The following is a 71,079-nucleotide window of genomic DNA, read 5'->3' as shown; positions in this document are numbered from 1 at the left end:
TGCTTAAGAAACATCTCAACACTGACAACAGGCAGAAAATGTCTCTTTTAGGCCCTTCCTTGCTTATTAATTTATTACTTCACATTGTCGAACACATTTTCATAGTCCAAGAAATTTTCAGATTGTGCAATGGCAGCCATAAATCATTTTCGGAATGACTAAGAGAACTATAATTCCAAGGGCTTGCCTGAGGTTCGCAAAAACTTTTCATCCGAAAGATTACATAATTTGTTTTGAACCTACACATTCACTATTGATTCAACAGATATTCACAGAGAGCCAAACATGCATCTCCCTGCATACACAGATGTTTACAAATGTCGATTTGTGATCAGATTTCAATTCAACAAATCCTTTCTGATTATCCATGGGACTGCACCGTGATGGATTCTGATGGGTTAAAGAAATAAGTCAACTTTGGCTCTTGCTCTATGGACCTCTGTTGCTTGAGAATCATTCTTGAGCTGTTTCAGGAAAAACACAATGTGTTTCTGCTCTTTGCCCTAACTCAGAAGTGTAACAGCCACAAAGGCAGAGACTGTGTGCTGGGTTTTTTTGGTCTGCTTTTCACCTACTTCCTATCCAACCTCCATCCTGCTTTTGGCTTTACTCTGTGCCACTTGAAGCTGGCCCCTGTAAGGGACTTAATCTGGGGCCCCTCCCTGGATGGCTTCCACTTGGTTTCCAGCACAAAGTGGCATCGTGGGCTAAGACAAAATTCTTCTCTGCCCCCTCTTTCCTGCACTCCCATCCCCAGCTCGACGGCTTCCCCCAGGGGCTTCTTATTGCTGGGCTCCAATGACACCATTTTCCCTTTGTCCTTTTGGCTGTGGCAGTAGGAACGTCTTTCTGGTTTCACTAGTCTCTGGGTGCTTCAGTCTTCTTGGTTTGTTCTCCTAACCTGGCACATACATTTACAAGGACCCTCTGTATTAAAATCCCTTCATTTGAACCATCTGGGGAAAATTCTGGTCCTCACTGGGACCCTGGGTAGTTAGAGTATGAACACTGATGGAAACTTAGAAATCTTATCTTTCCTTTTTTATTTTAGAGGGATGGAAACTTGCACCCAGAAAGTTTCACATGCCGAGGTCTCTCATCTCTGAGAAAGATGGGAACCAACTCACCCACCTGTCCAGCCCATGCTTCTGGTTCTGGAACCCCAGAGCACCCCATAGCCTGGGACCCATTTCCGCTACAGAGTCTGCTTTTCCAAGCACTGAATACCAGCCACTTCTGCAGCCCTCGGAGCCTGTGAGCTAAGGACATGAATGAACTGAGTCATCCCCACAGTGCTTCATTAATTTTAAGGCAATTTAAGATTTCTGAGTCATAGGTTTCAGTCACTTAGACTTTCCCAGCTGGTACTGTACTTGCCCACACACATTTTTCTTCAAAGATTGCATCTGTGTCTAGTTGTGTGGTTCTGCCCACTCTGCCTTCAGTTTCTCAGAGAAACCAACCTCATCGAGCAAGACATGCAGGGTTGTGACATTTCCCTTCGCCATGGGCATTGTCATTTAATGGAATTAGCAGTCAGCAGCTTGCACCAGAGACATACACAATTCCAAACTCTGTGTCCAACACAGTGTTTCACCCAGCTTCCCAAGGAAACTGAGCTATACCATATGGTGACCCCGCTCACTAAATAATATTTAGCAACTTGATGAATAAGGACTGAATCATATCTTAGCCATCTTGGCCAAATATTGTTTTATATAGCAACAGTATTAGTAATATATATGTTTTATTTTTTACACTCGTACTTCCTGCTACACCCACTGAAAATTAAGAGCTAGACCTCACTGGAAGTAGAACTGCACAATACAAGAGTTCTTGCTCATTAACAATCTTCATTTCAATATTGCATTGCACGTATGATACATTCAGAATGTCTGCTTTTTTTTTTCTTTTTCTCCAGAACAGCTTGCTTGTATTGAGCAATAGTCTCCCAGGGTAATGCAGCAGAGAATCCTGGGGCATTTCCCAGACACTGAAAACAAAGGATATGTGTCCATAGGGAGCATGGGGCTTGAGCTCTCTCCGTTCCACCAGAGAGAAGCTTCCATACTCTCAGGATGTGGAGAAGAACATAAGCCTCTGTGTGGGGTGCTGTCCCAGGACTGGGAGAGCTTAAGAAAGTCACTTTCTTTTCCTAACCTCAGTTCAATTGTTGCCCCAAAATAATGATGCAAACCCTTTATAAACATCAATTCAGCAAATGCCAGATGGATCAAGTACAGTGAGCAGGCCCTGTTTCAGCTGTCCATGTGCAACCGTGAATAAATGCAGTCCACACCTGCAGTGAACCTACAGGTCAAAAACAGGAAGATGCAGGGATGATTCCAGGACAGTTCAGCCTGGCTGAGACTGAGTTGTGCACAGGGCAGTTCCTGAAGGAGCTGGGCCCCCAGCTGAATCATAAATGATCAGCATGATTCATGGAGATGATAAAGATGTATGTTCCACACAGCCAGGATTGTGGACATTCATTACTACAGAATACAATGCACAGCCTGAAGAAGCAGGAAATAAGGTCATCTTTATAACAATTAAAATACTGGTTATTACTAGAGCTTGGTACTTTCTGAAAAATTCAAAATAGGATTTCCGGGAGAACTTCATGACACTGCAGTAGTAACTCACCTCTCCCCACTCCTGGGCCAGCTCTTCTGCCCATCTCCATGGGAAACTGTCAGCGATGGAAAGTGGAACTCAGGCAGGGGACGCAGCTCAATGGTAGAGCAGTTGCTGAGCATGTATGAGGCCCTGGGTTCAATTCCCAGCATCACCACCACCACCACCACCACTGGAAAAAAAAAAGTTGATTTTATTAGAATTAGGAGAAAAAGCCATCTTACTTTATCTCATTATCTCATGTTCATTTAGATCCCGAAGGAAATGAAATTGCTGTGTTTATTCTTGGAGAAATGGTGCTGCTTTCCATCATCCAGTACAGTTTTCTCTAGCAGTTGGGCTACCATGTGTGATAAATGAAGGGCTGAACCAACTCTTCCTTGCTGGAGACGGAAGGGACTTGGGTATCGTGCCGTCTAATGACCTTTCTTTGCAGGTGAAACAGTTGAGTCTGGTCAGCAGAATCAAGTTGACCATGAGTTACATAGCAAATTAGGGACAGCAAAACCAGATGTATGGTGTCCTGAATCACCATCCAGTGTTCCTCTAGGGCTGGAAGAATTCTGAAGCCGTGAGGAGAAGACTTTCCCACACTGGGCTACTTCCTAAACAGGGGAAAGGAAAGATAGAGATTCGGGATGGACCATGTGTACAATACAGCACTGAACTGAAGTTTGTTAATGAATGAATGAGTCCCCTAAAAAAGAGAGAAGGCGTTGTTTTCTTAGCAGATCTGTCTCTCTAGACATGCATGTGGACCCACAAAGCATAGTGTGGCACAGAGCAGAGAGGAACAGAAGACCCAAGGAGAGGAAAGTTCACCTCCTGCACTCAGAATCCACTGTAAAACCATCACCAAAAGATGCTGTGCACATCAGGAAGGAAAGGAGAGATTCCCTAAGCCAGACATGCCAGGGCAAGGAGGACTTGAGATTCATTCCATCTCCTTACTAGAGATTAATACAGGGATATTTTTGGTTCCTCCAGGTAAGGTTTCTTAGAGGCACTGGCTACTAGAACTTGTAAGACATATGTACTACATTGTTCAGTTACCTGTGGCTGAGTAAGGAAGGAACAATGTAGTCATTGGTATAGACCAATACATAAACCATTTATTTTTACTAGGCCATGTTTGCAGGGCACAGTGTTTACACTGCTTTGTGGAGTTGGTTCATGTACACAACACATCTTAATTCCTTTCTCATCCCCTTCTCTTCCCTGCCCCCCTCATCTCTTGATCCCTTTCCTTTCTTTTTTCTATACCAGGGATCGAACTCAGGACCTTGCGCTTGTGAGGCAGGTGGTAGAACCACCGAGCTAAGTTCCTGGCCCGATCCCCTTCCCTTTTAAGAAAGAACTATCTCCCTACTTTCTATTCTATTCTCTATCTCTTATTTTACTCTTTATTTATACTTTGGGTTTCTCATGTGAGAGCAAACTATCTGATGAGATTAAACTATGTGTTTAAGTTTGTGTGTTTGATTCATTTCACTTAACATTATGGTCTCAAGGTACATCCATTTTCCTACAAATGACTCAAGTTTATCCTTCTTTACGGCAGAGTAGTACTCCACAGTATGTAAATAACACTTTTTTTAATCCATTCAACTCTTGACAGACATGTAGGCTGCCTCCAAGATTTAGCTATTGTGAGTTGTGCTGCTATAAATATGGATATGCATGGATCACTGTAATATTATGTCTTTAAATCTTTTGGGAAAAGTCCCTGGAAGGGGAATAGCTGATTGGAATGCAATTTCTAGTTTGACTGTTTTGAGGAATCTGTGTACTGATTTCCATAGTGGTTATACTAGTTTATATTCCCACCAACAATGTAGAAGGGTTCTTTTCAACCACCACCTCTTTGTCTTATGATTTTATGAGGCAGATGAGATGGCATAATAGGGCACAGAGCGACTTGGTGGGATCCTGTGGGTACTCATGCTGTCAGGAGGGATGGGGAGAGCTTCATTCATATGTGCTCATAGCCCATCATGGTTGCTAGGAAAGCTGGCCTCTCTGGACCCCTCTCCCTCTCTGTAGCCTCTCCAGGCCTTTCCCTGAGTTTTCCCCAGCAGGTGAGTTTGTTGATCTGGAGCTCAGGGCTCCAAGAGACAAGCAGAAGCTCCCATCTCCAAGGCGAGACCTGGAGTGGGCTGTGTGTCGTATCTACCCTCTATGTTGGTCCAAGTGTCCTCAAGCCAGTCCAGATGAGAGGAAGAGAATAGATCTACCTCCTCGTGGGAAGATGTCATACATTGGTAGTCATCTTTAAGCTTCACATCTCTCCTTCTCCTTCAGGTCACATCATGTGTGTGAGACAATTTTGTGAGAATGTGGTGGGGGAAAACAGCTCTGAGGAAGAAACAGTGCTGTGTAGAAGATTCTGACTTGATATCCCGAGTTCATATAGGATCCACTGCCCTGTGCCCAGCACCTGGGTAGTGCATGGCCCCTAGAAGGTGACCGATTGACAGAACTCAGCTAACTATCAAGACTTTGATACTCTGTTTATTGTTATGTGAATGAATTTCTTGCACTGAACCTCCCAGGAAAGGTGCCAGGGGAATCTTATTGCAAAACTAGCAGTTTATTGGGTTGACAAAGAGAACATTCAATTAAGGAGATTTTCAGAACACAATGGAATCATTTGAGTTGTGAAATGTATACTTAAAAAGTAATCATTTAGAAACATCCAACAAGCATTTGAAATCTGCCTGGCAGATGCAGCCTCTTTTTCCCAGCACAGACTGAGGGTCCTTGATGGGCACAGAGGAGCAAAATACTTACCGGTCTGGGTGATTCTGAGTTCTCTTTGCTCTGCTACAAAGACCAGGCTCTCGATAACGTCACTTATAACTTGGTTCATCTCACAAACAAGGAACCCTTCACCACCCTGAGCACCGAGGACATGGAGGGAAAGCCACCCCTGGGTCTCACAAGACTCCTTCTCTTCAGATTAGAGCAATCTGCCCACTTCTAGGGACCAGGGTGATGAGTGCAGTGGTAGACAAGATGGCAGACGCAGCACATTGCCCGATCACAGAGCCGTGATGCCAGGGGCAGGAACCTGTGGAGGATATCAGGGGTTATGGACTCTCTTGGTGTGGGTCACCACCTTTTAACTTCTTCTCTTACTTGTTGGACGTGACAGTCTCTACTCCAAGATTCTGATATGCCACCCTGTTGCCTGGCTCCCCATGACCCCTGCCTCCTGGTGCCTCTCCTGTTGGCTTTGGATGGGCTGGTAGCTTGTTTCTAAGAAGGAGAATCTGGTAAAAGTGATGTAGAGTGTGAGGTCCAAGATGAGACTACCCAACCCTGTTGCTTCCCCCAGATGTGGCCTCCAGCTAACATCTGGGGAGGAGATGAGACCCTCGCTTCAATACCCTTTGAGGACCTCCTTCCTGCCATGAACATGTGAGTAACCCTGAAGAGACTCTGTTCCTACCTGAGCCTTCAGCTGAAATCACAGGCCCAGCATACACTTGTAAGCAGTGCTGAATCAGGACTGAGTTAAGCAAAGCCACACCTGGGTTCCTGACCCACAAAGATAAGGCACGGGTGTCAGACTAAGTCACTGCTTGTCGGGAGTTCATTGGTTATGCATCAATAGAAAACTAGTTCAGTTGTGTAAAAGAAGCATGAAATTTTAACAAGCTCAGCTGCTAGTCTGGTGCACTTTCTACCACACCATGCAATTTCTGGGCCATAAGTCTCTTATCCAGGGGTGAGGGACATTTGGACAGAGGAATGAAGACCAAGTGCTTTAGAGCAGTCCTTAGATGCCCCCTGTTCCAGCTGCAGCCTCAGGCCAACCTGACTGCAGTTCTCAGCCCTGGAGCCTGAGCTTCCCTCTCTCCTGCCTCTTCCACGCCCTCCTCTCCGTGACCTGTGTCATCCCATAAATTCATACAGGGAAGCTCTAATGTTTAACACAGAGGGAAGCAAGGTTAGCAAAGGTGACAACAGTAGCCCTCATCCAATAGGACAATGTCCTTACAAGGAGAGGAAGAAACATCAGGGTCACCGAAGCACAGAGAAAAGACCGTGCCTGGGTGGAAAGAAGGTGACATCTACAAGCCCAGCATAGAGTCCTCAGGAGAAACCAACCCTGCTGAACAGCCTGATCTCAGACTTTCAGCCTCTGGATCTGGCAGAAAATAAATGCCCCCTACTTAAGCCACCAGTCTGTGTATTTTGTCATGCTACCTTAAGCTGACTCACGTACAGTGGTTTGACAAGAAGCCAGCCAAGGAGTGTGTAGTCTGAGTAGAGTGGGGATAAAACAGAAAGGTCATGGGCAATGGACTCAGGCTCATCTGAGTTTGAGCTCTACCTCTACTCTGTGCTAACCAAACAACGTAATGCATGCTGATTGAACCCCGGCTTATCTTTACAAAAATGGACTTCACTCTCCCTGTATTTCACCATTACTATAAGGAAGAGGTGTTTAGAAAATATTTGCCATGCACTAAACACACACACACACACACACACACACACACACACACACAGAGAGAGAGAGAAAGAGAGAGAGAGAGAGAGAGAGAGGGAAAATCAGGACGAGAAATAGGGCCAGGCCCATCATGGGGCACCCGAAGAGAAGGGAGTTATGGTAACACTCTTTAAAATTTGGACATATTTTTCATCATGATTAATTTTTGTCTTTTAAAATAGCACCTCAAAATTTTATTGGTCCTGATTACTTATTAGGGGGCACTCTGTTTAAGGTTTTGTGCCTGAAATATGCTCTCTTTTATATACCCCCGCCCTTATTTCCTGGGTACCTAATTAATCAAGACAATAAACAGGGCTTGGTGGCACATGTCTGTAATTCCAGAACTCTGGGAGGCTGAAGCAGGAGGATCGAAAGTTTGAGTAACTTAGTGACTTAGGGGGACCTGGTCTCAAAAAATGAAAAGGGATGAGGTAGCTCAGTGTGAAGACTATGGGTTCGATCCCCAGAACTGCCAAGAAAAAATGAAAAGGAAAAAGAAAAAGAAAGAGAGAAAGAAAGAAAGAAAGAAAGAAAGAAAGAAAGGAAGGAAAGGAGAGAAGAAAGCTTACTTTAGTTTGAGTAAATAGCTGCTGACCAGGATTCCTTTGAATGTCCCAAATTCAGGAATGTTCCTGGATCCCAAGGTAGACCCGGCTGTGTCTACAACACTTTTGTCTGGAATCCAGAATAATCTCCAGTTATTTGTGATTTGGGGCTTCTTACAGGGCTTAAGGTAAAACTTTTCTTTTAATCTGAAAAGACCCAGTAAGGGGTCTTGTCGGGAGGGAGATAAGCTGAATAAAGGATTTCTACCATTTGATCTTTTGCAGGTTTTACCTGTGCTTTGCCAGTGTTTCCCAGAGGAACATGAACTTCATGGAAAGGATGTATCAGCAGCAACTGGGTCTGACCCTGGGGTGGGGTTTGCAACACACCCTCCAGGCAGATTCTGTTTTCTGAATTCCAGCCACCCCTCCTGTCTAATGCATGTGGAGGTTCAGTCTCTCCCCAGTAGGCCAGGAGCAGCTAGAGAGAATACACGGCATCATTGCTGCCCCTTCCTCTCCTCCCCTTCAGTGAGAAGGAGAAAGACCAAGAAGAGACAGATGGAGAAGTAGGGAAAAAAGATGGAGGAAGAGACATTTACATTAGAAGTACTATGTCTTAATCATTTTCCAGCCACTGTGACAAAAATGCCCAACAGCCACAACATAAAGGAGGAGAGGTTTATTTTGGCTCATGGTTTCAGCCCATGGTTGGCTGCTCCAAGGCAGAAACAGCATGGCGGAAGAGCCAGGGCAGAGGAAAGCTGATCAGCCAGGAAGCAGAGAGGGAAGAGAGGAACCAGGGCAGGAAGCTTCCAGATCAGTCACCCAGAGGCTTACCTCCAAACAGGCCCCACCTCCACGAAGCAAGTCAGCTCTGGCACTCTATGATCCAACCACCTTCCAAAGATTGGGGTACGGGGGCATTTTAGATCTATACCATGACATACTAGCAGTGAGTGGTGGTGCTAGTGATAAGAACTAACATGCACTATCGCTGAAGCACTAGAAGCACTACATGCCATCTGATCCTCACCACGCCCCTATGAAATGCAATATAATTATGTCATTTTAAGGAAGAAACTAAGATGTTATGGTATTGTGTAGTTTGCAGAGTGCTCAACTTCAGAGGAAGAACTCAGTAATATTTTTAATGATGGTTGATTTTTTGCATTGAACTTGTTTCTAGTTGTGGTTTCTCTAGGATCTGCCAGGGATTACAAGTTGGAATTTGGAGTGGCTATGCTATTGAGAAAGCTGTTTCCTTCCCGGAATCAAACTCCTTTATAAGCTCCATTTGTTAGCAAGCTCATTTATTGAATGATATAAAATTTCATGTTGTCCCAAGTATAACAATGATACTCAGATACATTTTTAATTGCTTAAAGGAAAAGTATACAGATATTATGAAATCAGTTATTTGTTTACATTTTTGCATTTTACTACCCACGAAAGCAGGTGTATATATTTGCATATTTGCATGGGAATTGTGCTGAGTCAGGCTCGTTACTGATTCCTTGTAGAATCTTCTGAGTGGATGGCTGCTTCCTGCACTGAAAGCCCAGCTGGGTGTCCAGGGCTCACAGTTTGGAAACTACCGGTCTGTAGATATCACCTTTTGGGCCAGACATCCTGTCCTGTTTTGCAAGTGCTAATGCTATAATCAAAAATAATTCTATGCGAAGGACCCCAATTCATGACTCCAGAATTGTCCTAAATTTAGAGTGGTATTTGGATATGGAAGGGAATAAAAAGAGGAGAGAAGGGGCAGAGGATGGGGGACAAGGAGGAGGGTACAGGAGTGGCAGGGAAGAGAGCTGGATCTTGGAAGAGTCAGGGGATGGCAGTGAAAGCAATGGGTTTGCATTCTTGGGCTAAAAGCTTCCTTGTAACTGTTTCTTCTACTCAGGCTGATAATGAAACGGGGTTTGCTGTGGGGATTAAATGAAACAAAATACAAGAGTGGTTTGTAAATTAGTAAGGCTGGTACACATATTAATCTTATAAACATTAATCTAAGCTTTCAGGGCTGTCTGAAGCCACGATGGTAATGGGCTCCATTGGAGGTCGGATGGAATCAACACGCAATTCATTATTATTCAGACATTGGTCTACTGGTGACTTGCCTATTTTTCCCATGCTGAAAATTGGCTTGTAAAATCCAAAAGGAATCTGCAGTGATCATGGGATTCAGCTTGTTCTCTTTGTAAGGAAGATGTTATCTCCACTCCACCTAGGAAGGTCGGAAAGTCAAGTGCTATTAAAGCTCTAAAACTTGGCAAGCAGAGAGACGACCTAGACCCAAGAGCATTCGTCCTTTGATGTCTTTCTGTGGCCAGGTGTGGACACACATAGATTTACCAGAACACCCTTCACACAGCCTTTTACGGTAACCCAGCTCTGCAGATAATATGTAAATGTGCAGCACTTCCTGGACCTTCTGGTTCATTCTACCTGTTTCCACTTTCCCTACTGACTGTTCAGCAGTCCTTAACTGGATGGAAGACAGCTTGCAATGCCCAGAAAATCTCTTGTGTTGGGTTTGTTTCCCACCTTCTTCTCACAGAAAGAGACAGATACAAATTCTCTTAGATCTTATTCCATTTGAGTATTCAGCAGCTGTTGCTCCTAAAGAAGGGGAAGCACTGCAAAACCAAAAGGAGTTCCATCATGGACATTTCTTCTTTATACACAAGTTTTCCCAGCGAGTCATTTATCAAATACATACATACATACATACATACGTACATACAAATTTAAAACAAACACATGTCTTGGCTAGATATAGTGCAGCAAACTTTCAAACAAACAAAAGTCATCTTTTAATAAGTACTGCTGTTGCAGACAGCTAAGTTAGACAGAAAGTAATATGCAGTCAGACAGGGATTGGGCCCTTGAGCAAATCAGCTCAGAAGATGAAAACACTTCAAAATTGTGATTGTAGGTGAATCTAAAGAGGGCCAGACCTCGATTTGGAGATGCAATGGTCAGGCCTGCGAGCCTCCCTAGAGATAAACAGCAACTTGGGCTTATGCTGCAATTAGCACAGCCTGGTCTAGTGGGCCCAGGTAGGCAGCAGACACACAAGTGGGTGAGCAGAACACCTGGACCCATCCCTTTCCAGGAACACCTTTGTTCTTTCCATGTACCCTTGCTATGTGACTGGCTTCCCTACTGGATCAATATTAGCTAGGTGGCTGTATTCGTAATCCTATAGGTTGGTTGTACTCTGACCCACATTGTGCCCACATTGTGATTTTGCTGTATAAAATACCCCTGACAAAGGGCCTTGGTGGCCACCTACTCAGGACCTTCCTGGAAATCCAGGAGCTACTCTTCTTCTTCCTTATTTTCAATAAAACTCTCCTAACCTTCCCCCTGGGTTCCTCAATGTTGTGAGACTACGAACCCAGCACATTTGACATCTAACAGGTTGGGAGTTATTTTTCCCATAACGCTACTAGGAATCACCTTATAAATTAGAAGCTGTTTACTGACTATGAGCTGTTTAAAAAAAATAAAAAAGAAAATGAGAAAGGAAATCACCGTTATGGGAGGATTTGAGGAGGGCTGTTCAAACCAAAGGCTTAGTCAGTTCTAGAAAGTCTGATGATATGTGATGTGATATAGTGAAAAATTGTACAGTTTCAGAATAAACTCATTCCCCTGTCCCCTTTCTGCCTAGCACAGATTCTACCCCCCCCCCCGCCACGCACATGTGCATGCACAACTTCCAACTTCCAAGACCACTAAGTAATGAGCTACCATAAAATAAATTAATTCATCTCCTGGTCCCTGGTTCTTCCATCTAAAGTGGGGATAATTGTTTGAAGTGTTCTATGAGAACCAAAGAGAAAGGTGTGTGTGTTCTAGCACTGAAAAGACATAATTGAAGTACAGCTATGACTATAGGTAGAGAAGATATTTAAAGAAATGGAGCTGTTTGACATGGAGCCAGTATAGTCAACATGACCCAGCAGGGGGCAAGATGTAGGGCTGGCCAGTCCCAGCTTCAACTGCTTCCCACATCTTGACAGCTTGGAACACATGGGATCCTTGTGAACCAGTGAGATGTGTCCCCAGAGGCTGCAGTCATGAAGATGGGCTTACTCTTCCCTGGGCCTCTTCCATATTCTTAACACAAACGGAGGCCAGAAATGCATTCCATGCAGTCAAGCACCGACACCAGGATTGGTAGAATGTTTTAGGAAGGCAGCAAGGGTATATGAAATCTAACACAAATTAATGTGGAGCCTAAGGTAAGGTGAGTGCAGAACTCAGTTTAAAGTTGAGGATCTCCTGAAAATGTTGCCGAGCATGATGTTAGAATGGTATCCGGATTTGGTTTCCCACACATTGATGAGTTAAATGGGGCCTGAAGAAAAAGCACTAATCTCCTTAGTTCTCTTTATGTATAAGTCATCTATAGATTTCATCATCAGGAGTATCCAGATTGCAACTCAAGCACGAGCACCACCAATCGGCTCATTATTGCACCAATACATCCATGTCTGCTTGATTTTGAACATGCCATGGAAACACAAGGCATCGAAAAGCCAAGTAAGAGAGCTGGAAAATGACCTGGAACTGAGGGAACACAGTGAGGTGCAGGGCAGATGGTGGGAGGTATTACAGAGCAGTGGAGGCACCAAACATGGAGGAGGGTATGATCTGGGAGAGGCCAGGAGTGGTGAGCACTGGGTGGGGAGGTAACTGAGAACAGGAAGTTGCTGGGAAATTCATGAGTTCCAGCCAATGAGTTATGCCTCAAGGGTCCATGTATGTCTACATATGACCACTATGGTTTGTAGATTTTCCCCCATGGAACCTCTCATCCCAGTGCAATCTTTGCGGCAGGGCCTTTGGGAGGTGGTTAGAGCATACTCATAGAGCCCTTATAAGCAGGATTAGCCACAGAGAAGCCACCTGTCCAGTGTCAAGGCACCAGCTCTAAACCAGAACCTGGGCCCTCCCAGCAGCCCAAGTGTGGGCCCTTGATCTTGGACTTCTCAGTCTCCAGAACTATAAGCAATGAATTTGTGCTATGAGTCACCCAATTGAGGAGATTTTAGGGTTGCAACCCAGTCAGGCTCAGAGAGCTGCCCTTTGTACAGTGCTAAGGTCCCATTCACAGAGATCTCAATGGGAATGGGCTATTCCAGAGTTCGATGGGTCAGTCATCTACACAGCAGCCTCAGCTGGTCCTCTCCAATACACATCCTGGAAGTCTGTCATAGATTTTTGATCCTAGAAATGATTTAAGAGTTAAGACAGACAAACATCCTCGCCCCTGGTAGATATTAGCCTTAAATGAAATAGTGGTCTTAGGAGCCTTTCTCAAAAAAGTATTTACTTGCTCAATGAATGTAGCACTTAGCTTAGGGCTTCACACGCAGCAGATACTCACTGCGTTTGCTACATGAATCAACTAAGGAGCTATGAAGGGAATGGAGAAGCAACTACATCTCAGGACTGAGAATGTCCCACAAAGCTTAGACAACTGGACCTGACTGTTTTACTATGGAGTAGACTGATTAAAATGTATTCTTAAAAAATCATATAATCATCATTTTATTGCCACATTATTTTATCATAGCTACATATTGTATTTAACCATTCCTGTAACAACTGTATATTTAACAATTCCTACATGTCTTATTAATGTTATGCACATTTTACCTACTATCATGACTTGTATAGCTCATGCTGGATTGCTTTCTGTGGATGTATTCCAGTAATAATAATTATAGTGACAATCTAGTTTCTATTATGTCCAGGGCATTGTGGTAGTTGTTTTAAACACATCTCTCATAATTTTCAAGCACTGGCAAAATCCAGATCATAACTCTGTTTTATAGATTAAGACATTCGAAATTCATCCAAGATCACATGGCTAAAAAGAAAATAAATGAAGATTTCCACTGTTCTTCTTACTACAATTTTTAAAATTGCTTTTCAAAGTGATTCAAAAGCCTTTTCCCTTGAATTACTGAATTAGCAGGCATAAGAAATGGTCAAGTTCCTTAATATAAATTATCTAATTCACCCTGCACAGTAATAATTTCCTGAATTTGATCAATAAATACAGAACTTAGCCATGCATTTGACCTTTAGTAAGGGGTAGGGCAACAGCTGCTGAATAAATGCGTGAGAAGTAGTAAATTCATTCTCAGCGACGGGTACCATTAGTTGCACATCGCTGTATGCTCTCACTTTGTTTGTTCCGTTCAAGTTAAGGGGAGCTTTTTCCTTGGAAACCTAGTGCTGTTAACTACACCAGCAGGATCTTCCTAGACCCCAATTCAACCCCTATCACTTTCCAAGTTAAAGTCAACCTTGACTCTTCCTCTCTACCTTGAGGATCACAGTCTTCAGCTTGTCCCTCAGCTCCACCAGCCCCTTCTCTGTCCAATCCCAATCCAATTTCCTGGCCCCATGCCTGACTGGGGCTGCCCAGCCACCAACCCTAGAGCGTGGTAGAGCATGGTAGAGCATGGTGAGTTACCGGAGATTCCAGGGCATCCCACGTCTTTGTTTTTGCACATTTCTCTTCGTTCTGCAATGCCAACATCCATCTCATGTTTTTTATCTTATGACTCAGAACTATTTTAAAGTCCAAAAAGAAAGGAAATATGCCTTTTAAATTGTTGTGTCTCCATATCCAGGGTCTGGAACATAGTAGGTTTCAATAAATATTTGCTCTGGATTAATTCAAGGTTTGGAAAAAAAAAAAACCCCACCAAAACTCCACATTTTCTGGGAAAATGCTCTTGAAGTACAAGAAAGGTTGTTCCCTTCTGTGTGCTCTCTGGGGACCCTGATGCTGTGCCACATGGTTGCATAATGTCTCTCTCTAGGGCTAGATTCTGAGCTGCTGGGTGGCAGAGACCGTCTTACTCATGTTTGGGTCCTTAACACCCAGCACAGAGAACAGTTTAGAGTGAGCCTTCATAGATTTCCTGGAACTGCAGCTACAATTCTCAAACAATCATGTGATGTGAACAGGGCCGTGTTATGCTTCTCATTTTACAGATGAACAAACAGGGGCCCAGGCAGAGAAAGAAAATTCCGTCTTGACTCAATTTCCACTTGAAATCAGAGGCCCAGGCGGGACAACAGGTCTCCCAAAGTCCAGTCATGACCCACATGGTTGGTGGCCACCCACGGAGGAGGCCAGCACTGTGCTTCCTGACCCATCTGGAGAACTTGCCTGGGGCTGCTTCTGACTCTGGCCTCTGTCTTCATGGGGTAAGACTGGATGAAAGGACCCTGCTCTGCTAGTGGCTGGAGCGACAGTCTAACAGAATCAGTAGGTGCCCGGAAGATCAGCGGTTCTGCCCCAGACAAGCTTCTGAGGAGCAGGAAGGGCGATGTACCTTCTTTCCAAACTCCGTGCTCTCGGGTGACCACCTGTACCGGCAGCATCCGCTCTCCTGTCTGGCGGACCTCCCGGAATCCCTGATGCCCAGGGCCCAGGGTGACTGTTGTCCCGGGAGGGGGGGGAGGGCACAATTAGAAGCAGTTCTCTTTCCATTTAAAAGCGCGCTGCGGGAGACAATGAATGCTACACCGGCCCCCACCTAGAAGCTGAGCGACCCAGGTCGAAAACCTCACCAGGCCCCGAGTCCTCTCAACAACCCTTTCCCAGGTCGTACCCCTCCACTCCACCCCTTTTAAAAATTATTTGCCCCGGACTAATGTGCTTCTCATTCACCAGGGCACATGAGGGAAGGGATTCAATATCTGAGACCAGGTCCCTTTCCCCCAGGGCTCCTGCCCAAGCCAGTGGTCCGGAACGTCTCCCAAAGTAAAGAATAACCCAGGAGTGAAATCGCAGCCTTTCATCTGATCCCAGAACTAAATGCATTCTTGGTCCACGTGCTGGGGTGGGGGAGGACCTGGGAACCCTGGTTGGGAGCCAACAGCTGCTCGCTGGAGGGGAGGGTGCCAACCTGTGTCCCCTGGTCCTCCAAGCCCTCTGGACACTGCCCTAGAAGGAGGAATTGCTGATTAAATTAAGTCGGAGTCAAAGGCATTGAAAACGCTCAAAGCTGGGGCAGAGGAGACAGTGACAACAGCTGGCAGCCTGCAATAGATTCCTGTTTCAGTGAAAAGCGCCGGAGAGGGCTGATGGAACGGATTCTCCAAGAACCGGGCCGTAAGAGCACGCAAGCTCAGGCTTTAGACATCCAACTCCCTGCCCCGTGCCACCCCGAAGCAGAGGTGCCGGGCTCTCCGGGGGAAGCGCAGGAAGCACGAACTAGGTGCCAAGGAGCAGGGAGAGCTAAGGCCACCCCGCCGGGCTGCCTGGGGACACAGAGGTGTCGGCACCCAGACCCTCCAGCCCAGCAGTCTGCAGCTCGCCCGGGCCGCGGAAGGATATTGTACTTTGTTTACCTCGCCCGCGCACAGCAAGCCAGCGCGCTAGGAAGCAATAAAGGAAGCAGAGAAGCCAGCGCCAGCGCCCCCGGCCGGGATCCACCCGGGCCAGCGCGGGAATTGCCCCAGGACTGGCAGCGCTGACCCTGATTGATGGGCGCCCGGCTCAATGAGGGAGCAGCCGGCGGGGGCGGGGCGGGGCGGGGCGGGGCGGGGCCGGGCAGAGCCAGTGGCTGGCGCGCTGGGGGGGAAGGGTGGGGGCGGAGGCTCGGGGGAGGCGCGTCGGTGACATTGAATGGGGAGCCGAGTGCGCGCGCGCGCACACCCGCGCGCACACCCGGCGCCCGGCTCGCTCAGAGATCCCCGGCCACGTAAGTGACTATTAATACCGCGGGGTCGGGAATGCGGGCGTGCAGAGCGCCGGGCTGGGCCTCGGGCACCATCGGCCACCCCCTTTGATTTTTAAATACACAGTCTCGCGTACCCCTGGGTGGCAAGAAAGAAGAAAAAGAGAGAGAGAAGGAAAGAAAGAAAAGAAAGAAAGAAAGAAAGAAAGAAAGAAAAAGAGAAAAGATATCAAGACATCAATTTTCTCAAAAAAAAAAAAAAAAAAAAAAAAAAAGAAAAGAAAAGAAAAGAAAAGAAAAAAAAGCCAACCCCGCCGCCGGGCAGTTTGGGATCAGACTACAAAGGGGAAGACGGAGTGCTTGCGAATAATTCCTAAGCAACATCCAGATTCTTCGGCGGACAGGAACAGCGCGGGTTGGCAGGGCCGGCGGGGAAGCATCCTCTTTCCAGCTCCCCCAGGACCCCCGGAAGCTCGTGCCGCTGAGGACGGAGACCGGCGATTTCCCGGGTCCCCGCCCGCACTTCTGCTTTCTTCGGAGGGAGATCGAGGAGCAGCCCGTGCTGACCTCGGCGCGGCGCGCGAGCCGTGGGCTTTGTCGCCGTCCCCCTGCGCCCCGCGCGCCGCTCGGCTCGGCTTGCTGCAGTCTTTGTTGGCAGCTCTGACCGCTCCAAGTTAAATGTTCCTTTGCTATTTTTCTTTTTGTGTGTGTTTGTTTCATTTTTGTCTTTTCTTTTCTTTTTCTTTCTTTTTTTTTTTCTTTTTCCTTTTTTTTTGGAGAGCTCTTGCAATCTTGGAAAAGCCTCAGACGCCATCTACAGTTGAAACGTAGGTAACTACCCTCTCTGGCAGCCACCCCTCCCTTCCACGCCCCCCACCCTTTCCACCCAAAAAAAGGGGGTGCAGCGCGAATTCTGGCTGCCTTGCGTCGCGAGAGCCGGTAGACCCGTGCTAATTTCCTTTCCTTTTCTTCTTTTTTTTCTTTTTCATATTTCTTGTTTTGTTTGGTTTCTAACGCGTGCAGACTGAGCCACCGCTGTGCGCGCTTGGAAAATTGCACAAAACTACTAGGGGTCCTCTGCGCTCCGGAAAGCTGCCTGGGGATCGCTTCGGGGAACCGGGCTCTGCAGATTCGCACCGAATTTCTCGTCTAGATCCACGTTGGAAAAAAGGGAGAGAGAAACCCAAAGCGCGGCGATTCTGCAGATTTTGGATAACAAAAGAACCCGAGTTGGCTGCGCACCGAGGACCCCGAGAGCCGGGCGCGGAGCAGACGGGGTGCCAGCGGCGCCCATCTGGGGGCTCCTGACTCTTTCTCCACGTAGCCCCTCTCCTGTCCCCTCCCCTCTTGTCCCCTTTAAAAACCCGTGTCCGGGAGGCGCCTGGAGCCTGCAACACTCGCCCGCGGCTCCTCTCTCCAGCGGGGTGTGTGTGTGTGTGTTTGTTGGTCGTGTGCGATTCCCCACACTCATGAACATACACAGGTCTACCCCCATCACAATAGCGAGATATGGGCGATCGCGGAACAAAACCCAGGATTTCGAAGAGTTGTCCTCTATAAGGTCCGCCGAACCCAGCCAGAGTTTCAGCCCGAACCTCGGCTCACCGAGCCCGCCAGAGACTCCGAACTTGTCGCATTGCGTGTCTTCCATCGGGAAATACTTATTGTTGGAACCTCTGGAAGGAGACCACGTTTTTCGCGCCGTGCATTTGCACAGCGGAGAGGAGCTGGTGTGCAAGGTACGGAGCCCCGGGGCGGGGAGGCGGGAGCCGTGGGTGTGGGAGAGCTGCTTTTTGGGTTTGGGGAGAAGATTTCCCTGTCCTTTGGAACGGAGCCGCGGGAGGTCACCGGGGTCCTGGAGCCCGGGGAAGGGAGACTGTCTGGATAATTCTGCATGGCCTTCTTAAATGGGTTTATTTATTTTACGTGTCCGTGCTGGGCGAGTTGCGAAGTTTTCAGAGCGCTTCAGACAATGTGGCGGGCTGCAGCGGGGGCGTTTTGAGGACAGCCCGGCGCGCGGGGACACAGACACGCGTGCTCTGCAGGGCTGAGCAGCTCCGGAGCGCGGGGCCGGGTCCGCCACCCACGGGAGATCTCTCGCCGTGTCGAGCACCCCCCTCCCACGCAGACTAGGGAATCCCCCGTCCTTTGAAGACTCCGAGGACTGGGTTCCTTTTGCAGCCATTGTTGTTAGCAGCGCGCAGGTGTTAACCCTTTGTCCCAAAGTGCCCTTTAAAGGAGATGCGAAGGTGTCCCCTTTGGCGGAGCCCAGGGTCGCAGCCCCGGGAAGGAGTTTCTTTTCTTTCTTTCTTTCTTTCTTTCTTTCTTTCTTTCTTTCTTTCTTTCTTTCTTTCTTTCTTTCTTTCTTTCTTTCTTTCTTTCTTTCTTTCTTTCTTTTTTTTTTTTTTCTGCCGGGGCCCTGGAAGGAGGGTTGGGTGGGAATCGAGCACCTTTGGGTGAACAGTGAATCTTTCGGGTCGGTCTTCTTATCTCCGGGTTCTCTTGTCTGCTCCCCTCCTTCATCCCTGCTTCTCGTCCCCCTTGCACACACACCTTCGCCTGTGAGGGTCGAGGCCAGCATTTATTTGGAACGCCCCCGGGATGTGCATGCTAATACCGAGGTGAACTCTTGGGTTTCCTTGGCTTTGACTCTGAGCAGGGACCGGTTTGTGTCTCTGCGTGTCCCTGTGCCTTTGTGTGTGCTCTGGGGGCATTAGACAAGGGGGTGAAGAGGAGAAGAGTTTTAAAAAATGACTAACAGGAAAACCCGGAGCTGGACATAGACTAAGAATTCAAAGGCATTTAATTTTAGATTTGCTCACTGTTATAGCCTTGGGGAAGGGGGACTGGGGATCTATGCTAACCTTGAAATGAATGCAGTGCATTACAATAATGTGTCCTGTTTCCCCATTAATCACAGAATGCTTTGTGGAATTGCCTTATATTTCATGCTGGACTGGAGTATTTCACTGCAAAAAAAAAATGGGGTTGGTGGAGATTTGGAATCTGTTTTGTGATTGTTGTAGACCTTTGGGAGAAAATCTGAGACTCTTCAAATGCTGCTCCTTGGTGGTGTGAGCTTTGGTATTTTGCATCTTTTCCAAGTCATTGAGCATCAGAGCAACATGTGCCCAGTGAAGGAAAATTCAGAAGGCGACTCAGAGGTGGAATGGACCCTCACAAGTCCTTCGAGGTTGTGCAATAGGGCAGCCATCCTTTGAAACGAATGAATCCATGGGGCTGTCACTGTCTTATGACATGAATGTTCACGCAGCACTGAACATTTTCCTCCTTTTTGCTCAACTTCAGTGCAGCATTTCAGTATTTTTCAAAGGCTAGAGATGCTTTTAAGTAGAGACCGAAGTCCAGGTCTGCAGGAGCATCTTGCTGTTATTTCTTTGTTTAAAATCGGAATTGACTCTGGCCTCTGCTCTTTCTTTCTGCCTTCAGATCCTTCAAGACATATTTCACTGTAGGCCGACCTTACAGTGGCATTCACAGACTCACTCTCTGCCCTAAAACTGTACTTAATCTGCTGGTTTAGTTATTGCAAACATTGAATCAGACCCTCACCAATTATAGTGTGGCTGTGAGTGAATTTAAGTGCAGTATCATTGTTCTGCTTGACAGAGGTCATCACTTTAAGACACAGCAGCTTCTATTTTTCCTGCCTCTTTCTCAGAGGTGATGTGGGTGACTTCTTCTACAATCATGGTTGTGCATGTCCTAGGAAGCCCCAAGTGCTTTTAATGAAGCAACTTCCATGCATCACCATGAGAAACACTGTGGTGCTTAGCTTTCCTTCAAGGCTCAGTGAAATCTACACAGTGAATCAACTTCCTTTTGGTGTCTTAGGGTGTAGGGTTCATGTTTCCTAGCTCTGCTGACCTGAGAGGGAAAAAAAAGTGTTCAGGAACAGATCAAATGCAAAGATGCTGTTTCTTCTGTAGGATACTCTTTGCAGGGGAGAGGAGCTTCTAGGGACTTGTAAACAAAATAATGCAGCCTGTTTATTGTCTTCCTGTGCCTACTGGGCCAGGCAGACACCAGAAGGAAGGCGCTTTCGGGGGTCCTTAACTATCTCCTTTTCACAGAAATGCTGGGAGCCACCTTGCAGACTGACATCATTACTATCCTGGAAGAAACTTTCTTCTGCAAAATGTTATTAATGGTGGCCTAATCTTACTGCCTTATCTGAACTGTCACATTATATAACTAAGGCTCCAAATTATACATTTAAAGGAAGCTGGCAGCCAGGCTTCTGGCTTGATTTTTGCACTTGAAAGTGATGCTTTAAATACCAATCCAAGCCCATAAATGCCAGTTACAGCTACTAATAAAACTTTGGCTCCTTCCCATTTGGGAAAACCTAAGTACTTTTTTTATTTTTCATTTTCTGGCCACCATCTTGGAATTTGGTCTCTTCTGCAGAGGGGTCTGAGTGCATTTTGAAGCTGCTGTACATGTGTTTGCTTTTTTTTAGAAATTCAGTATTCATTCAGTGTTTCAGCAGTGGGGCGAAATACTAGGCTAACCATGCCGAGCCAAAAAAAAAGGAGGAGGACTTTTTTTTTTTTTACAGACATCTGGAAACAGGAAGTATATTATAAATAATCTAACTCTGGATCCTGGCCACAGAACCCAAAGCCTGGTGCTTGCAAAGAGATCTTATATGATGCCGCATGTTGACATTCGCCAAGGCAGAGCGTTTGCTCCTCTATGAAATCACCGAGGCCTCCCCGGCTGGGGCTGGCTGTGAAGGTTGACTCAGGCTACTGAGATTCCTAATTGAATGGCCTCGAAGGTCGCCACTCCGAGGTCGTCTCTGCTGGTATCAGGGTGTGATTTGCGGTCTCTGGAGAGGCTGAAGGATCCATTCTTAAATTCCAGGGTGTAGTGGCAGCAGCTGGGCCACTTCCCTGAGACAGCTCATTAGGGCTTATTCACAACCTTGCTGTTAACTTTGCTTTCTCCGCCCCAGTTAGCACCTGGAGGTGCTTATTGTCTCTGTGATCACGGTTTTTTTTTTTTTTTTTTTTTTTAAATGCATTCGTGGATTCTTAAATTGCAGCCAATATTCCTGCAGGGATTTGGAAGCCCTGTGGTCCCCTCCAGCAGTGCATGCACTGGGCAGTGGGTGTCACCAGCAAAGAGGCCCCACACGTTTAGTGTATCAGACTCTTGGGGGAGGTGCAGCCCTGGGAAAGGTCCTGTGTCTGGGTCAGTGTGTTCACTCATAAACAAGGGCTGTCCAGCGACCCTGCCTATGCCTCTCACCCATCCCGCCCAGCTTAGTGGAGGCCCAGCCAGAATAAGAACATCCAGGTGGGTGGGCTTTTAGTCCAGCATTTTCCCCACCACTTCGCAAAATAATGAACAACAACAACAACAAAATGATTTGAGACTGAATGATGCCAGGCCTGGTGGTGCGTGCCTGTAATACGAGCTACAGGGAGGCCAAGGCAGGAGGATTGCAAGTTCCATTCCAGCCTAGGCAATGTAGCCACGCCCTGTCTCTAAAGCCTGAGAGTGTGGGTCAGTGTTAGAGCACCCCTGAGTGTGATCCCCAGTACCTCAAAAAAAGGCTCAGTGATTGCATACTGGTAACAAGAAGCAGACAAAGTAGCCTGTTCTCAGGGCTTTCCCGGGTGCAAATAAGTGCTGTTCAGGGAAACTTCCCACCTCTGCCCCTGCTCTGTGCTCCCTGATAAATGTTCACCCACATTCCAGAAGCCAGGAAAACCACATGCCCAGTCCAGGCACCGGGATTCCTGATGGAGCACAGTCTTGAAATGAATGAAAGCTTTCCTTTGCAATCTCAGACCTCTCCACAGTGTGCGTTTCTGTTAGGTCTGCTTCAAAGGTATCCAAGGTTCGTTTTCTTAAGCAACAGTGAGGCAGCATTTTGCAGGCTAAATCTGATTCATAAAAAAATCATTGCATAACTGGTTCATTGAGTTAGATGTCTGTGGAGGGAAGAAGCCAGCTGCTTCCTCATTGAGAAGGGTTGTATCCCATACCTAGCTCTGCCACTGGGGACAGGAGTTTTCCGTTTCCACCCTGAGCCTCAGTTTCCACATCTGTAAAACGAATGGATTAAATTTAGATAATTATGCTAGGCATGGTTGTGCACACTTGTAATCCCAGTATTTGGGAGGCTGAGGCAGGAGAATCATTATAGGTTCACGTTCAGCCTGAGTGTGTAAGGTCAGCCTGAACTAGAGAATGAGGCCCTGTTTCTAAACAAATGAAAATACTTAGAAAACTATGAGGTAAAGGCTAGATATTTAAAGTATTAACTGCTAATAGAGTGCTTACTCATGTGTATAGTTTCTGTCCTTTTTGTTTGATTTTGAAGGTAGATAAGGTATTTTCTATATTGGTAGGGGTGTGTCACTTTCTGCTTTTGCCTTCTATAAACAAAGGTGAATGGGCTAGCAATAATAATAATAATAATAATAACAATAATCCAGATGCAGTGGTTGCTGCCTGTCATCCCAGGACTCTGAGAGGCTGAGGCAGGAGAATCCCATGTTTGTGCACCAGCTGGGCAACTTAGCGAGAGACTGTCTCAATTTTTTTTTTTTTTAAATAAAGGAAAAGGGGGCTAGGGGTGTAGCAACGGACCTAGGTTCAATCCCCAGTACTGCAAAATAGAAAAAAATAAATTTACCATTTGTATCCTATGTGTATGTTCATTTTCTCTCAGACTCCTCCCTGCATTGCGAGTGAAGCATCATTGATCCGTTTTATACAGGAGGCTAGGGGAAGCTAGGGGCTCACTGAGTGCCGCATCCCAGGCCAAGGTCCCCTGTGTTCTCACACGGGTATCTGGGGCTCGGCTCCCGGGAGGGCGCCTCTGACTGGGTCTTGCTGATCCTGTCCTAGGTGTTTGAGATCAGCTGCTACCAGGAGTCGCTGGCCCCGTGCTTCTGCCTCTCGGCCCACAGCAACATCAACCAGATCACCGAGATCCTCCTGGGCGAGACCAAAGCCTACGTGTTCTTTGAGCGGAGCTATGGGGACATGCACTCCTTCGTCCGCACCTGCAAGAAGCTGAGGGAGGAGGAGGCCGCCAGATTGTTCTACCAGATCGCGTCGGCCGTGGCCCACTGCCACGACGGGGGGCTGGTGCTGCGCGACCTCAAGCTGAGGAAGTTCATCTTCAAGGACGAAGAGAGGTGAGCCTGCGCTGTCCCGGTGAGCGCATGCGCCGGGCTGGGCCGCTCCTAGCCGTTCCCGAGGGAGGGGCGTCACCAACCCTTCAAAGCCCAGGTGTGCGGCAGTCTGGGACCTGGCGGATCTTGTGTGTGTTTTGGTGGCTGCAAACCAGTGTGGCGTTTTTGGTGTTACCCAAAGCAGGAGTTTGAAAATTGTGCACCATCAGGAAGCTTGCTGCGTAGAATCAGCTGCTTATAATTCATTCACTCCTTCACTAGCTAGCTCCTCGGCGTGTCTTGGTGAATATGAAAGTGAAAGCCTGGCCTTTCAAAGAAGGGTCACGTTAGGCATGGGATGCAACTCAGAGGCACAGCACCCGCCTGGCAAGCGTGAGGCCCTGAGTTCAATTCCTGCTACCAAAAAAAAAGAAATAAAAAAGAAAGACTGTGAGAGGAAGTAAAGAAGGGTCACAGCTGGGTGTGCTTGCATACGGCTGCAATCCCAGCACTCCTGGGGGAGGCTGAGGCAGGAGGATCGCTTTCAGTTTGAAGCCAGACTGGGTTACATAGTGAGACCCTGTCTCAAACAAACAAACACAAGACAAAAGAGAAAGTGTCACGGACCTCACTTAGAGGGGAGAGTGGGCCCTGCATGCCCCAGGTGATGGAGAGCCATCAGCTCTTAATTAGGACTTGAAGGGCTAAGAAAGGGTCTGTGGGGGAGATGATTGTGGGCCTGAGGCTTGGAGGAAGAACACGCGGCAGTGGTAGGTATGGTGAAGACCCACAGTGCAGTCTGCAGCCAGAGCCCAGAAGGGCTCAGCTGTCCCAGAGCACAGCTTCCAGGGTGCTGGGGCTCTGGGCACCATTGTGGTGCTGCTGTCTTTGTCTTATTATGAATGCTCCCTCGCTTTTTCAGAAAGATGGGAACAGGTTTGTATTGGTTTTCACTCTACTCTAAGGGTGGGCTCGCCTCTTGGAGCCTCAGGCTGTGTGCTGTGTTCATCCACTCTGGAAGCGTTTTGCAGCGCCGGCGGCTGTGGGTCAGCATAGCCCATGATCGCAGCTTTCTGCTGTCCAGTTAGGTTGCCGTCTAGCCTCGTGGCCTGGGATAGTTTGAAGTTATTGCGTATAGAAATCCAGTGGCATCCAAAAGGGAGTGCGATCAAGTGATGTTGCGCTTCCTTCTCCTCTTTCTCTTCCTTTTCAGCCTCCTACTCCTTCTCCTCCTCCTCTTCCTGTTTTTCCTTCTCCTCCTCTTCCTCCTCTTTCTCTTCCTTCTTCCTCCTCCCCCTTCTCTTCCATCCCCATGGTTTGAACCGTTTAAGAAGTTAACATTTCTTAAGCATTTTAGGATTAGCAGAGGGAAACAGTCTGCTACGTGATCCAAATGGAATAATTCCATGGGCTTTCCTGAGCCACGTGCATACACAAAAAATGCAGAGGCCTCCTGCGCTTCCTGGATCTGAAGAGGTTAGTTATTTCCCCATATTTTACCTGCAAGCGGGACCACTGGCAGCTCGTATGCTGGCCTTTGACTGTGACACCTTCCCCGTGATGAACAATCGGAAGAAGCGGACGTAGCCCGAGGTTATCATGGGGGGCAACCCTGGCCTTTTCCGTTCTGCAATTCAGCTGCCTCGGCAGCCTGAGGACCCAGGTCCTGGATAAGGTTTTGCCTTACACAACCTGTGTGACCTTGGCCTGTCCCCTGCCCCGTCCATCCTGCTATTGTCCTGGCTCTTGAGTTCAAGTTACAACTTTAAGGTCTAGAGAGAGAGAGCGAGTGAGAGAGCGAGCAAGCCGACAGAATGTGACAAAGGTATTTCCTCTGTCCCTCTGTGTCCCACCTTTCTTGAGGGTTTAATAGCTTCACTTATGAAAAGGGCACTGCGTGCTCACTTCCTCCCAAATGATTACAGCTCAGCCTACTTAATTCTCTCCGGAAGTTGGAGGGGGCAGTGAAATTGAGTCCATTTTATAGCCAGGGGCTCTCCTAGTTACAGCCAAGAGAGAGCTGGAATTAGGCAAGGTTCTTCACTAAGTCACCCCAGTTACTAAGAAACTCATTTGCCTGCAGGAGGAGGTGAGCACCCTGAATTCCTTCCCTCTCCCATGGAACTGCATGTTGATGGCAGGGTCGCCTTCCCTTGTCTTTGATGTCCCAGGGCCCAAGGGAGAAACGTGAGATGCAAGAGGCATCCACACCAAGGATGAGGTCTCTGATGTTCAGTCTGGAGGTGGGCTGGAGTGGGGAAGAGCAGGGCCCGTCCCAGAGAGGACTGCAGGATGTCTGGTGTGGGTGCAGAGCCAGAGCGAAAATCCTTTTTAGTTTTAAAGAATGTTTTACAGCTGAGAAAGAAAAGGACAGGGCTTTGAGGGAGCTGTTCATCACCACCCATTACTGGCCCGAAAGTGTCTGGGTTCCCGCTTGTCACCTGTCGGGCCCTGGGGCCTCAGGGAGCACAGCAGCAGCTCCTGCAGGTGACCGGTAGGTGCAGGCTGCAGGGTGACACCTTGCCCAGTGTCACACGGAGCCCTCTAGACCCCCACCCCACCCCACACTGAGCTGCGGTTCGGGCCCGGTGGGCCTCCTGTTCCAGAAGGGGACAGCGTGTCTGTCCCTGCAGCTCTGAGAAGGTCACTTCAAGGACCTTCCTCCTAAGCCCTCTCATCAGTGGCCTGCAGGTATTTTTTCCCCGTCCAACTATCAAGTTACTGTGAAAGGTGAATAATGCCTAGTAGCTGTTTTTCTTCTTATTGTTGTTCTGTTCCCTTATTGTTGTCTTAATTCCAAACGTGAAACTTCTGGTTTTGTCACTTAAAGTTGTTTCTCCCTCTCTGCTTTCTGGCCGTTGTCTCAGAGCTCCTCTCTCTCTCTCTCTCTCTCTCTCTCTCTCTCTCTCTCTCTCTCCTTTGTGGTACCGGGGATTGGACCCAGGACCTGTGCACTCAGCTGCATCCCCAGCCTTGTTTTGTATTTTTAATTTTGAGATGGGGTCTTGCTAAGTTGCATGAGCTGTGCTACCTCTTGGGATCCTCCTGCCTCAGCCTCCCAGAGTGCTGGGATGACAGGTGTGCGCCTCCACGCCCATCTCTTACAAGCCCTGGGTAGTGGCTTGTGTTTCCTGAGAGGGAGAACACGAAGCAAGGAGTCGGGTGCTCCGGTCTCATGGTCCCTCCTATGGGGAGTTTTCTCCTCTCCTTGTAGCTTGGGGTCCCGTAGAGCCAACACTGCCTCCTCTCCTGACATTGAAACGGTGGGGTACAGAAAGGGCTGAATGTGGAAGATTTTTGCAAACTCGAACTGCGGAGTTGTGTCTGTGACCTGCTGCTTGCTCAGGGTCCTGATGTCAGAAGCCCTGATGGAAGCTGAAAGCCGTGCTACAGCTGGGGGCATGGTGCGGAGGGCTCCTTCCTACGCGCTGATTCCACGCACAGCTGCGGACCCGGACCGTCTCTTAACTCCGCTGACAGGCAGGTGACACCGGGCTCACCTCTGGGCTCTGTGCCAGTCTCCTGCCCCGGTGCTGAATGGGCTGCGGCTCCGATTCTTGCCCGTGGTGTCTGGGCTCTGGGCTCAGCTTCGTCCCCCGTGTTAGCTGCCTGCACTGGATGCGTCACCGTTTCTGGGCTCGTCAAAGTCGTGTCCCGGAAGGCGCGGGTCAGCATGGACACAGCGGGTGTCGGTAAGGGGCAGCTGCAGCGGGATTGCGGGGAGCTGTCCTCAGGCTGCCTGGGTCGTGAGCACTGAGGTGCTCTTCTGAGCAGCCTTTTCTAGGCCGGGGCCTCCTATGGAGGGCCTCAGATTGGGGCTGCCTCCTCCTGTCTCTTGCTCTTGTTTTTCTCAGATTGAACCCAGGGCCTTTGCACTGAGCTACATCCCAAGCCTTTTTCACTTCTTAAAGTTCTCATACAGGGTCTTGCTTAGTTGCCCAAGCGCCAGTGTAGCAGTTCTCCTGCCTCAGCCTCCTAGAGTGCCGGAAGGTCAGGGCTCCAGCACCATGCCTGGCTCTCCTGGCTCTTTTGTTCAATAGTGGTCATTGCACTGATGGTCCGACAGTGACCCTCAGGGCTAGTGCCTGTGGTGTGAAGGTGGAAACCAATGCTCAGAGGGGCCACTGTGTTCGTAGGGAAGACGGTGACAAGGCTCATGTCTAGCTCGAGCCGCTGATGTCTGCTAGGCCCTGTGCTGTTCTTTCTCCTCCCCGGATGCTTCTGCACAGTCTCCCTGCTCTCTGCCCTGCTGAACTGGAAACATCTTAAGACTTAGCAGGGAGCAGCGTTTTGAGGAATCGGATCCCAGCCTCCAGGGAGCTCACCCTGGGCTCGCTGTTTCATCCACAGTTCCCATCCACAGTGAAACCTGAGGCAAAGCTGGGTGTGCCGGCGCACACCTGTCATTCCAACACTGTGGGAGGCTGAGGCAGGAGGGTCACAAGTTGGCGCCAGCCTGGGCTCCTTAGTGACTTAGGGAGACCCCATCTTAAAATAAAAAAATAAAAAAAAGATCTGGGGACCCAGCTCAGTGCTAGGGTTCTGGCTTCAATCCCTAGTGGTGCAAACAGATACAACCTCAGCTGCTCCTTGGGACTACTTCTGCCGCACCGCCAGGGTGGGCCCTGATTCTGATAGAAAGCGGAAATCATGCCAGATCCCCTGAGGAGGTACAGATGCCCTCTGTACCTCTGTCCCGCTCTGCTCCCTGCTGTGGTGTCAGGGCTGTGGGCTGGAACATCCCATTAGAAGCTGTGTGTTTCAGTCTGGGCCCGGGGGAAACCTGAGTTTGAGTGAAGGCCTTTTGCTTCCTGGAGAGGCCGAGCCGCTGTCGGGGTTCAGGGCCTGGCCTTTGCACCTATTTAGAAACTTCACCTCTAACCCCTGCCTGTGCCCTCTGCTGCATCTGCAGAGTGGAAGTAGCAGTGAGACCCTCTCACTGGAGTTAAAGGAATTAGTGCAGGTGAATGCTGTGCTTGGCATGTAGTCAGCCATCTGCAGGCTCCCCCTGACCTTTGCTCCTCCACACCAGGTGTCCCTTGTGTCCCACGGGCTAAGGAGGATAGCAGGTGGGGTGCTGTGCCATGCCCACAGCAGCCCCTGCTTGCCCAGCATGGATGAAGCCTTTTCCTACCACCTGCACCCCTGGGGTCCACTCTGGTCTCAGATCGGTGCTGACGAGTCCTTGCGGGAGATGCCCCTGTGAACGGAGAGGCCTCTCTGCTTTACAAGCTTCTTCTTTGGTTCAGTGATCTTGCCTCTTGACCTGGCAAACTGGCTTTTCCTCTGCTGTGTGACTCAGGGCCTGCTCCTGCAACGGGGACTCCAGGACCTTCTGCAGGAAGACCTGGTGGCCCTGGAGCTCTTGGTGTAGTGAGGGCCACTTGCATGTCCCTCCCCTGACCAGTGGAGGCCAGGCCTTTCTCTGTCAGTTCTTCCTTTAGATCTGCAAGGTGCTTCTGTCTACATTGATGTTTCAGGATCTAACAGTTCGAGGTGTGAACAAAACATTAAATTAAAAATGTGTTCCAGTAAAAGACCCATTGCCATGAATCCCCTCAGAATCTTCCCCCTCACTTTGAACACACTCATCCCATCGTCCTTGCAGCTCTGCAGCAGCTCTGGAGTCCTCTTTCCTGAGGGTCTTTACCAGGTTTGATAAAAAATATGATGCCACCCAATGGAAAAGCAGCTCGTGAAAACATGCTGTGTCCTCGTCCACCTTAGTCACCAGATCTGGCACCCTGTGACTCTGGCTCTTCCCCAAAGTCACAATGATCATGGAAGAGAAACATTTTACATCCATTCAGGACATCGAGGCAGCCAGGACGGCACAGCTAAAGACCCTCAGGAAAGCGGACTCCAGAGCTGCTGCAGGGAGTGGCCAGGACAATAGGATGAGTGTGTTCAAAGCAAGGAAGAGGAGTTTGAGGGGGATTCATGGCAGTGTGTCTTTCACCGTAATGTTTTAAAAAAAATTTAGACATTAACTTTATTTTTTATCAGACCATGTATAAGGTTGAGCTTTGTATCCATAGAGACCAATCTTAGCTTTTCTTTTATTAATAGCTGTGTATCTTTTTTTCAAAGCTGTAGGCGCTCTGTATTTTAGGAAAATACCTTACCTTTTTGGCCTTGAGGGAGATGAAGCTCCTGGGAAACTGCTGATGTAGACTGACTGCATGAACTTGAGGCTCTGTGGGACTCCTGGAAGGAAGGCTGCCCCTCCCGGGTGCCCCTTCCACACCGCCCCTTTGCCCCTGTGACAGCTCCCCCCTCGGTCTGATGACCTCCTGGTCCTTGTCCCCACCTCTCCTGGCCTGGGAGCGTCCTGGGGAGTAGGCTGTTGCTCCCTTTCCAGCTCCTGGAGCTCCGTGGGGGTTGCTGTTTACTGAATGAATGAGAATCTGCTTTTTTGGGTAGGAGCAGCTCATGTTGCATTCTAATGACAGAATGGGAGAGGCAGGGATAAATAGAGATCGCTGGAATGTAGGTCATTGCCTGGAAAGGGAGCCCAGAAAACTCACGAAAATCCCCATGGAGACACCTTTGCAAAGAGCTGTTTTCAAAGTTGCACATCCGGTGAGAAGTGAGCCCTTCACTGTCGTTCTGCTTTGATGATTTGTGCCTCAATGACATTTATCTAAGGCATTGTTTTTAGTAAGTGAGGGGGGCTGTGATTTTATTTAAGAAGGGCTTTGCTAGTCACAATTAACAAAGGGTGAGCTACTTCAGGGCTGTGTGCTTAGAAGTAGACTAAACAGGGTTGTGTTTTGGAAGGACTTTTGGCTGGGCTGTTTACTGTTTATACTTAATTAGCTGGTGGGCTAGACTGGGCGCTGGAGAAACCAAGCAAAGGTTACCTTGGTGGTGAATGCCTATTGTAATCCCAGCACTCCAGAAGGCTGAGGCAGGAGGATCTTAAGTTTGAGCCCAGCCTGGGCAACTTAACAACTTAGAGAGATCTTGGCTTACAAAGATTAAAAATAGGGCTGGACAGGTAGGTCAGTGCAAAAGCCCAAGGTTTGAGTCCCCAGTACCCCACGCACACACACACACACACACAAGAATATCTGGGGCTACCATGTTCCAGATTCTGTTCTTATTATAGCTTTAATTAATTAAATTCTAATTGCCTACTGTATTTAAATTAAACAATTTAAGCCCAATGAGTAAGATACTTTTTATGGAGGAGGAAATTGAGACTGAGAGTCTGCCAGTTAGTGAGCTTTGTACCCAGGGTGGCGGCTGCAGAGCCTGACCAAGGACTTGCTGGTTCCAGAGAGAAACCAAGACAGGCCAGACACTAGGTAACAGTGCCTTGTGTGCAGCAGGAGTGGCCAGCTGGAGTCTACCTGAAGCCCAGTACTTTTTTATCCTGAGTACTTTTCTGAGTATTCCTCTCAGGGGCAGTCAGTGAACCAACCCCTGGGGTGGTCCTCTTCTGTCCTGTGGTTCTATTCTGTGGGATGTGTCTTGTTTCCTTCCCAGAATTTGGATGGAGTTGATTTACCTTTCTGTCTCCCATGCCTGCATAGGGTTAGCATTTTAAGAACCTAGCAGCAAATGAGTAAGAATTGATGAAATCGTTGTAAATAGCCTCCTGTCCCTTATGGGCACAAGACTGGCTAGACTCTCAGTGGAAGGCAGTGGGTGGAAACACATTCTAAGTGTCCTTTCCCCAGCACTTGTAGAAGTTCCCTCTAAGGGGTGGGACAGAATCCAGCTGTTTGGAATTTCTGGAGGCCATGGAGGTGGCAGTTCTTAGAGCCATGCCTTGGTGCCCTGGACTCCTGGTAGGATTTTGGAGCTGGGGAAGGGTGGCCTTTGACAGGAAGTTGTGCTGTTTTGAACACATCTACAATGCTTTCCTTAGAGTGATGGATAATGGTGAAGGAATCTACAACCCAGTCTTTGCTGGTGAAGGAGATGGGGTGATATTTCTTTCACAATTGTAGCGGTGGTAGAGCTGGGTGTGGGTCACATCAAGAGTGACAGGTTTCTTTCTGCACAGGCTGGGTCTAAGTTTTAGGAAGGAGCAGGAGCAAACCAAGAGACGCAAAGGAACCACGAGTAGGGAGAGGGGTGCTGCTGGGTGTCATGTTGGGGAGGCAGAGGTGAGGCTGAAGGAGAGTGGAGGCCGGGCTGTGGCTCCGTGTGCTTGACCTTGAACTTGACCCAAGACCAGTCACATAGATGGAGTTTTTTGGAGGACCAAGGACAAGGTCAGAAAGCCAGTTCTGCAAATGTATGCAAAGGATGGACCAGCCATGGTGAGACTGGGCACTTTGTCCTGATTTCAAGATGGTGTGGCTTAAGTTAGGGCCCTGGCTGTGGGATGTAAGGGGTCAGGTGGGCAGTGGGGGTTCCAGATCGTCCCTTTCATCCTTGGAGATGGAGAAAGTCCTCAGCTGCAGTTTCGGCCGTGTCCTTGGCACAACCAGGAGCAGAACTGTCTTTGCTAGCACCTTGGACCTTTGAAGTTTGTGCCACAACCATCGGTGGAGACCCCAGCTTCAGGCTCCCTGGCAGAGGGAGCCTCCCCCTCTGGCCCAGGGCTTGCAGGGACACCTGTGACAGAGCTCCCTGAGCCTCCCCACCTGCCAGGGCTGGTGAGGAGCTTTCTGGAGCCAGTCTAGGCCTCAGCAGGCAGCAAGAACAGCATCCCAGGATGCTCCTGTCCAGCGCAGAGCTGCAGATTGATGGAGTCCTGGAGGAGCAGAATGCTTGGGGGCCACTCCTGAAATGCGGGTGGCCTGGTCAATGGAGCATTGGTGAGGAATTCTGATCAAGGCATTGTCATCTTTCACGGGCTTGCCAGTCTGTTTCCATGGCGACGGGAGCTCAGGACCTGTGGATCCTGCAGGCTGCATGGGCCTGGAGTCTTCCTGGGGTGGGGAGGTTCTGTGGGTGGACAAGGGATCCATCTTCCTAAGCTGCAGGGGGTTTTGCAGAATTGCTCTTTGTAGTGGTACTGGGGATCGAACCCAGGGGTGCTCTACTGCTGAGCTGCATCCCTAGCCCTTTTTATTTTCGTTTGTTTTGTCACAAGGTCTTGCTAATTAAGTTGCCCAGGCTAGGCTCAAACTCGATGTCCTGCTGCCTCAGCGTCCCTCAGGGCTGGGATTACAGGCGAGCGCCACCACAGCCCTGCAAGGGTATCCAGCTCCTGACTGTGTGATGTGAGGTAATGGGAGGCTGGTTCCACCTGGGAACTGGGCAGACCCCTCCACCGAGTGCGTCCCCTCCCTACCGACTTCTCCCCCTGCTCCCGGAAGCATTGCTCTCACTGACTCACCTGGCACCCTTCTGCTGGCTTGTGAGCACTAGAGGTAGAGTTAGGGGGGTTCGCTGAATTCCAGGCCTGGTTCTGAGTTGGTTCTCAGAGGGGATGACGGCGGAAACCTCCGCAGGTGTGGAACGGGACTGGCGGCGTAGCAGGATGGTGGCATGGCTCGAGGACACCTCTTCTGGCGGTCGCCTCCGTGGAACTTGGCTTGCAAAGCTGGGATGGTTCCGAAAAGCGACAGGCACAGCCAGCTGGCCCGGCTGGCATGCATCTGACCTTTCACCCCTGACCCCTGGCCTGCCTGGATCCCAGACATGGTGGCCTCTAATGACTTGTGTCACTGACCTCGGGCCACCAGACTTCCTGTCCCTGCCAGGCTCCCTTGTTTTGGCTGAGTTCCTGGCTCACCCAGCCTCACCCTGGCCCACCCTGTCTGTCCTCAGCACTTCCTGCGAGGAGCCCAGCGTGGCTCTTGAAGGTTTCCTGGGAAAGCAGTGTTTGGTGATTTGCAGTGCAGCCACTTTTGCTCCTGTGAAAGGAGCACTTATCTTGGCCTGGAGAAACCTGGGTTTGAATCCCGGCTCTCCCTTCCCCGCTCAGATTGCCTTGGACAAATCGCATCTGCTTTCTGCAGTTCTGTTTCTTCCTCTCCAAGTGGCCAGGTCCACCCTCTCTCCCCCTGGTGAGCTACAGCAGCGGAATAACATGTGTGATGGCTTTGACTAAAGCCAGCACCCTACTTGTCCCCACTCTTCCGGGTCGTCTCCCTTTGAACATTTCTTTCTTTGACCCTGAGCAAATCCATGATCTTGGTGCCAAGATGTATTTGGAACACCAGGCATGGCTTACGCCTGTGATCCCAGCACTCAGGAGGCCGAGGCAGGAGGATCGCTGTGAGCTAAGTGCCAGCCTGGGCTGCGCAGTAAGACTCCATCTCAGAAGCAACAACAGCGACAACAACAACAAATCCAGCATCTGTAGAATCTTTAATAGTTAGTGCCTGTTAATGCAGTCATGATTGTAATTGTTAAGATTCCATATGAAAAATGTTGCCCTCGTGAAAGTTTAAGGATTAAAGGAAACTTTCAATGCAGGAAGTTTGAAGGTAGACGAGCCCCTTTCACGCCCTGTAGCTGCTTCTTCTGTCCAGTAGTTCTTCTGCTAGTGGCACTCTGGCTTCAGGGGTCCTGCAGCCTGGGCTGGGAGTGGGTGGGGCCTCAGGGCTGGAGGAACCGCCCGTGCTGTTCCACAGATGCCCAAGAGGAGCAGCAGCCTCCTGCTCCCAGCTTCCGCCCTGGCAGCAGAGCCCGGTGACCTGAGGCCTGGCACTGGGCTGGGCCTTCACTGAGTGTGCAGACTGCCCACGTGGAAGCCTTGTTCATTCCTCTGTCTCTGTGCCAGAGACAGATTGCAGCAGGCAGGCACGTGGGGATCCGGCACCTCTGGCCACTTCAAGCACCTCGGCGCTTGGCTCCTCCGCGATGTCGAGTCCCGGGAAGGGAACGCACCCCTTACAGTGTTTCAGGCAGTGTCACTGCTCAGAGCCTTTTCTTCACAGATCATCACAGAGAAGGGAGGGCTGAGCTGCGCCTGGACCTGGGGAGAAATGTTTCCCGCAAGTCCACAGGTGTGCAGGCCCAGGATGGATGGGGTCAGAGTCCATGTCCACTTCCACACACCTGAGCTTGTGTTTTGTGTCTGCTGCTCTCTCTGCTCTGCTTTGGGAGTGAGTGTGGGAGGCCTCATTTTAATCATAGGATCCATATACAGTGAATGTTTAAATTTAAATTTATTACAGTAAAAGACACATTGCCATGACCGCCCGCCCTACAGTCCTTCCCTTCCCTTCTAAAACACTCGTCCCATCGTCCTCACCACTTCCTGCAGCAGCTCTGGAGTCCTCTTTCCTGAGGGTCTTTACCAGTGGATGGCAAATACGGTGACTGCTGCTGCTGAGTGCCATCCAATGGAAACACAGCTGGTGAAAACACAGCTCTGTGTCCTCATCCACCTTAGTCACTGGATCTGGCACCGTGTGACTTCCAGCTCTTCCCCAAAGTCACAATGACCATGAAAGGGAGACGTTTTGAATCCATTCAGGACATCGAGGCAGCCAGGACAGCGCAGCTAAAGACCCTCAGGACAGAGGACTCCAGAGCTGCGGCAGGAAGTGGTGAGGACAGTGGGACGGGTGGTTCAGAGTGAGGGGAGGATTTTGAAGGGATTCATGGAGATGCATTTTTTGCCATCATGCAATTATTTTAAGCATTCACTGTATTATTTTTTTAATCACAGCTCAGAGCTGCCCCTGGTTCTGCAGATTCTCATCAGGAGCTAGTGTCTTGCATTATTTCATTTAATCCTCAGGAAGGCCAAGAGGCCAGTGTTGCTTGCCTTGTCACTCGTGTCTCCCAGTGCCCAGTTTGAAAGCTGACGCAGAGCCAGAGCCAGTTCTCTCCGTGAGTGACTCGAATGCCTGAATGCTGCGTGGGGCATTTGAAGGACTAGGTCCCCGAGTGTCCTGTTGACTTCTATAGCGAGCGACTCTTTGCCTGGGAAATCCGTCATTCCCAGACAGTCTGGGGGACTTCCGAGTTGCACTGACATTCACCCATTCCTGCTCCCACTTCTGCCTGCACCGGGCACAGTCCTGAGCGTTGTGGTGACATCCCTTTCCTAGAGGAGGGCCAAGGTGTGGGTCTCGGGCAGCCACCCTGGGAGTCTCAGCTGAGGGACTGGACCCAGAGACCGAGCTGCCCACCTCTGCTCCCTGCATGTGCATTCTGGAAGGCCGGTGTGTAGTGACCCAGCCTGCAGGGATGTAAGCAAGTCCAGGATGTCCCAAGGAGGAGCAAGGTGGCAGCAGTGCCTGGGAGGCTGGATTTCTTGCAGGCCTCATCTCCATCTCCCCATGCTCCCTGGGGTGGAGACTCCGCTAGGAAAAGGGCTGGCTCCTGCGGTGCACGTGGGCTGTCCATGGGGACCCTGTGCAGGTGGTGGGGTCAGCCCTTGAGGAGTGAGCGCCACCCTGACCAGTCTCATCTGTCTTAGGGGTGACTTGGGCTCCCTGGGCATCAAGCTCATCTTGGCCGGAAAAAGGGAGTCGTGTACCTGCCTTGGAAGCCTGTGTGTCGATGCCCAGCATGCATTATATACACGCTTGGTATCTGACCTTTGCTACGTAGTCATATTTTTATTTGGGGTACTGGGGATTGAAACCAGAGTCTTTGCACTGAACTGCATGCATCCCTAACCCTTTTATTTCCTGCTTGGAGACAAGGTCTCTTGAAGTTGCTCATTTGTCCAAGCTGGGCTCAAACTCATGATTCTTCTGCCTCAGCTTTCTGGAGTTCAGGGATTACAGGCACGCACTGTCACCCTGGCTGGGACTTAGTAAATTGTATGGCTAGAGCTTAAACTCAAGTTTGGCGTTAGCATACACTTTGCTCTCTGGGACTGGCCTGGTTCTTGTGGCTGCTCCGTGGTGGGTCATGCTGAAGGAGATGGACAGACCCAGGCCCCTCCCCTCCGAAGCCCAAGCATCTCCAAGGCAGGAGGGTAGAGCACCTGGTGGATCGGTTCAGGGGCAGCATGGGCACGGCCTGGTTGCTTCCTTTTCAAATTCATTAAGTCTCTGCATAGCTTCTAAGTTCTGAACTTGGATAGGCGACAAAAAGAGGTAAACTCCAGTTGGGGCTGTTACAGGACAAGACAGGACCTTGGGTGTCAGCTCAGTCCCTTATCTGTGACTGCAGAAGGCTTCCAGAAGAGGGGATGGGATGGCTCGAATGTGGGTCGTTCCTGCCTGGGCCTGGGGAGGAGTGATGAGTCAGCATCCACAGCCGGAACCTGAGAGGATGAGCAGGGGTGAGGCTGGGGACTCGGTGTGGCACAAAGACCTCAAGGCTGGAGGCCCAGCTCCTGACGGGTACAGCCAGGAGCAGTTCCGGTCCTGACCCAGATCCGCGTCCCACCCTCACCCCACAGGTGCCTGGGTACTGGGCTTTGCAAAGCCTGTGCACCACGTCCCTTCCTTGTGCCCTCCGAGGGGAGAGGCCTTGCGCCTGCCCAGGTCAGCACACCGGGGCTCCACGGTTGAGCACATGACTGTGCCGAGGCCCTGCCTTGTGCCCCCAGCTTCTGGAGGGGAGGAGGAAGGGACTGCCTCCAAGGGACCCCAGGGTGGACCCTCCCAGCCGAACCCTGTCAGGTGTGCGGCGTTGCCCAGGGTGGTGAGCGGGGTGTGGTGGGCATGCCACTCACTCTGCAGAGATCTGCGAAGGGGAGGCTGTGCACAGCTGGGAAAAGGGTTCCAAGCAGAGGTGGCCCCCAAGGAACCAGGGCCATGCAGTGCTGGAGCTGGAGGGGGCACTGTGGGCAGCTGTGGGGTCACCTGGAACGTAATGGCAGAGCCTCTATGTGGAGGGGCTCAGACAGCCCCAGAGGGCTGGGCAGAGGACCTGTGCCCAGATCTGAGCCTTCTGCTCCCTAGACTCCACTGGCCTAGCCCATGTCTCATGAGTGGTGATCACTTCCGTTTTTTCCGTCATCCTGCTCAGCTACCGAGGAAGGGAAGGTGGAAGTGAAGATTGTGCCTCGCTCTTGGACCTGGGCAAGAGCTTCAAGGTGAAGTTGGGTGCAGGAGGCTGTTGACAGAGCCGCTCTGTCCTGTGGCCCTGGCACCTCACCTCTGCACCCCTGTCAGTGAGTCGGTTCTGTCCATAGGGAACATCCAACCAGTCTGGTTGATTGGTACCACCCACCATAGTAGACCGGAAGGGACAAGAGGAGGAAAGATCTGTATTTAATCAGCTCAGTTGCAGATTAGCACAGCTAGATCCTTCTATTTTTGTAGGGCATTAGCTACAGGGACAGGGGAAAAAAGTAGATGGCAATAGAATAGGAAAGGGGAGGACAAAAGAGCAAATAGAAAAGGAAGACATGTGCTGTGGGTTACACAGTCTCAGGATGTTAAAGGAAGATCTTGTTTGGATGGTTGCACGACAGTGTAAATGAACTTCATCCTAGCAAACTGCACTGAAAAATGGTTAAGACAGAAAATTTTATACAATGTATGTTCTACTACATTAAGAAATTTTAAGTAAAAAGGATCAAGATGTGATATACGTACCAATTCCCAAAGATGAATGTATTTATTACGTATTGCAGACATACACTGATACAAAGGAAAGCAGTGTAAGCCAAGCTTGGTGGCACATGCATGTAACCCTGATACTCTGTGAGATGGAGACAGGAGGATCACATGTTTGAGCCTGGTCTGAGCAACTTAATGAGATCCTGTCTCAAGACTTAAAAAAATAGTAAGAAGAAAGAAAGAAAGGGCTGGAGATGTAGCTCAGTGTAAAGACCCTGGGTTCAAGTACTAGTACCAAAAATACTATTTTTTAAGTTGAAAAAACTGTGTTCTCCAATGTTCTTGAAAGCTGAGATGCAGAGGGGTTGATTAACTTAGCCCCAGACTCAGCTGTGAGAGATGGACTGAAACAGTTTCCCAAGCTTCTAGCCCAGGGTCATTGTCCAAGACCGTCATGACTATTTCTCTTTCTGGTGGAGATGAACACGGGGAAGCAGTGCTGGATCCAGACTTGGTTTCCTCAAACCAAAGCTGTCCAGGGGTTGACCTGAACCCCAACTGCCTTGTGCGGCTCTGCTAGTGGCTGCTGGGGTCACCCAGAGCTTGGAGCCCATGGGAGGAGTGAGAAAGAGAAACAGCAGCAGATGAACTTGGGTTCAAGCTCCAGCTCAGGACCAGGGAGGCCCATGGTGCTTCTTCCCAAGCACTTTTGCTTTGCAGCTTTGAACTCCACAAAACTTCCGGGCAGGCAGGATGGACACTTGGATATGCACTTCTGAGGTGTCAGGGACAGGTGGCATTGCAGGTGCTCTGTAATGCTGACCCTCCTCGCGGTCCCCAGTCACCTTCTCTCCAAGCCTTCCTGGGATTAACCAAGCTTATGTGGGCTGAGAAGCCCCAGGAGGAGGAGGATTTGTGCTTTGAGCTCTGGAAGGTAGTAGTGTTTAGTCCTCCCTTCAAGCAACAGTAGGGCAGAAAAATGGAATCACAGGAGGGAGCTGGGCTAGAGAGGAGGCTGGGCTTGGACGCTGGACAGAGGACTACGACTCTCAGTTACTCCCAAGCTCAAGGGTCACCTTGAACAAGACGCTCTGCATCCGGGCCCTTAATGTCTCCCACCACAAATTTTAATTGTAAGAAGTCAACATATTTCCAATTTACTTTTGCAGTACTAGGGGTTGAACCCAGGGCCATCCACTAAGCTACATCCCCAGCCGTTTGTTAATTTTTTTTTTTTAATTTTGAGACAGGATCTCAGTAAGTTGCCCAGGCTGGGCTCAAACTTAGGATCCTCCTGTGTCAATTTCCAGTAGTGTTGGGATTATAGGCCTGCACCGCCACAATTGAGTTTTATTTATTTTATGGCCAGTGGTGATATTAAACAGTAATGGTGAGCCTCAGGTGCCAAGGTCTTGGAGCCTAAGTGGAATTTTTCCACCTGTTTGTTCTGGCGTGTCCAGGGAGACCCACTTTCTGGTCAGCAACTCCAGTAGTCCTTAGAGGGCAGGAGGTTACTGGGGAGGGTGAATGGTTTGAGAACAATCTTGGGGTCATGCTGTGTGTTCACTCGCACACAGGCGTGTGAGAAGCCAGACTCCCAGACACAGGCAGGAGGCGGCAGGAGGCGGCAGGAGGCACAGGCAGGAGGTGCGGGGAACCTAGTTCAGAGTAATCGCCACATCGAGGTGCTTGGATGCTGCAGGCAAGGCAGGGCACAGCAGGAGCCGGAAAAGTGGGAAAGAAATGGACTTGGTTCCAGGGTGCCAGCCTTGGAATAACTCAGGGGTGGGAGTCCAATTCTGCTCAAACTGTCCCTGCTTCTTAAAGATTTTGGGAATGTTCCTCAAACCCTGATGTTCTCGTCTGCAGAGTGGAGTGGAGTGGAGTGGTCAAATCCCTCATGCTTAACAACAGCACTTTGGTGAGGCCAATATGCTAGCTAGTGGAAGGTCTTTGCAGACTGTTCTGTCTTGCCAGCCATAAGTTGTAGGCAGAGCTTCTGTGGACTTCCCAATTGGTTAGATCCAAGTTCAGATCCTGTGAATTTTCATTATGCAAAGGTCACTGTGAGAAAAATTACTTAAACACTCATACCTTCACCACCAAGAGCAGCAACTAGGATGTAATTTGTGATTTGCTTAGCTGATAAAAAGCTGAGTTCTCTAGTATATTGTAAGCTTCATGAAAAGACCTTATCAGTCTTGATCACTAGCATGTCCCCAGCTCTGTAAGACCGGAGCTACTGAGTAGGCACCATTTGGATCCCATGAATGAATGAATGAGTGAATGAGTGAATCTTTGCATGTGGTGGAGCAGGAGCCAAGTTCACTACAAGAAGGTCTCAGCCCCCCTTAGTAGCTCATGTCTTCTCGTCTTCTTTGCAGGACCCGGGTTAAGCTGGAAAGCTTGGAAGATGCCTACATCCTCCGAGGAGGCGATGATTCCCTGTCTGACAAGCACGGCTGCCCAGCCTACGTCAGCCCTGAGATCCTGAACACCAGCGGCAGCTACTCGGGCAAGGCCGCGGATGTGTGGAGCCTGGGCGTGATGCTGTACACCATGTTGGTGGGTCGCTACCCTTTCCATGACATTGAGCCCAGTTCCCTCTTCAGCAAGATCCGGCGAGGCCAGTTCAACATTCCAGAGACCCTGTCACCCAAGGCCAAGTGCCTCATCCGGAGCATTCTGCGGCGGGAGCCCTCAGAGAGGCTGACCTCGCAGGAAATTCTGGACCATCCTTGGTTTGCTACAGATTTTAGCATCTCGAATTCAGGGTATGGTGCTAAGGAAGTGTCGGACCAGCTGGTGCCGGACGTCAACATGGAAGAGAACTTGGACCCTTTCTTTAACTGAGCTCGGTCCCAGGCAGAGACTTAGCAGGTACCAGGAGCAGGAGAGGGCCCCAGAAAGGACATCTTCCAGGGACATATGCGCTTGGCCGGCAGCCAGACACATGCACGCATGCATTTGTGAGTTTCATGATTCAAAGCAGGCAGACCTCCAAGGAGCTAATTAAACATGTAGCGTGTTTGGGGGGGAGACATGGGATCAAGGTTGGGATCAGATGGATGGGGTCCCCTAGAGCTTCTCTTCCGTGATGTAGCCTGGGAGACCCCTCTTTGCCAGTTGGACCTCTTCCGCCTACCCCACTTTTCATTCTGTTCCAAAATAGTTGCGGATCTTGATAAAATCAAAACTCTCTGCCTCAAACACACCTCTTGGCATTGCACTGTTAGCATTTAACTTCTTGTTATGATTCAGGGAAGGAACAATTGGCTGAGGATTTTTTGTTTTTAAAAAAACAAGCCAACCACCTATGTGATAATTGATGGGATTCGCTTCAACATAATTCGGTGCACACAGACGGACCTAGAACCTGGGTGCTAAACTAAAAGGAAAAAAAATCCAGTTGGTGTCTCTTCATGGCTCTCTTCAACTCATCTTCTAAATAAACTATTTAATATCCTGGTTAGGGAATGATGCATCCATGCATTGCTTTTCAAAGGGGGGAAATCTATTCTTTAACAGGCTCTTCTGTTTCGTGTCAGCTGGTTGGTGGCAGGAAGCTATTAGAAGTCAAACTTCCAGAGCATTACTCCTATCATGGTCCAAAGGGGAAAAAGAGGGGAAGAAGGCAGGAAAAAAGAATTTCCACACCTCTTTGACTTGTTCCCTTCTGAGCAATGTAGGTTTGCATGGTGGGCATTCTTTGCTGAGATGATATGGCCAACCCAAAAGGCCAGGCAGCTCCTGGAGCCTGATAGTTTTGCAGACATTCTGATCTCAACTAAACATTTTGTCTTTGTTTTACGGGAAACTAGTGAAACAGAGCAGGTTGTCCCACATGTATAAAATACAGGGCAGCTATCTTATTTTCTTTACCAAGAATGATCCTTTTGGCTTGGAAGGCCCTCTGGTTTGGACAGAAAAAGTGGGAAGTATAATAAGCTGAAAGCTAGGATGATATAAATAAAAACAGCTCTCTACCCCAATACGCACCTTTGTATTTTCGAGAACTCTTCTATTTATTAAGGAAAATGTCACATTGTGATGTATTAAGCCAGTACTTCAATTACGGGTCGACTTGGGATGACATGTTACATGCTGTAGTTGACATTTAGAATTTTTTTTCTCGTTTGAGTATTTCTGTCCCTGAAATAACCTTTGATTTGGCTTTTCTAGATAGCTTTATTTGATTGCGAGTGGCAAAGATGTTTTTTATTCTGCTTTTTCTTCTATTGCTGTAGGATACAGAACTCTTTTGGCATAAATATTTGTGTTTCTAGTACCTCAGTTGTTTGGATTTTACTGCCTGTACATGTTTTGTGAAATGGTCCTGTTTTTGGTAGGTAACACGTGGACTCTAGTATGTAAATGTTACTTGAATCTGTGCTTTATTCTAGTGCGTGGCATGTGTGTGTGCAGACTCTTTGATGCCCTGTGCCTGTGCAGCCAGAGCCCCTGTCCCCAGGAGGGCAGTGTCCCTGTTCTCAGTCAGGAGACGAGGCGGCCAGGAGATGCCCTGGATTCTATTTTGATAATGGAAGACATAGAGGAGAGAGGTTTTTTACATTCTGAAGATGGTGCTGCGTCAAGAAGGACCTTAATTCTTCCCTCTCCCCTATTTTTTAAGTACCTGGTAGGAGGAAAGATTGATGACTTGCATGGTGGGGATCTGTGGCCTCTGGTGCTTTGTCTTGTATTTGGTTTCATGTTTTTGTCCTAATCTCTTCAATAAATAAAATTGTGCGTATTTAACTAAACTTCTCCAATCTGGGAAGTGATGATTTTCTGTCAGCTTGCTGGGGAAGTCACCCTTTCAGGGAGAACTACTATGTCTGTTTAAAAAAGCTACCTGTAACAGTTAATCCTGATCATCGACTCAACTGAATTAAGAAGTGATTGGATCGTGAGGGCACTAAACTCATCCATGGATTAACCTTTTGATGAGTTCCTAGCAGGATGGGCTGTTAGGAGATGGAGCCCAACTGGAGGAAATACATCACTGGAGACCTGACATTGAAGGGTATATATCTTGTCACTGGCTGCTGTTTTCTGGCTTTTTCTTTGCCGTTCTGTTTCCTGACTGCCACAAGATGAGCAGCTTTGCTCTACCACACCCTCCCCCATGATATTTCTGTCTTGGTGCCAGTTGACCATGGACTGCATTCCTTGAAACCATGAGCCAAAGTAAACTTCTTCTGTAAATTGAGGGTATGAAATATTTTATCCCAGCAATAGAAAGGCTGTTAATACACTTTTATCATATTTGAGCCTATGTTGGCCAATCTAGGTATCATAGCTCACTGGGTTCCTGCACACAACAACCTTAGGAGAGATGCATTGTAGTCCCATCACAGGTTAAGAAATCAACCTAGGAAGATGTGTACTTTGTCCAAGGAAAAACAGCTTACGAGTGGTAGAGCCAGGCCTGCACCACAAGTTTAGTTTTTAACCCATGCTTGTTTATTCTTTCTATGGTTAGAACCCAGAGATTTTCATAATGCTGGAGTAACCAGGCACAAATGATCTAGAATTCCTTAGGAAAAGCATACGTGCCCTGAAGATGATGGAAAATATCCAAGGAGACCCAACTCCACCAGCCTGTTCCTTGTCTGCTCTTTTCAGCATCAGATGAAGATTTTGAGAATTATACAGGAGTTCCTGTACATGGTGCACCTGGCTTATCCTGTGACAGGCCAGAGCAGCTCAGCTCTATCCTGAGACACTGCAGCCATTCCTGTCATTTCAGTGCAAGGGCCTGGGGAATCAGGTGCAGAAAGGATGGAGTGTTGCAGTGAGCAGGATACGTGGATGCTGACCCCCTCGATGGGTGCCTCACTTGCCTAGGTCTCTCAGCTGATGTCCTGGAAAGGGTGGTACTGAAAGAACAGGGTGTCTTGATGAGGGAAGAGAAAGAGCAGTAGCACCATATCCAGAGGGAACCTGGTATGAGAAGTATTGAGAGACTTGCCCAAGTGACCATCATTAATGCAAACCTGGATAGAGCACATCCACACCTCCCAAAAATGAGTTTGTACCATGCAGGAGGACACATCTGAAGCAAACGCTTTCCAGACAGTTAGACCAAAAAATGCAGAATGCTTCTCATGATGGGATGTCACCTTCAAATCCTGACATGTGACCCAGTGCCTGGCACACTGGAACTATTCAGTAAGTAACTGTCCATTCCTGTATAATCTGGTGTGGGGATGCCATGCTGCTCAATTCTCTTCCAACCCTAGGTCTCTAAGATGTGCATCATTAGAAAGCAGCCCTTGCAGGTATCGAAGTACCAATAGCGTTTGCTAGGGCAAGAGGCTGATCCAATTCAGCTGCTCCTTCCCTGCCTGTGTTTAAGCAGAAAGAAGCCTGCTGCCTATGAGTGCCTGTGTGGATTGTGTTATACCCAATCTGCACATGCGTGGTTGCTGGGGTCAGGTGTTCTTGACATGCACAGTCCAAAGCCTTATCTAGTGAGCTTCCACCTGGGTAGAATCCAAACCCAGCAAGTCCTTCCCTTAATTCTCTTAGCTAGTGGAAATCTTCATTCTCTCACCTTTTTGGAGATAGATCCTTCATCCCCTTTCCTACCAACCTGGACCTAGGACAGGACAAAGTGATCTGGACTGTGGGGACTGAGGACAAATGTGGGAGAAAGCAGGTCCTGCTCCCCATTTGTACTCTCATTTTGCTGTGACCACTGGGAAAATCACTTTTGTCTTCCTCCAAAGTTCACATGTTGGAGCCTCATAGCCAGGAGGCTAGTCATTAAGAAGTGGGGTTTTAATAGGGAAGGGTGGTGGGGGTGAAGGGCTCATAGGTAATGGGGAAAAAATAAGAACTAAGATACATCATGTTCAGGTACAAACACCCAATGATAAATGTAAATGTATTGTATACCTAAAATGTACCAATTAATATATAAATAAAAAAAAAGAAGTGGGGTTTTGGGAGAAGGGATTGAGTCACAAGAGGAAGAGATTATACAAGAAGTCTGAGGGAGCTTTGTCCCCTTTGATGTGATGACAACAGCAAGAGGCACCATCTTGAAAGTAGACAACAAGCCACCACTCCCATCCACAATGCGAAATCTATTGGCACCTTGACTTTGGGCTTCTGGGCCTCTGGAACCATGAGAAATAAATTTTGATTATTTATAAGTTGCAGTCTAAACTACTTTACTGTAGCAGCCCAATAGACTGAGAACCATTGATGAATGCCACCATTTTTCATAAAGCCACTAGGGTTTAGAGGGGAAGTGGACCCTGAAGGACAGTGTTACCTAGATGGCAGCTGATGGAGTATGAACTGGTACATTCAGGTGTGCAGGGTCATTGTGAGCAGGTAGCTCTCCCTCCACAAATTTCAAACCTTCTACTGAGCCCATAATCCATAATCCTTCCATAATCCAAGCTCCTCTCCACCTGGGCTTCTTTCTCCCCATACTCAGTCCATCTTTGCTGACAACTATGACCACCAATCTCTAATGGTTGCCTGATAATAATTTGCAAGAATTATGAACTAGCAATTATACATAAATGGCTCACAATGTTCTTTTTCATCATCTGTGGCTTTTAGATGCTTCCACTTATACAAGTCAGATCATAAATTTGGCATCAGGGAATATGAGCTGGGAAAGTCAGCTTTGAAGTGGGAGTCCTTCGCTGAGCCCATGAGTGAATAGCCCTTGTCAGATCGAGGTTATTTCCTTCTATACACCTGAATCCCAAGGTACATGTGTGTCACTGGGGACACCAGACCCTGGAACAAAGGGTGCACTTAAGGGATGGAGGGAAGAAGGAAATAGGAGCCAACATCTACGCCAGCCATACATCAGCCTTTCCAGGCAGGTAGCAAGTTTTAGAAATGAGAAAAGTGAGCCTCAAAGATGAAGTGGATTGAAGGAGACCGTCCAGCTAATGAAAGGTGAGTCCTCTGTTTGATTCCAGGCACCCACACCCCAAAGCTACCTCCTCGCTGGTCACACTCGGAGCAGAGCCCTCAAGGCTGGACCATGGGACCCACTGCCAAGGGCCTCCACTCCACTCACACCCATTCTGAGAATGCTTTCCGCAAGCTCCAGGCTCAGGGGAACAGAAAGGAATTGAGAATATCACTGAGGTTCAATGAATTTTTCACCTTTCCCTGGACTGGACTGGAATTCAATTAGATCTGGACAGAGTTCTTTAAACTCCCCAATGTTCTCCTCTCCCCGGAGAGAAACTTCTCCCCACCCAGACTGTGTTATTGTTTTCTTTCTCCCTTAAAAAAGTTATGTTTTATTAACAGATGTGGGTGATACATAATAATTACAACCATCCTGAGGAACTGGTACATGTATATATCATACCTTAATCATTTTTATTTCCCTCTCATCTCCTATAGAAGCATCACCTTCATCTTTCTGGGCTGTTGTGAGAAGGCGCCCAAAACTAAGGAGTTTAAACACCACATCTTTCTCCTGGCTCTGGGGTCTGGGAAGTCCAGGGTCAGAGTGGAAACAGATGCAGGGTCTGAAGAGGTCCTGGGTTTCCTGCAGCTGTGTTCTTGCTGTGTGTTTGCGTGGGGGAGAGAACTCCTTATCTCTTCGCATTAATCCCGTTCAGAAGCTCCCAGGGTCTCCATTTCCAAATAGTACCACCTGGGAATGAAGGTTCTGACCAGTGAGTTCTAGGGTTCTAGACACCGCAAAAGTCAAGATGGAATGGAGAGACCAGGGTTTGGGGTTAGAAGACGCAAGTTCAATTCCCTGTTCTGCTGTGTACTTGCTGTGTGATCCCTGTCAAGTCACTTCTCTTGGGGAATCTCTGTTTTCTTATCCGTAAATTACAAATGAAAAGCTGGCTAAGTCCTTGTAAGTTACCATTCGGTATCCACCATGTCATCATCTGCAGGTGCTCTCCCAAGGACAGATGGTCTCAGCAGGAGCACAGCTTTTAGGGACTAAGATTAGAATTCTAAGGTTCAGGACCACACCCAGTAGCAGACTCCTGCACAGTTCCCTGGAGCTCCCGGTGTAAGAAAGCAAGCTGTGAGAGTCTGAGAAGGATGAGCTTTAGGAAGGGGCTCAGAAAGAGAGAGCCTGGTTCCTGAAGCTCAGCCTTCCCACATGTCCTGTCCAACCTTAACCTCACACACCCTCGTTCCACATACCTGCAAGAACTTCCAAGAAACCGCCCACCCTTTCCTCATCCAACCTGTGTCTGGATCCAGCCTCCTGTCTGCATGCACACAAGGGAGAGAGGAGTATGTTCACCTTTTGATCCTTTAATTTATTCTTTAATTTAGTCACAGTATTTCCCAACTCTATGGGTTGAATTCTGTCCATCAAGAAGATAAGCTTGCGCGCAAGCTTTTCCTAACCTTGGTACCTACAAACATGACCTTATTTGGAAAGAGGATCTTTGCAGGTGCCAACAATTTATGATGGTGGGAGCCAGACATGGTGGCACACACCTGTGATGTCAGCGCTCTGGGAAGCTGAGGCAGGAGCATTTCATGTTTGAGCCTAGCCTGGGCAACTAAATGAGACCTTGCCTCAAAATAAAAAGCAAACAGGGCTGGGCGTGTAGCTCAGTGCCAATGCCCTGAGTTCAACCCTCAGGACCACACACAAAAAAAGACGCTATACTTAATTAGCACATACTCTGACTCAATGGGACTGGTGTCCTGAGAAGAAGGAGATGAGAAGACATAAATGCACATAGGAAAAAACGGATAGAAGTAGGAACTTTAGCCATTCAGCCACAAGCAAGGAGTGCCCAGGGCTCCCAGAAGCAGAAGATACAAGGAAGGGTCCTTCCTTGGAAGCCCTGGAGTGGGCAGTGCCCTGCAAATCCTTGCCTTCAAACTTCTGACCTCCCAAAATGCGCATAGAACAGGTGCTGCTGTTTGAAGCTCCTCAGTGTGTGGCACACTAGGAAGTAATGTACTTGGGATTCTGCTATGATAGCGCTGGACTCCAGGGCTACCAAGAAAAATGGAGCTAGGTCTCTCAAAAATTGTATTTTATGCTCATTTCAGTATTTACAAGCGTACCCTTGGCTGATCTGGCGTGGGAAGGAAAGGTGATCAAAGCAGAGAAAGCGCTTGGAGCAACAGGTGGCTGCCATGGCCTGGTTATCAGCCCCAAACACACAGACCACGATGAAAGTAAACCTCAGTTTCCAGTCAGATGTTATTTACAGGAAGTGATACAGATAGGTGAAACAAAAGAGCCTATGTGGCCATTCATGGGCTGGTGCACACCCTGTCCCAGGTATGTGTCGTACCCAGAAGGGTGGTGAGCACAAGTTAGTCCATTTGGAAGCATGCCGATTACTTCCTTCTTGATTTGGGCCCTTGTTTCTGGCACAAACCCCTGCTGTATTCTTCCTCTCCCAAGCCCATGCATGGCCGCACCTTTAATGACCATGTGCTAAATATTCCTGAGGTTCACTCTCGTGTTATAGTGCTTCTACAGTAGACGTCCCATTTACTGGCACACACCAGTGCTGTGTGGACACTTGGAGTCCAGTCACTGTGAACTCTGCTGTAATCATTCAAACTTCGACCAAGTTCTTGGCCTATCTCATTTTTGCAGTTGTAAAAATCTGAAGCGCTCCACAGTTCTGCCAGAATTGTCTCCTTTTATTTTAAAATCTCTTCTTAAGATCTTTTTAAAACAGATTTATTGAGGAGCCATTGGGATACCATGTACTGCACATTCTTAGGATATACAATTTGATGAGCTTGTCACATGTATATACTCATGACACTATTTAATTCTATGCTTGATCTTGCCTTTTTCAGTGTTAATAATCTTACCTGGGCTAGTAGCTTTTAGGAGTCCATGTGGTTCTCTATATAGGTATTTTCTGCAAATGGCAAGATTTACTTCTCTCCAATCTGGAGGCCTCAAGTTTCTTTTTCTTGCCCTTTGCCTTGACTCAAATCTCCAAAACAAGGTGGAGTAGATATAGTGAGAGCAAATACCATTTGTATATGTGCTAAACCTTAGAGAACTTGTTCCATCTGAATTATTGATACATGAAATATGAAAATCACTGACTGTGATTGCCATTTTCTTCTTTTTGGAGTTATAATTTTATTAGTTTTTGCTTCATGTATTTTGTAGTTCTATATTAGGTATATAGAAGAAATGTTTGAAATTAGTTCACTGAGTGCATTGACCCCTTTATAATTATGAAATGACCTTCCTCATTCTCAGTAAAAGTCTTTGTTTTGAAATGCGTTTCTTTGATATTAATTCAGCCATTCAAGCTTTGCTTCTGGTTACTGTTGTCATGATTTTTCTTTTTTCCATCCACTTGATTTTAACCTATTTATATATTCATGTTTATTCTGGTTTCCTTATAGGCAGTTTATACTTTACTGTTGCTTCTTGTATACAACCTGACCATCTTTGCCTTTTAATAACACACAGTGGGACTGGTTTTTAATCAACCACCTTGTTATTTCGGTTGTATTTGTCCCATCTCTTCTTTTGTGCTCTCCTTTCTCTCTTTTATCATATTCTCTTGGATTAATTGAACACTTTCTGTAGTTCTGCTTTATCTCTTTGATTAGATGTTTTATACCTGCTTGTTTTCCCAGTGGTCACTTCAGGATTTGGTGTACATTCTTAATTTACAATGCTACAGCATCAGTTGATAGTATGTGACATTTCCCATATAAGAATCTGGTAACAGTAAACTTCTAATTGTTTTCTCTCATCTCTTGGGGTCATTTTTACTTAAAGGTCTTGATTATTTTAATACATTTCAGATAATACAAACAAACATTTTTACATCTACCCATGCCATTACCATTTATATTCCTTTTTGAATGCACAGCAGCCTAGCAGACATTGTACTTCCTTATTTCAAGTAGGAAATGAAAGATCCCACCATTTGTATTTTATTTTGAAAATAAAATCCCTGAACTGCATCTTTTAAAACTTTGGTGAAGTACCAGAGCCCTGAATCTGCCAAAGCTTATATCCTCCCTTCTGGATTGCAGGCTAAAGGATAACCAACTTTTGTTCATCCTCCTTGATCAGTATCATGTTGGCAATGTAACGGAATAATGTGAATTTTATGGAATATCCCTGTGTTAGCGAGGGTTCTTTAGAGAAACAGGATCAATGGCAGGAGAGTCACAGTAGTTGGCTGTGGGATCAAAAATGGAAGAATCCAAAAATTAGCATGGAGGAAAGTTGGAGGACCCAGTACAATAGAAGGTCAGAGACCTGGAAGCTCCCTCTCGTCACTAGTGTGGTCTGCATTGGAAACCTGAAGAGTTTGCGTTGGAAGGCTGAAGAAACTGGAGACCAATGTCTAAACACAATGGTGAAGACTGAGGCTCTTCCCAAAGAAGGGAACACTTCTTTCTTTCCCCTTTTATTCTGCTCAGGATACAAGCCTATTGCCTGGTGCCATCCACATCTTGGGTGGGTCCTCCTGCCTCAGTTTTCTGGCTTACATGTCAATCCTCCACAGACATATGTAGAACTTCATTAATCTTACTTGTCAAATTGATATATCATGATTAATGATCACAATTCACATGATCCATATCTCTTCCAAATATCTTGTGAAGAAAAGCAGTAAACACAGGCCCCCAGAAAACCAGTGAATAGGCACTATTGTCCATGGCATATCAAGATGAATTATTCCAACCTTCTGTTGCAACAGGGACAGAAAGAAATACATTTGCAAAATCAATGGCCTCAGTGGTTGTACTCGAACCATTTTAATCTGCTCTAGCAGTCACACCGCACTGGGCAAATCTGACTGAAGCAAATGTTTGATTGGGGCACATGTTCCACTGTGGGTGTGTCAGTCTACTGCATTCTCCAGGAGTCATCTGGTCTCCCCAGGGAAGTGATTTGCCACATGTAATAGAAATGTGAGAAGTACTACCACTCCTTTTTCCATTAGATTCTTTTGGGTGGTACTAATTACCACCCTCCACTTGGGGATGCAATATATTTTTATTTGCTTTCTTGATAGGAGTGAAGTAAGTGGGCACCCAATATCAGAGACTTTTATTTGATGCTTTCCACTATGGTGACTCTTACTCCATAGGCTAAGGACACAATGGAAGTCATTACAACTGCCAAGTAGATCCCGATAGATATTGCGGGAATGGGAAATGACGATCAACTACACCAACAGGGCCTAGGGAAGCTAATTGAGCTGGATTTTGGCAAGGACTCATTATTACTTTGCTCCAAAAGTAGGTCTTGGGCTGGGGATTTAGCTCAGTGGTTCCAGCGCCTGCCTCACAAGAGCAAGGTCCCAAGTTCAACCCCCGGTACCAAAAAAAAAAAAAAAAAAAGTAGGTCTTACTGGGTTAAAATCCAAGTGTTGGAAGACTTCGGGGAGGGGTCTATGTCCTTGTTTTTTCCAGCTTTAGAAGCCAAGTGCATTAACTAGGTCTCATCTCTAGCAACACAGCATCTCTCTGCTTCCCCCCACTACTTTCTTTCTCTTACCCTTTCTCTCTCTCCCCTAATTTAAGGAGTTTGGGGGCTGTCTTGGGTAACCCAGGATAACCTCCATATTTTAAACTCTGCTGATTGGTTACATCCATTCTACCTGGATCCTTATTTCCATTTACTATGTAGCCTAACCTACTCACAGTTTCTAGGGATTGGGATATGGGCATCTTTGGGTAGTTACTTTCCTTTCTACTAAAAGTCATAAATCCTATATCTAAGAAGAGCGTTACCAGATCTGTCAATTCTCCCTTGTCTAATTTTCTGTCCTATTCTCATTGATAAGAATTTTTACTCTCTAGGGTCATGAATATGTACTGATTCCCCCTGACACATGGTAATTACTATTGCTACTTTTCAATGTAGTTTTTTTTTTCTTACCTCTACTGGGGAATTATAACACTCTGAGTTTCCAAGTATCTGCCATGATTTACATATATTTTGTCACCTTTGAAACTCATGGTGAAATTTATATCCCAATGTAACAATAGCAAGAGGTGATGAGTCCTTTAAGAGGTGATTAGGTTGTTAAGAAAGGTAATGTCTTTCTGGGAGGACAGATTAATTCTCATGGGACAGGAAGTTTGGCTTCCTTAGCTTCCTTCCTCTGCTGCTCATCACATATTATGAAAGAGAATGGGGATTTCACTGGATTCCAGCCACCCAACCTGGAAGTTCCTGTGCACCACACTCATGAGTTAAATGAACCTTTCTTTTATAAATTATCTAGTCTCTGGTAATCTGTTACAGCAACAGAAGATGGATTAAGACATTATCAGTGTTAGCCCTACCCTGTGTCCAAAGAATCAATGTGTAAGTACTTCTGTTCTTCTAGTATAAAACTACTCAAGTATAACAGCTGTGGTAATCTTGGCTGAATAATCGGGGAGTCAAAAAATTATGGTATATATGGATTATGTAGCTGTTTAACACAAGTTATTGACCTGACATTCAGAATGGGACCCTGTTGTCTTGCAAGGAGAGAGCCTTTACAAACGTCTTTCTATAAGGTGGAAAGCTAGCTCTTCATAGGGAGCAGAGGGCCACTTCTCCAGGCTTTAAAGCTTCAGGACTCTGGAGAGCTAAAAATCTTTGAGGGAATCCACTAACATGTTTCAAGAACTGACAAATTAAATATCTGTTGTTCATAAGCTTCCTGATAGAAATTATTTTTATCACAGCATACTAAATGGATGAGGACGCCCATCAGATCATGCCTTTTTTCTAAACTACCAAGAGGACTCTCTGACCATCAAACTAAGCTTTTGATTAACCACCCTCAACTGTTCATTATCCCCTGGTACTTAGTGCAGTCTCATTGTCCTTAAGAGCATTGTACTCCCCACTTTGCAAACGCTTGACTGGATGTGTTGGCCAGGGTGTATCTCTTTACCAGAACATTCTCTTAAAGTTACCATTGGAAGTTTAAGCAGTTGGGTCACCATTTTGTACCAGCAGCCAACTATGACAAGAATATTATTCACCATGGCATCCTCATTGCCAGTCAGTTGAGTGATGAGTGATCTAGTCTCCCAAGCCCTATGCTACATTTGCTTTCCTGGTCTTCCCTGCTTGTGGTATCACTGTGTCAACTGAGTCTTCTCCAAACACATGCTAAGTGGGAATCACATGGACGAAGTCTACTGACAGGAGACCAGAAGAAGCAAGGCTGGACAGAAAGAGGTGTCGGACCTTGATGCCCAGCTGACACAATCTCCACCAGCCCCACAGGGAGCTCCAGAGCAACCACCACCCATGAGTTACAGTAACTGTTCTTCATCGCACTTAGTCATTGGCTGGGTCATTCTGAGAAGAGCAGGACATCGGCCTCAAAGCTGAGGTCAACCGGAAGAGTTAACTGCTAGAGATGCCATCTAGTCACATTCAAAATATTCCTTCCTGAAGGTGGGTCTGAGCCACAGTTTCCCAGGTCCACCACCTTGATCCACACCATTTGTGAGTGGAGTCTAGATAATCCTTCTTAAAGAAATACAGATGTCATGGTGAAGATTTGTTTTCCCAATCTAAATATGGCCTGGTCTCTTCTGTGTGAAGTGGGTTCCAGGGATGGTCCATATTCTGAGCAAGATTCTGAACTAGCAGGAGAGACACAAGTTCAAGGTACTACATTTTCAGACCAATGGCATTCCATGGTCTGATTATGTCTCATTAAAAAAATAAATAAGACTTCAAAGGGAAGTACACATCCTTACTGGAACAACTCAGCCCAATGGAAGGAAAACAATGGGTTACATCCTTGGGTAGTTCTTCCTCTTCTGGGAAGGAAGCATGAGATCTGTGGGCCTGGCAGGAACCTGAGGTCGCAGATGATCCATCAACACTGGCTACAGTAGAGCCTACAGGAGCTGAGAACGATGGCCTGGGACTTCCCCGGGTGCAGGAAGAGGGGCAAGAGGAAGAGGAGGCCCATTCAGCTCATGAGCATTGCTACTATGTATCATCTTCTGCCAGGAAGATGACTGTTCCCACCGTCTCCTGGGAAGCAGAGAGGAAGAATCGGTTTACCCTGTGAGCCTTGCATTCCTGTGATACCCAGTGTTTAATATCCTTTCCCAGGGAGAGGCAGAGCTCTCTGGGTCCTGGGGCAGGTCTTTGAATATCTAATATACTGCTCATCCAGTGGAACCAGATCAAGAGCACAAAAAAGAATCTAGAATATAGCCCCCTAAAATACACAAATTAAAGAACCTGTGACATTAGTAAATAAATACAAACCGTACAGGATGATAAAATAAAACAGAACACAAATCCTACAGACAACACTCCACCAGCCCCTTCTTTCCAAAAGTCAGCCTTTTGAACCTGAACTAACAATAATCTCACCCCAGAACAGACAAAATAAAGTTTTACGTAAAAAATTGCCTTGGAATTGAGTAGAACCGCTGACTTTTTTGTTATTATGATGAACTTTTAAAATGTTACTTATTCATTTATTCATATATTCTGTTCTATTTTTCAAAGCATTTTAAAATTATCTTAAGGTTTTAATGAAATAGGATAAAAAGATAAGCCTGTTAGACCAAGGTCACCTCCATTATAAAAGGATTTTTTCAAGAAAATTTATGTCCCCTCATATCATATAGAGACATTTTTATAGAATATAAAATATTTTATTATAAAATGAGCATATTATTGTTGAATAATCATCTAATCCTTGTGAAATTTTTTTAAGATTTAGAGAGGCATTATGTGAAGGGAATTATGCATACTTTACTAAACACATTCATATAAAATTGTCTATTAATCACAAAGAATGGGTTTCTCACTTTTAAAAAATCTACCATTTACACTGAATCTTCTAAGTGCTTTACTGTATAGGTATTGTCTATTGGCATCCACCACCTGGCCAAGAAACTTAATGAGTAACTATTTGAACTCCTATTTGTGTGGATGAGAACATTGAAGGTCAAGGATGGAAAGACCCAAGGATGGGTCCCCATAGGGACCACTGTCCTTCAAGATAGCACTAGGGCCACTCTGGGGAGAAGTCATGCTTGTGTTCATCTCGTATCCTCCCAGAACCCATGTGGGTTCCGACAGTCTGCACTCATCAAATCCTATTGAATGAATGAAGATCAACCAGAGACACTGCTGGGGTCCAGCCAGAGAAGAATGCACAGGAGTCTGAGAAGTATCTCACAGGACAGGAAGGAAGGAGGAAGAACAATCGTGGTGAAGGAGAGCAAGGTGTTCCTGTTGGTGAGTTGGAGAAATATCTTTCCTAAAAATGACCCATGACTCTCTTTATTACAAAGGAGACTGTGATTTTTAATATACGAAGCCTCCCTGGTAGGTGGGGTGTGGTATGAAAAGCGGTGAAGTAGAGCCGTGATCCCACATAATGTCTAAGCTCTTTTTTCCAGTGAAGGGACTGGGAACTGGAAGGGGACCCTGTGACATATATTCTTGAAGTTCTAAGTACATAGGGTCAGTCGCTGCCCATCAGCAATTATTTGTGGAAAGAATGAACACTAGATTATTTTAATAGACTACTGCATCTTCATAAAACTGAAACTGCTTGATACCTTTTCGCTATGACATTATTCAGAATATCTTAGATGTCATCTCAGTGTGAGTCTGGCTGTTTTACACCATCTTTATAACGTTCGCCAGTGTCAGTATGAAGTCTCTATAGAGGTATTTTGACTAACAGCGGTGGGATGTTCAGGCTACTCTACCTAGGAGATTTTCCTGTTAGCTAAGTAGACTTTTGGATAAATTTGACAGTCTCTCAATTCTGCCCGTCTAGTAAGATTTTCTGATGTTTTCCCCATGAGTTTATTTTTAGCTTTTTGTCACTATGAGGGGATTTCATGAAACTTCATTTTCTGTAGTTTGTATCTTTTTAGACTGCATATCCCCTTTCCAAATATAAAGTTGCTTTGTTATTTAACATGCTTTTTAAAGCCAAACACATATCATTGGCCCAAAATAAGATTCTGTGAAATGCCTCTAGGACTCCTAACTTGATGACCACTGCAGACCACGGGACTCAGTAACTGTATCACTGAGTTCCTTAGAGATTTCTACACTCCTTAGAGATTAAAGAAGCATGCCCGCACACGTGCGCACGCACACACACACACAACAAAAAAACATGGCTTGAATTCAATTACTGCTGCTCTTTCAATATATGACCTTGGCCATCTCAGACTCTCTGAGCCCAGCTGTCACTTCAGAATTGAAATACGGGTAGGTTCCTTGCTGGTTCCTTGCTAGTTCCTAAAGTAACTTGCTGATAGAACTCTCCTCTGGGAGTGGTGGATGCTAACTGAAGATATCAGACACAGGGGAAAGAGCCAAGATGGCCCGGTGTAGGGAACAGGGGCAGGGGACCTTACTAGAACCTCTGCAGTGAGTCCTAGTCTCCTGTGAGCCATGGCAGCACACGGCGAATTACAGGAAAGGTAGAAAAATGAGACTGAGAAGAAGCTGAGCTTTGGGTCTGATCAGTGTTCTGGGCAGCAAAGACGAAAGCCCCCCCCCCCCCCCCCCCCCGAGCTTACCACACCTTTTATTCAGGACATCGGGAGAAACAAATGTAACAAATGACTTGCAGAGAGCTCAGTACATCCGCCTAAAAAAGATGTAACAATCCAAGAACAAGGAGCAACTGAGTAGATGAAGATTTTGTTCCTCCCAGGATGTCTTCAGCTGGTGTAATCTTGTCCTGGAGCATCACGTGCCCAGAGACCAAAATGGAATTATGTCTCGGAATTCCATAGCTGGGCTGTAGGCTGGAGAACTAGGCTAACCAAATGATTTTAACTTAAAATTGTGTAGCATTGCTCCCGACAGCCTGGCTTTGTTGTTCAGTTTGAACTGCTTGGTTTTTCTTGACCCAAGGGAATCTCAAAGGCTTCCACATTCCCACTGGCTGGGAAATACCTTTCCAAGGGAGGAGGGCCTAGAGTTGTAGTTTAGCAAGATGCAGCTTTGCAGTTCTTATCCATAAAGACTATTGACTCAGTCTTCCTGGGTCTCACATGGTAAGAGTAGCTTATCTCCCCTGGTGTGGAAGAACAGATCCTTCACATCTGTGAATGGCTCTGCTTGGGGTTAGCAACATGTCAGTCGTATTTATCATGGTAGTGAAGTCACCCACAGAGGTCTTACTCGTATTTGCAGAGATCTTATCTCATACTTCTGTCACTTGATTTCTTTTCTTGATTAAATAGTTACATGTAACTTTTAACATTAGAAATCCAAGATCAAATGTTCAAAACGGGATAAACAAATAAATGACTGAAAAACTCGAGGTGATCATCTTAAAGATTCAACATAAATTTGGTTTGGTTCTCCCTCCCTCTTTACCTCTGTTATCTCTGTTTTCTTTTCTCTTCCTTTCTTTCGTCCATCCACTGTGTGTTTATTTAGTGGGACATTCAGACAGAAAATATGTCTGGGAAACTTTTCTGCTCTGTACATCGTGGAGGGAGCACAGATGTGCAGGATGTACACTTTCTGCTAGTGAAGAGGCCAGGGCATCACGGGAAAGCAGAGGAGAAACCGGTCCACCTCTGTATGCTGAGGTACCTGTGATGTCACTGAGCTCAGTGGGTTGGGGGAGGCAAATCCGGGTGGGGCAGGTAAAGAAAGATGCTCAGAAAAAGATTGGCCAAATCAGGCCTACAGGCTGAGTATGTTTGTGAATCAAAAGAATGATTTGTAATTAAAGATACAGGAACCACACAAATATGAGACTATGCTCCCAAAAGACACAATAGGACTCATTTTCAAGGGAATGTCTCTTCTAAAATAATGCTAGAACTTATTTTCCAAGTAGGTCTTATTTTGGGGGAAATGAGATATGTTCTGAGCAGCTACTATCCAAAGTTAAACACTATTGGTTGTGAAATGCACCATGTTTGAATAAAGAAAAAGCATTCATTAGTCATTAAACTCTGAAAAGTGTTCTCTGGAATGATAAAGAGGGTACCATAGCAACGGTCTTGGGAACAATTTTACCTAACTATTCCTTATAGTCCCTTAACGGTTCTGACAGTTATGTTCTCAGCATTGAATCAAGGAGAGCAGTGTGGTAGAGACTGTAACAGCCCGAGGGAGGGGGTGGCTCCAGGGGACTGGACCTATCTTGGGGGGCTGTCTCTAGGGTGATGCTTCTGGACTCGAGCTTTGATTAACTTGCTAAGACTAAAATGTCTGCACAAAGGCATTACGCCTGCAGCTTGCTGCTGGATCGGGTACATGCTGAGCTCAGTCTTGAGCTTTGGCTATGCTCTATAGAGGTGGGGCCTTTGGAAGGTAAATGGGACTGGTACCTTTGTAGACAAGAGCTTGGAGAGATCCGCAACACCCTGCCTGTGTGACAATAAGAACAGCTGTCTCTGAGGCAGTCCTCACTAGACAGGGAATCCACTGCACCTTGATCCCTTGATCTTGGATCTCCAAACTTCAGGACCATGAGAAATAAACTTATTTTGTTTCTAAGGCACCAGTGTCTGTAATGCGCTTTGTTCTAACAGCCTGGGTGGCCTGAGAGACGGGCTTTTAGAAACATAGGCATGGAATGAGATGTTCCTCAGCCGAATTCTGCTTCCAGCTTTTTGAAGCTATGTGATATTAGCAGAGTTTCTTACATTTTCTGTATTTCTTCATCTTTCATTCAGGGATGATTTTACCTGCTTCGGAAGTCTGTGATAATGTGTGCAGAAAGATGTACATAGAAACATGCGGCAGTGGTTTATTGATTATTGTTGTTGTTGTTAGATGTCTAGTTTTGTTATATCTTAATTTTCTTCCTCTGAATCCTAGAAACCATGGGGGCAGACACTCGCTTGGAGGAAAAGAAGGAAGAGTGATGAAGACCTGGCGGTGTATGAGCCTGCAGTTTTCCCTGGAGGCCTTGGAAAGGGACTCCTCACGCTCCCTGCACCCATAGGCCTTCCTGCTGCAAAATGCAAAGGGTGAGCGGGGCAGGGAGCGGCCAGACCCTGGGCTGAAGGTCACCTCAGGTGTCCCCAGGCAAACACCGTGAATGCTCAGGAGAGAGCCTGTGGAAATTGGGGCGCGCTTCCAAGAGGTGTTGCAATGTTACTGCAGAGAACTCATCTGCTTAGTATTATACTTCTCCTCATTTAACCCTCAGAGATTTTGGACTCGCCTGGTGTGAAAATTTTTTCTGTTTAGAAAGAGTTCTGTTCATTACTTTAGCAGACTGCACATGGGGAGAAGTTGTTTATCCTGCTAAGTGAGTCATCAGTGTCCTGTCCTATGCTCAGCCATGGAATGGTAAGCTTGGAAGGCTCCTCCAGCTCAGCCCCTGCATTTTACCAGTGGGACAACAGAGCCCTAGGGCTTTGCACACAATCACCTTGTGATAGAGCTGCCCTAGAGGATCGATCTCCTGATTTCAAGTCCTGAGTGCACCCAGGAAAGGCAACAGCTCCCTACAGAACTTGGGAAAGACAAAGGGAACCCTGCTAGTTGCCATACACATTGCATGCCAACTTAACCTTTAAGTAGCTTTGGCAATAATTCACCTTTAAGAAGGAAGACACAGCACTTAGAATAGAAAATAGCTCATTATTCATTCTACATAAAAAGTATTTAGGTGTTTACACACAGCCACTGCTGTAGGTCCTGGGATATGGAAGGGAATATTAGATGCAGTCCGTGTTCTTCCTGAGTGTGTGATCTAGTATGTGTAAGAGTCTGTACCATACAGTGCTTTTAAAATTGGTTTTTCAAAGCACTAGGATTCCATGAAGATGACTCAAGCCAGGTCTGCTTAGTGGCTGGAAAGGACATCAACCCAGGCTGTGCTTTCCTTCCTGGCCCCCATCAACTATAGAGTGGCCTTTTGTCTCTTTCCATCCTGGGACTTAGTGAGACTTTGTCTGAAGACAAGATCTTGTTGGTTAAGATACAAAGGTGCTTCATCGGGATTTGCTCTCCCCTCTGTTTTCTTGTCGTCTCTCCATTCTGCTCATCTTTGTTGGCTTCGTTAGTAGTAATCAGTCTCTAGGTGTCCACAGTCCCAGGTGTAACACCTTCCAGCAGAAAGCGAACTCCTCAATTTATGTTTCCACAGCAATCCTGAAGGGGAAGGGCTATGAGATTTTAAGGGATGGGACCAGTTCAGACATTGGGCTGTGAACAAGGCTCTGCCCTCAGGGATGAATAAATCCATTTGTGTGATTAATTAATAGATTATTAATGAGTTACCTCAAGAGTGGGTGGGTGGGCTACAAAAGCCAGTTTGTTTTCTTCTCTCCCACCTGCCTGTCTTGACCTACGAAGTCGCCACAGTGACTCAGAACCTGCGGGGACAGAGGCCGTCATTACAATTCCTTAACCTTGAACTGGAATCAGGAGCCAAAATAAATCTCTTTTCTTTATAATCTGCCCAAGGTGGGATGTTGTGTTATAAGGACCAAGACGAGAATCAATAATCTTATTCCACTTGTGTGTTTTCAATATTGGTTAATTGCAAAGACAAGAATTCTAGACAGCTCAAAGTGAAGCAGGAAAGAAGAAACTCAAAAAGCCTGCTGTCAAAGAAAAAGGCAAAGATGAAGTGATCACCACAATGTTTCCAGATGCCCTAGCTGGGAAAAGGCATAAACAGTGTGAATAAAGATCTTAAGTTTGGATTTCTAGCGCTCTGCACAAGGAAAGGCGGGGGGGGGGCATGATTCATACCATCTAATGTTGGCAGCTAGTTGCCAAGGAGTACGTAATGCTTCTTTTCTAACACTTGAGATCTGAGTTTGATTTTTCAGACACCTTTTGTCTCTGAGATATTCATGTATATTTGAAGGCAGCAGATAAGCTTCCTACCAAGGTCTGCAGCTCTTGGGTAGAAAGGACTCCTTTATCATCCTTTTGTGAAGACAAAATTCACTGAGAGCATCTTTTCAAGATATTATTCAATCGAGGAGGCTGTGCTGTGCTCTTAAAAGATCCAGAGTGTTAGGGAAAAAGAAACGTGCTGAGAACCAAATGGCTCAGTTTAGATGTTTGGAGCCACAAGAGGGACTGCTGTACCATTCCTCATCAGAGGAATTATTCCCTTCCTATCTCTAGATGAGGACCGTGAGCACTCATGGTAACCAAGCTGAATTTAACTGAGAAATTCACTGCAAAGAAGTTACCTTCAAGGTTGGTGTGGTGACACACACCTGCGATCCCAGCACTTGGGAGGCTGAGGCAGGAGGAGTGCTGCAAGTTCAAGGCCATCCTGGGCTACACAGTGAGATCAAAAACCAGGTGGAACTACACAGTGAAAGCCTGTCCCAAAAAACAAACAAGCAAAAGTTACCTCTAGAAATTTTTGACTTGAAAAGTAGTAATGGTAGGGAATTATTCCTACATTTTCATTCTGTGAATAGAAAATGCCAATACAAGGTAATCCCTCTGTTTTTCAGGTAGGAGAATGCTCGAAAATTCTATGAAAAGACAAAGAAAGCCTGGTGCACCCCAAATGGCACGACTTTGAGAGCAAAGGGGCCTGAATTATGTTTCTGGCCCTGGCAGTATTTGTTATTTGGCCCTTTCAAAATCCCTTCTGTAATTTGCCTTTGATTTCAAATATTTGTAAAAATACAAATCCTGGTTACATGATTACTAAGATTTCTTCTTGCTTTAAATGTTGTTATGTTGATTATATTTGAATAATACATTCTCTGGAAAATTATGCCAGTTTTATTGATAAGTAACACTACTGTTTTCCACATGTAGCTTTTAGTCTTGATTGGCTATTGTTGTAATCAAGACCTGCAAGGAATAGATTTAATAGGAGACACATAATTTATAGGATTATGTTATAATATTCACCCAAAAAGTCAAATGCAGAGGAGCGCTAGAGATCTGTCCACATGCAGAAACCCAAAGAATCCAGCCAAGGCCCTGGATCTCACGTGAGTCCAGCTGAAGGCCTAGAACCCAAGGCAATGTCCTCCATGAGTCCACTCAATGGCCTAGAGCCCAGGGCAATGTCTCTTGCAAGTCCGCATCGAGGATCTGCACCTGGAAGACCCAAAGGCCAGTGGTGGAAGCTGGAAAGTCTATGCCAGTGGGCTGAAGGATCTGTGCCACCAGGCTGAGGGACCTGCACTGGATCCAGAAAGTGACACTCAAGGTGAAGAGCAGAGCTCCCCTGATGAGAACAGCAGCCATTCCCAGCGACAGCGAGGACCTGAGCTCCTCCAAGGAGAACGGATGCATTTGTTTCAGGAAAACCAGCCACGGCAAGCTTCTCCAGGAAAATCCACAGCACACAGGCTTCTCCTCCAGATCTGTTTTTATGTCGTTGGCAACAATCCTCAGGTGGGTCTTCCCCTCCCAGAACCACGCTGACGCAGTTCAGCTGGGCGTTCCAAGTTGACCATTAGTTAATCCGCCACAGTAATGAACTCTCATATTTCCAAACTTTTCTATTCGTCTCCTAAAAGCTTACATTACAGCTTTTTTGAGATATATTTTTAATATCTCTCCCTGATAATACCAGTAGTTTGTTCTTAGTGTGAAGATGCACACCTGTAACACTAGCACAGTGGGAGGCAGAGGCATGAGGACCCCATGTTCCAGCCCATCTTGGGTAGCTTAGCAACTTAGTGACACCCTGTCGAAAAATAAAATTTTAGAAAGGGCTAGGGGTATATCTCAGTGCAAAAAGTTTGCTCTTTAAGAATAACTATCTTCTTCAGTATCCAGGAAATAGCAAAAGATTTTCTTAAAGTTCTTTTTCTCTCTAGCTTCTCTCTTTGACCTGCACTGGGTTTGTTAATTGTGAAAGTGACCTCTTTCCGTTACTTGCCTTGCAGAATGCAACATAAAGTCAAAGTTAACTTTCTCTACTTCCGGAAAGGGGCCGAGACAGACCCCACATGAGACAAGACTTCAGTTCATTCTCCCACCTGTGGGTTGTGGCACAGGTTGACAAGAGGCACTGAAAGTTCATCTAACCTGCCTGAGATTCTTCTGCTAGTCCTGTAAACAAGTAGCGAAATATTTAAGAATTGCTAATACCAGCATACACCTTTGCAGTCTGTAGTTCCCTTCCTTATATATTATTTCATGTGACCATCACAAGTGTCTCTCCAAACAGGCAGTATTTATTGTGCTTTCTAGATGTGGCGGTGGAACCCCACACAATCTCACTGAAGGTCAAGACAACTAGAAAGGAAGGGAGGGAGCGAGGTGGAGATCAGCACCTTAGCGGGACTCACTCCTTAGTGGGAACTCCAGTGGGCACTGTGTATTTGTCCTGGGACTCAGGAGCCTGCAGGTCAACCGGAACCCTAAGCCCCAGCCCACCCAATTCACAGGTGTGAATGTGTCCCCAGAAAACACAAATGCTCTTCTGATACCCAAGTCTATTTCAATAGCTCAGAAACACGGTCAAATATCAAAGGCCTGAATTTAGCAAAACCTAGAGTCCAAACAGGCCAACCACTACACAAACTCTGCCTTCTGCTCAGAACAAGGTTGCGGTATGAAGTCCAGACCTAACCAGGAACCCATCCAGGGGACCTGAGAGGGGAGATGCGAACTTTACCTTTGCAGTTTTTGGTGTGGTTTGAGACTCGATCTGTGAAAAGCAGTTACTCATGGTGGTGGTGGGGAAACATTTTTTGTGGACACAAAAGCTGGAAACAAAACAGGAGAAAAAAGTCACAGATTTGAAACCCTTACAAAACTAACAAATGGAGAATTTACAGCTTGTGTTCGTTATTTGAAAATATTGGAATATGTTCTTACCCAGTGCAACCCTGGAGCTGTCTCCCTGCAGTTATTACTCACTTCTTCATCTTCCCTGTCTTTTTGTTCCCGAGACAATTATTTGGCATCTGTCGCTACTGGCTTCTGTGACATTACCACGCAGGCCTGAGCACACACTCCCCCAGCTACACCGCCTGTCTGCGTTCAGGCTGTGTCTGCCTGTCTGGAAAACTCCCCCTCTGTCTTCCCCCTCCCAGCACAGCAAGCATCCCATGATTCCTCCTTCTGATCATTAATTTACCCTTCATCTGTTCTATTCTTTGAAAAATTTTTTTCTTTTTTTTGGGGGGGGGCTGTAGTACTGGGAATTGAACCCAGAGCCTTTGCACTGAGCTACATCCCCAGCCCCCTTATTATGTTTTATTTTGAGGCACAGTCTTTCTAAGCTGTTATGTTGCCCAGACCTGGCCCAAACTTGTGATCCTCCTGCCTCAGCCTCCCAGAGTGACGGGATTCCAGATATATACTACCACTCCTGGCAGCATCGTGGGTCTTCTTCTGACCACCTAGACTGTCCCGTCATTGTCATCTGTCTGCATCAGTTTGCCATTATTTAGCAGAGAAGAATACGAGATAAATTTGAATTTCGTGGAAGCACATAACTTCTAGTGTAAGTTCTTTCTAGGCATACTTGGGATCCCCAATGTGGGAGAGGGACTGGGGCAGGAATTACGATTTCCAGCCAAAGAACAGGAAACAGAAATCCAGGAGGGTGAGAAAAGCCATCCAAGATCGCACAGCGAGGCAGAGCTGTCACTGGCCTTTGAGCCCAGCTGGCGGACCCCATAGCCTGGGTTTCCCGTTGCGGGGAGCGGCCGCATTCAATGTCCCCACCACCCTGCAGTATGCGACAGTTTTCAAAGCACTTTCAGATGCACAGTCTTAATGAATCTTCACAGGAACCTTGGGAGGAAGCTGCCACATCTCATTATTTCTAAGATGCTCTTTTCCTTTCTAACTCTTTAACATTGCTAGCTTCCGGATGTATTTTATTGTCACGTTGTACATAAGCCTCATGGACCGTGCTATTTCTTTCTGCCTTAGGACTGCGTAAAATTGTGGCATCTTGGATTGAATTCAGTACAACGTGGTCATGTACTTTATACAGCCGAGGCGATGCACACAGGATGGGCTGGTCTGTAGCCCGAAGTGGTGGAAACTGTAATTAAGTTGATGTCTTTCCGACCTCTTCCTCGCCCACATGCTGGAGAGAAATCACAGACTTTCTCTCCCCAACACACAGTGGAACCACTGAATTTGGCGAAATCTGCCAGATCGGAACGTGCTCCAGACAGGGGGAACACAGAGCACCCCACCTTCATAGGTGCCCATGTGAGCTTCCAGCATGGCTCAGCAGGTGGAGTGGAGAGTCTGCAAAGTGATGTCAGCTTTTCTTTTCTACTTCTTCCAGGACAACTAGACAGCAACCACCAGAGCTAGCCACAGCATCTTAAAAATGAAAGATCGAGGAGGTAGGACGCAGACGTTGGCTCCGTGAAGTTGTCCTGTGCTTGGCCGGCCAGCTGGAGCGCAGGGCTGACAGTGCAAGAGGGAGCTTGCTCCAAGCCTGCCTGGGGCCGGGCCTGATGGCTTCCTGCCTCAGGCAGCCCTGCCACCTCCTCTTTCCCTCGGAGCTGGGTCTGCAGTCTAGACGGTGCTGGAGGCGACCGCACTTGACACTGCGCCCAATCTTCCCAGCATGTCTTCACATAGCCTCGTTCCAAGAGCTGGATTGTTGGGCTCCAAAGACCTAATACCAGGAAGGAATCTGCATGAGCAAGAGAGAGACACATTGTACAGGAAGGAGAAAAAGCAGAATGAGGCATTGATTGAGAGTAGACAGGCCTGAAATTGATTTGATTTCTACTTGCAGAGTCATAAGGGCAAGGGGCATCTGCCTGAAAAGGGATCACTTCCAAAGAGACAGTCCGAAGACTTGAGAATTAAAGGCACAAGACAAGGTGATCCTTCTGTTAAAGACATTCCTCAATATCAGGAACGGACCTGCAGGTCACTCTCTACTGATAACACCTGGATGCATTACACCTCACTACAGGCCCGGTCACAAGTCACATTGCTGGAACCTTGCATTGTGCCTCTGGGGTGAACATTAAGGTTCTCATTTTAGAGACAAAGAAATAGAGGCTGAGAGACCTCAGTGATCTGGCTCAAGCTGACAGATCATGAATGGCTGAGCTGCAAGTGGAGTCTGATCATGCTTTGAGGGCTGCTCTTACTCCAAGTCCCCAGAGCTGCTGGAAGCTCAGGAAAATATGAACAGAGGTCATGACTGGTTGGAGGAATTGGAGAAAAAGCAGGATGAGGGGGAGGTAAGGTGGAGTGGAGTAAGAGATGAGTTTTAAAAGGGCTTAAGAATTAGCACTGTGTTGTGCAGGTGCTGAGGTATAGGAAGGCAGATATCTTCCGGATGGATCTGAACAGGAAATGGATGTGGCGAGCATCGGGAGAACCACAGTCTCAATCCAAGAAGATTAAGGCTTCGACTAGGGAGGAGGCGTCAGAAGAAGAGTTGTAGGATTGGGAGGAGGATGATGTCTCCTCCCTCCTGATGCAGGAAAATGTGTGCGTGTGTATCTGTGTCTGTGTGTGTATCTGTGTCTGTGTGTGTGCGTGTGTATCTGTGTCTGTGTGTGTGTATCTGTGTCTGTGTGTGTGTATCTGTGTGTGTGCGTGTGTGTATCTGTGTCTGTGTGTGTGTATCTGTGTGTGTGCGTGTGTGTATCTGTGTCTGTGTGTGTGTATCTGTGTGTGTGCGTGTGTGTATCTGTGTCTGTGTGTGTATCTGTGTCTGTGTGTGTATCTGTGTCTGTGTGTATGCGTGTGTGTATCTGTGTGTGTGCGTGTGTGTATCTGTGTCGCTGTGTGTGTATCTGTGTCTGTGTGTGTGTGCGTGTGTGTGTGTGTGTGTAATAGCAACTGACTTCCTCCAAAGCAGCCAAGTTTGCTCAAATTGGTGACATTGAGAGAACACTCTTCTGCATCCAACATGACTGGCCGACTGCCTGCTACACTGCTTACTAATTTGTGCCCTTATGCCACAGATCCAGCCTTTCTGTCTGTAAAGCGGAGGGATGTTACCTATGTTGCCTGTCCTGGAAGACTTCCTGGAGATCCTCTGCATACAGATGGTTAATTTCCTCTTCCCCAGACTTTCCGAGTCTGGCACTTGTTTTTTGATAGCCTCATACACTGTATGCAAGAGGCTTTTTGTTTTTGTTTTGTGGTACTAGAGACCGAACCCAGTGCTTTGTTCCTGAGCTACATCCCCAACACTTTTTTGTTTTTTATTTTTAGACAGGCTCTTATTAACTTGCTAGACTGCAAGGACTCAGTTCAAACTTGCAATCCTCCTGCCTCAGCCTTGCAGAGTGCTGGGATTATAGGAATGCACTGATTCTAGTATCTTTTTAGAGTCTGTCTCCTCTTTTACACCTTGAACCCTTGAAGACTTCATGCCTTTTCAACTCTAGCACCTACATCAGTTCCTTGCAAGGGAGAGACTCAGAGCTTTTCCAACCAGGGCCCCAGGAGAAAGCAAGGAGCAGAAGCAGGGAAGAAAGAATTTAACTTAGAAAACTTCAAAAATCAAGAATTGCTCCCTTCTTTCTCTAGCCTTCTCTCTCTTCCTTGTCTTTCAAGTCCCTTGGCTGTAACCCACTTGCAGGTGGTATCTAAAAGGATGAAAGAGAAATGCCTTTCCCAAGGGGCTGGTTACATGTCTTTGACTCTGTGGTGCAGTTTCACAGTTGACAAAGTTCTTTCACTTCTATTAACATCTCTGTGTTGAGCCACATCTCTCCAAGGTATATGTTGTGACTGAACCCATGCTGAAAATCAGTGTCATCTCAGGAGGTAAAGATGGATGTCCAAGGTCACCCCTCTACTAGTGACCAAGTCAGCTGCCTGTATCTCCTGCCTGGGCTTCCTTTCTCCAAGGCAAAACAGAAGCTACTAAAGCTGAAATGGATGACAGGAAAAGAGCAGCCTGACCATCTAGGGTGGGTATCGGTGATCCTGGTGTCTCAGATGGAAGCAGGGCCCAGCCTCCTCCACTTCCTGCTGGCTGCTGAACTCCTGAGCTAAAGTCCCACTCTGGAGCCGAATCGTGGCGAGCCTGGATTGGGACAGATGGAGTGGGCACCGTGTCCCAGACAAGAGACAATGGCCAGTTGGAGATCCTCCTGTACATTTGGATCTGCTGGGCAGTTTTTGTTTTTTTTTTGGCAGGGCCCCAGAGCTTGTCTCTTTTGAACCAATAAATTGCTATGTGATGTGGCTGCAGTTGGGAGCCACCCACAGCTCATGGACTCCTTGGGTCTCTCAAGTAGGGACATGTCCGAGGGTGACCGGAGCTCGTGGCCTGCTCTATGAGGGGCTAGGGCATCTGGAAGCACAGATACAACCACCAGTATGGCTGAGGCATCCTGAGAGCCCCTCCCAGGCGCACAGCAGGTGCTCAGGGTGTGTCCTGTCCCAAATCAGCCCCATGGCAAGGGGGACTTTGGGAAGTGCTCCCCTCTTTCTCCCCCCTAGTGAGTGTAGTCATCATGAAGATGGCCACAGCCATTCTACTCTCATTGCTGGGTGAATCTAAGCCAGACAGCAGTCCTGCTAAGTAGGTTCATCTCCAGAGGGTACCAAGGCAACTGCCAACACCCATGAGATGTTGCATGGCTCAGTCCCTTGGAACTGGCAGCAAATGGTGCCTTTTTATCTTTGGCAATCCCAGATGCACACCAAGAATTGGGAACTCTTCCTCCTACTTCCTCCAAATTCCTCTGCCTGTTCTGCTCTTTCTTACTGAGCTGTATTTTCAGCCTGACTGAAAGCATCTCTCGCTCCTCCATTCTCCATTCAGCACCATGAGGGCTTGGACGAGATCTATGATGTACTCTGTTAAGGTGAGCTTTCCATGATGCCTAGGATGGGAAGAAAAATGGGGCAGAAAAATGATCTCAGAATCCCTTTGAGTACATTCACACACCTGCAGGTGGGAGAGCATTATAGATCTACAGATCCCATGGAATTTGGAAGAATCCCAGGAAAATAAGCACTAAGTGTCTGCAACATACTTCAATATGACAGGAAGGAAGGAAAGAAAGGAGAGAAGAGGCTGGGCACGTGAGAAAGGGATGGAAAGAATCAACACAACCACACAACCCTGTTTCCTGACTCTCTCTGTCTCACCAGCCATGAATGCTTTGAGACCAGAATGAGAGATCAATGTTTTAAGTTCAGATTCATCATGAAACAATGTGTGACTTTTTGCAAATCATTTCCCACTCTGAGCATTTTTGGAAATATCCTCAACTCCCACCCAGTCCTCTGCATCTAGAGGTGGAGTCTTTATCAGCCAAACTTCTTCCTGCAATAACGGAGTTCTTGGCAAGGGCAGGAACCCACATCTGGCCGCATCATGGAGAGGCAGCTGGGGTCCCGGGGCAGTCTGGTCTGGAGTCACATGCAGGTTCTGGGGAAGGAATTGCCTCTACCCTGTCAAGAATGCATCAGACCTTCCTGCCCCTACAGTGCTCACTTAGGCCTCCCCTCTACTCAAGGTGGCCTGGATTCTTCATGTGGAGGAATGAAGAAGAGGAGGGGCTTTGAGAGCCCAGGTCCTGATGGAACAGATTCACGCCTTGCTGTAGAGGCTCGGTTAGTTTTCTCCACACTGGATCTGTCACCCTCGCTGTTGTCAAGTGAGCTTGGCTCCTCTTTGCCCCTCTTTAGCACACTTACTCCTCTCTGCACGTGGCTCTTTTTTATTTTTGCCCTGAGGTGAAGCAGCTGTGGTTTTCACCAGAAACTGGCCTAATGTGGCCCCCTGATGCTGGATTTTCAGCTTTTGGAACTGAGAGACAAATAGATTTCTGTTCTTTACAAATTCCCCAGCCCAGTTGTTGTTTTAATTGGGGGCATTGAACCCAGGGCCTTCACACTGAGTCAGATCTCCAGCCCCTTTTTAATTTTGAGACAGGATTTTGCTAAGTCCCTAAGTTGCTTAGGCTGGTCTCAAAATTGTGATCCTCCTTCCTCAGTCTCCCAGAATAGTGCTGGGACTGCAGGCTTGTATACCAAACAGAGCTCACCCATTTTTTCTAATAGCAAAACTGAACTAAGTTGCCAGCATCCTCAGTGATTCCCTGCCACTTGTGAGTTCTGTGACTCCTTTCCAGGGTGTCGCAGCTGAGCACGTTACTGAGGTGACCCCTGAGTTAGCTGGGGAAAGTGAGATGCTTGCTGAGATTCCCCGAATTCAAGACCAAGGGGCTCAAACCATGACCACAACCAGAAGGAAGGGACATGGCTTCCAGAAAACCAAGATATTTGGGATTTTATTTATTGTTATTTTTTAGAATTAATTTTATTGGTATATTTTAGGTATACAATATAATGACATTCATCATTGGAAATTTGCACCTTTACATAATCCATCTTGGTTCTTATTTTTTCTCCATTCCCCTGCCCTCCCTTCAACCCCTCCATCCCTCCATATTTACAAAGACTTTGTTTCCATTTTTTCATTTTCTCATATTAATTCCATTCCCTTCTTTCCTTTACCTTACCTCTTCCACTTCCCCTTCCCCTTTGCCCCTTGTCTTCCTATTCACATTATCTATTATACCTTTTAGACCTTATTTACACTTTCAGTTTCTCACATTAGAGAAACTATTCTGTATTTACACATGTGTGTCCTATTGATTTCACTTAAGAGTATCGCCTCAATCTGCATCCATTTAGCTATAAATGTCTCCAGTTTATCATTTTTTATGGCTGAATAATACTCCATTTTCTTTAAAAAAAAAAACACACATTTTCTTTATCCAGTCTCCAGTTGATGGGAAATTGGGCTGTTTCCAAGTTTTAGCTATCACAAACTGTGCTGCTATGAACATGGGTGCACGTATATCACTGTGGTATGGTTCTTTTAATTCTTTGGGGAAGATCCCCAGGAGGGGAATAGCTGGGTCAAACGGGACTTCCAGTCCTAGTTCTCTGAGGTATCTCCATATTGATTTCCTTAGTGGTTGCACCAGTCTACACTCCCACCAGCAGTGGAGCAGGGTTCCTCTTTCCCCACAGCCCCGCCAGCATTTGTTATTGGTTGATTTCATGATAGCAGCTATCTGGGGTGAAGTGGAATCTCAGCATTCTTTTCATCTGTATCTCTCGAATGACCAGTGATGTTGAACGTTTTTTCATATGTTTATTTGATATTTCTACTTCTTTGTCTGAGAAATGTCTGTTCATTTCAGATGCCCATTTTTGGATTGGGTCTTTAAATTTGGGAGGTCTGATCTTTTTAAGTTCTTTATAGATTCGAGATAGTAGACCTTTGTCTGAGGAAGAGCAGGTGA

At 47.1% G+C, this 71,079-nt stretch overlaps 1 protein-coding gene and 1 long non-coding RNA gene across 3 annotated transcripts; one reads left to right on the top strand and one right to left on the bottom strand.

Annotated features, from left to right (window-relative positions):
* Positions 1–13,236: 13,236 nt before the first annotated feature.
* On the bottom strand, positions 13,237–16,256 carry LOC147821623 (uncharacterized). Its single transcript, XR_015446718.1, has 2 exons — positions 16,081–16,256; positions 13,237–15,164 (listed from the first exon to the last, which is right to left on the bottom strand). It is a non-coding gene; the product is annotated as an uncharacterized LOC147821623 (long non-coding RNA).
* Positions 16,257–16,355: 99 nt separating this feature from the next.
* Positions 16,356–42,713, top strand: Trib2 (tribbles pseudokinase 2). 2 transcript variants are annotated; one of them, XM_004869934.3, is made up of 4 exons: positions 16,356–17,236; positions 17,433–18,148; positions 23,298–23,590; positions 40,335–42,713. In XM_004869934.3, the coding sequence occupies exons 2-4, from the start codon at positions 17,879–17,881 to the stop codon at positions 40,801–40,803; spliced, it is 1,032 nt and encodes a 343-aa protein (XP_004869991.1). In that variant the 5' UTR covers positions 16,356–17,236; positions 17,433–17,878; the 3' UTR covers positions 40,804–42,713. The 2 variants fall into 2 exon arrangements, with proteins under 2 accessions (XP_004869991.1, XP_021104028.1); XM_021248369.2 differs by having other exon boundaries at positions 16,356–17,240.
* Positions 42,714–71,079: the final 28,366 nt, after the last annotated feature.

Source organism: Heterocephalus glaber, unplaced genomic scaffold (assembly GCF_053883595.1).
Source record: "Heterocephalus glaber isolate CG9 unplaced genomic scaffold, H.glaber_assembly_v1.0 deba00001724, whole genome shotgun sequence".
In the NCBI taxonomy this organism is placed as follows: domain Eukaryota; kingdom Metazoa; phylum Chordata; class Mammalia; order Rodentia; family Bathyergidae; genus Heterocephalus; species Heterocephalus glaber.
Note: the sequence above shows the minus strand (reverse complement) of the source record. Positions and strands in the feature narration are given on the sequence as shown.

Coding starts and splice junctions, on each gene's coding strand:
- Trib2 (XM_004869934.3), top strand. CDS start 17,879: ATGAACATACACAGGTCTACCCCCATCACAATAGCGAGATATGGGCGA. Junction 18,149..23,297: donor GAGAGGAGCTGGTGTGCAAG/GTACGGAGCCCC, acceptor ATCCTGTCCTAG/GTGTTTGAGATCAGCTGCTA. Junction 23,591..40,334: donor ATCTTCAAGGACGAAGAGAG/GTGAGCCTGCGC, acceptor TCTTCTTTGCAG/GACCCGGGTTAAGCTGGAAA.